Source organism: Vombatus ursinus, unplaced genomic scaffold, assembly GCF_900497805.2.
Source record: "Vombatus ursinus unplaced genomic scaffold, bare-nosed wombat genome assembly UNPS02014768.1, whole genome shotgun sequence".
Lineage (NCBI taxonomy): Eukaryota > Metazoa > Chordata > Mammalia > Diprotodontia > Vombatidae > Vombatus > Vombatus ursinus.
In genome coordinates this window covers 5,061,880-5,132,623 of record NW_020954546.1, presented here as the reverse complement: position 1 = coordinate 5,132,623, position 70,744 = coordinate 5,061,880, and the positions used below count along the sequence as shown (strand labels likewise).

The following is a 70,744-nucleotide window of genomic DNA, read 5'->3' as shown; positions in this document are numbered from 1 at the left end:
AATTAATGGGAGAAACCACAAGAAAGAAGAAATAAAAAAAGAGAGAAAGCAAATAATATGCTTCAGTCTGCATTCAGACTCCATAGTTCTTTTTCTGGATGTCAATGGCATTTTCCATCACGAGTCTTTTGGAGTTGTCTTAGATCCTTGCATTGCTAAGAAGAGATAAGTCTATCAAAGTTAGTCGTCACACAATGTGGCTGTTACTGTATACAATATTATCCTGGTTCTGCTCACTTCACTCAGCATCAGATCATATAAGTCTTTCCAGGTTTTTCTGAAGTCTACCTGCTCATTATTTTTTATAGCACAATACATTACATCCATATGGCGCCACTTGTTCATCCATTCCCCAACTGATGGGCATCCCCTCAATTTCCAATTCTTTGTCACCACAAAAAGAGCTACTATAAATATTTTTGTACATGTGGGTCCTTTACCCATTGTATGATCTCTTTGGGATACAGACCTAGAAGTGATCTTTTAGGTTAGAGGGTTTTACAGTCCTTTGTGCCTAGTTGAGAAGGCAAGCAATTTGATGTAGGTTATATATGTGTATTCATGAAAAGCACTTCCATGATAGTCATGTTGTGAAAGACTAACTATATTTCCCTCCATCTTATCCTGCTCCCCATTTATTCTCTCCTTTGACCTTGCCCCTCTTTAAAGGTGTTTGCTTCTGATTACCCCCTCCCCCAATCTGCCCTGCCTTCTGGTATGATCAAGGGAGAGATTTTACTCCTTTCCTGGCCTGTGCTATGGTCTATGAGTAACAGAAGCACTCTTTTCTGTCTTGGAACTGTGAGGAGGATTCCCTCTCCACTGCCACCACAAGCTCCACCATGTCAATGCTCCTCCTTACCCCAGGACTGCCACCTAGGATTGCAACTCAGATCCAAGCACCGGCAAAGCAAGAGAATCCTGCCTCAGCCCCAGCAAAGAGATCCCTGCAATCCCCCTCTGATCAGCCACTTGATCCCCCCACCATCTGTGGGCCGAGAGCTCAGGAAGCAGCCACTGTCGTCACCACCCCAGGGCTGTGGCAGGGCTGGGGCCGGACTGCGCTCCTCTCTTACCTAGGTCCAACAGATCTTTCCTACTGACCTTCTAAGTTGTCTTTGATGTTTATGAGTTGAGAAGTCTGGAAACCGCCACAGTTGCCTGTGATTCAGTCCCCTGAGGCCTGCTCCAGGTTCGCTGGGGCCCCGTCTTTGCCTGTGTGGCCCACGCTGAATTGTGCTCCTGTCCCAGCCTGGTGCAACAGACCTTTCTTATCAACCATCCAGGTTTTATTGGGCTGGAAATTTGTTTCACTCTGTCTTTTTGTGGGTTCTGCTACTCTAGAATTTGTTTAGAGTAATTTTTTACAGGTATTTGGAGCGGTTTGGGGGAGAGCTCAAGCAAGTCACTTCTTTTACTCTACCATCTCTGCTCCGCCCCTCCCAAACCCATTTTCAAAACACCAATTTCTTAACCAGCTGTTCACTTCCCAGATTTTTAATTTACTTTTGAAGGCTTTGCCTTTGATTGGTAGCAATGATGAAAAGGCCACGTGTTCATCTAAGGTTTTTATTTTTTTTGCCTGAGACTTTGTAATCTTAGCCTTGCTTTTAATATTCTTTTCAGAAGCATTATTTGTCCCCATATGAATAACCAAAGCGGGTAGTGGTCATCAAATTTGACAGGTCTTGGGAGGCTTTTCACTGAGAATTGGATATGTACCCCAGGAATTACAACTGACATTTCTTTGTTTTTACATTAGGTCAGTAAACAGCTGTTTTGGGAAGTCACCAACTGCTACCACTAGTCTTTTCTTCCTTTGACCTTTACTGAATCATTGAACGTCTGATGCCATGTGTGAACCCATTCCATCATTTTTTGGAGGACATGCATCTCTTCTTCAAGAGAGTGCATCTTCCTTTTTGAAAATGGTCTTCCTCAGGTCTGTTCCTTAGCTCAGGTGTCTTTCTGCCCTCTCTCCTCCCTTTTGCAAACTCTCCTTTGACAAGTGACACAATCACAGGACTGGAAGGGACCTCCATGCTCAACTTGTCTAACCTGCAACTAGACAAAAATGCTTTCTTTGATACAAGTACCATGTGGTTCTCCTTTTCTTTGAAAACCTCCAGTGAGGTTAAACCCACTATCTCCTGAGACAGCCTCACCCATTTCTGCAGAGTTAAAATTGTTAAGACATTTTCTTTACAGTAAGCCTAAATTCCACCCATCCTTCTTAGTTCTGCCCCCTGGGCCAAGCAGAATCTAATCCCTCTTCCATAAGACAGCCCTTTTAATTTTTTCAGATAGTCTTCATGTGTTCCCCTACCCCACCCCCAAGTCTTCTGCTCTTCAGGCTAAACTTCCTCATTTTCTTTAGTCCATCCTCATATATGAACTTGAGGCCCTTTCCCATTCTGGTTACCCTCTTCTAGATGCTCTCCAGCCTTCCCTAAAATGTGACGTCCAGAACTGAATACAGACTCCACATGTGATCTGACCAGGGCAAAGTCTTCTCTTCCTCCTCCTCAAATCGTATGAGGAAATTGAAACTTCTGATCCTAACGTTCAAGATCCTCTCCAGTTGGTTTCCAGCTTTACCTTTCCAGTTTTACTACTCCACATTCCCTTTTATTTGCTTTATACTTCAGGCAGAGTGAACTGTTTATCTTCCTATCTTGGAAATGTGTCCTGTATATATGCCTGTCTCCATGACTTTATTTCTGCCATTCCCTGTATCTGCAATGCCTCCTCCCATCTTGACTTGTTGACAGTTTATATCAATCAGTCCTTCAAGGCCTAGCTTAAAAGCTACCTCTTCCATGAAGCCTTACCTGGTTCTTCCTAGCAGAAGTAATTTTCACCCTATGTGAACTCTTATAGCACTTTGGTGCTCATGTATTTCTGACACTCTATATATTGTTTTGTTTGTTTGTGCATGGCTTATCCCTCTAATAAGATCATTAAATTCCCAGAAGGAAAATGTTTTATTCATCTCAATCTCAGTGGCTCATCCATGATAGATACTTATTCGGTATTGTTTGAATTGAATCACAGAATTTGGCAGTTGGAAGGGACCTCAGTGGCCACCTACTCTAACCCGTCCATGAAAGGAGCCCAGATTCTGACATGCCTAATAATTGGTCCTCTAGCCTCTGCTTCATCTGAAGTTTTAGACCTGAAAAGAAACCTTAAAGATCACCTAGTCTAGTCTACTTGATTTGACAGATGAGAGCATTCTAACCCAAAGAGATTAAATGACTTGCTTAGTCATATAGCTGTTGAGGGGCAGAGTTTAGGAATCAAAACATACATGTCCCTTCCAGCTGTAAATCTATGATCCTTCTCTTCCTAGACTCTTTATTTGTCTTTTTTTTTTTTATCATATTGATTTCCCTAGAATTAAGATACATCTACTGGTGAAATGCAGATTGGAATTAGGACAACTGCACACAAGTAAGAAACATTTTGAAATCATCTATAAATTGGATGTTGACAAAAACAGCATAACACAGTCCCTCAGCTTGGTTAAAGGAAAGCTTTTCAGGGGTGTTTTGAGGCAGGTCTTGAAAGAAGTGATGGACATGGACGTCTTAGTGGAGGACACTTCTGGACTTCTGAAGATCTGGGATTTAGCTGGTATGGCTGCAACATCCCTTGGCAGATAGCAATTCTTCTATAACTTTCTAGATCTAGATTCTAGATATATAAACTTTTGTGCCAAAAAACCAATCAACCAATCAAACAAAAAAGACTTCATATTTTATAATGGTGAACTTTGTGGAGATGAGCCTCACTAAACTAGGCTACATAGGCATGAGACAGTCTGTCCTGAGGCCCATACTTGCTTCTTTTAAAAGTTTTTGTTGCTCTCTTTTGTTTTTATGCTGCTGAGTTCCTGCTTTTTGTACCGCTCCATTGAACTCTCTGCTAACAAAGGAAAAAGGTTAAGAAAAACCAATCCACATAGCAACTGCACCTGATAGTATTGGCCGTGTTCCTCACCCTTAGTCATCTACCTTTCTCTATGAAGAGCGGAGATGTATTTCGTCATCTGTTCTGTAACAAGATAAGCCCTTTAATTAGAGTTTGGCTGCCTTTCATTGTTTTTGTTGAAGTGATTGCAGTCATTATGTACATTGTTCTCTTAATTCTGCTTGCTTTGCTCTGTGTCAGATCATACAAGTCTTTCCTACGTCTCTAAATTCCTCATATTTGTTGTTTTTGTGATATAGTAGTATTGCATTATATTCACGTACCACAATTTGGTCATTTTCCAGGTGATGAGCACCCAGAATCACAGAATGTGAGAGTTAGGAAGGACCTTAGTGGCCATCTAATCTGACCTGTACATGAAAGGAGTCTCCACTATAATGTACCCAGCAAGCAGCTGTCTAGCCTCTGCTTGAAGGCTCCTCTAGGCAGCACATTCCACTTTTGAACTGTTTGAATTGTTAGGAGGTTTTTCCTGAGGTTGAGGGTAAATGTTCCTCTTTGCAACTTCCTGATCTGTCCCCTGGGGACAAACAGCAAGCCTAATTCCTCTCCCAGGTTCTTATAAACAGTTATCATGTACTCAGTGAGTCTTCTCTTCTAAAGGCTAAACATCCTTAGCATCTTTAGCTGGTCCTTGACCATCTTAGGTGACTTCCTCTGCATGCACACTTTGTTCCCAGCTTTTTTGTGACCTCAAAAAAAAAACAAAAACAAAAACAAACCAGTTCTGTGGACATTTTGGTATGTATTAATCAGATCTGTTTTTCCTTCTTTGAAGTCTTTGAGATCTGTGCTCAGTAGTGGATTATTGTTGTTTGTCCTTTGTTCTCAAAGAGGACCATGACATCAGAAAGGTGATACCATGACTTGCGAGTGAATTGGATTTAAGTGAGGGAAGGCTGTGCAAAGTCACCAGCCTCACTTTCTCCTCCAGAGCCATCTGAGTCCAGTGGAAAGATTTAAATCAGGACAACTGGAGATGTCCCTGGATGCAATGAGGGACCTTGGCCTTTTTAAGCTAAGGTCTTTCCCAGTTCTTAGTTTGTCTGAAGCAACACCCATTCAGTGTTTAAGGCTAGGTAAGAAAAAAGCCAAGGAATGGAAACCTTTTACCAACCCCCCCCCCCAAAAGAAATCAGTCTGAGAGGGAAGACCATCACGGTTTCTGGCCAAACAGAAACAAGTACTATTTATATTCACTCTGAGTCTTGGGGAGGGGGGGTTGGGGCAAACAATGACCGCTAAGTGGGGCTTGGGCTGGGACCTATTGTTGGCCAAATCAATTAGAGCCAGAGTGAATTGGGTTTAAGGCATGGTCTTTAAGAAAGAAATTTAGCCTGTAAACCCCAAGATATCTTACTGGGTTTAAGCCATCAAAATTTACATTCCTTTGGGCAGAGCACTCTGCAGGTAAGGGTAAGATACCTTATGTGGATAGAGGGAGAGGAAGGAGGGGAGGGGAGGAAGAAAGACAAAGGATGGAAGCTGCGGTGCACAACTGGAACTGGCAGGTTGGGTCCCCAGTTAGTAGCTAGGACTTCAGTAGTAGGACTTCAGTAGTACATCAAGTGGTTTAATGACTTTTCTTTAGCAATTTCAAATTATTTTCTACATTGGTTGGACCAGCTCGCAGCTCCACCAGCAGAGTATAATATTTCAAGTGCTATGCTTGGTCTTTCCATCTTTGTAGAATCTTCAAGAGCTTGAGCTCTTATTGGAATGGTCTCCAAGACCCTAGAGACATCTCTGTGTCAAAATGAGGCATCAGAACAGGATTTTGGTGGTAAGTTATAAAGACATAGAGTTGTAGACTTGTTTTTCATTATAGAGGGAATGGCAAATTCATTTAGCTACAATAGGGAATGATGAGGTTAGACCTGAGAGCAGGCACCATTAATCTGCATCTTCTGAAAGTTCCCAAACCAGGAGTTCCCATGCTAATGAAATCATAGGACATGTGGTTTTTAAAGAGATTCTAGGGATCCAGTCTTCTGGCTTACTTTCAACAGGCTTTGGAGCGAGTACCAACAAGTAATGAGCCTTGTTAATCCTAGAAGACAGCTTTAAAAGTTTATATGGCAGTGTTCTAAAAGACCACAAGATGGGGATATGAATCCATGAAAGAAGACTTTTTTTTTCTTTTAAAAAGAAATTTGACACTACTAATCGAGTAGGAAATTTTTTTCCCATTGCTAATGACAAAAACATAATTTCTAAAGTAATTTTGTTTTCACACTAGAAGTAGTAATGAAAGTACTTTTCTGATGATATTTGCCTTCTTTGAAATCTAGAATTTTTTTCCCCTTCAAAATAAAAAACAGTATTAGTATAAAAATTAAGTCTTTACTGTGGTCTCCATTGCTCTGTTTATCCCTTTCTGTATCTCTTCAGTGACAAACACAAACAACTTTTAGGTGTCTACTATGAGTAAGACATTATGCTGGGCATTAGGGATATTAAGCAAATCAGTTCTTGGATTTTATGTAGTTAAACTGGACTCAAGTTCTTTCTCCCTTTCTCTTAGATTGGGCAAGGCTCATTACTGAACTCTAACTTCCAATTCACATTTGTATTTTCATTTTTTAAATTAAAAAAAATTTTTTTTGTTTTGGCTAGGCAATAGGGTTAAGTGACTTACCCAGGGTCACACAACTAGTAAGTGTCAAGTGTCTGAGGATGGATTTGAGCTCAGGTCCTCCTGACTCCAGAACTGGTGCTCTATCCGCTGTGCCACCTAGCTGCACCCACATTTGTATTTTCAACATTTAGCACAACATACTGAGTTTAAACAGTACAACATGACAGGCTAGAAAGTTAATTTGACCTTAGTCAGTATAGTGTAAATAATGAAGGAAGTTGATGGTTCTACTCACTGGCCTAGGTCAGACTTAGTCAATAAACATTTATTAAGTGCCTACTGTATTTCAGTCACTGTGCTAAGCACTGATGATACAGAGAAAGGCAAAAGACAGTCCCTACTCTCAAGGAGCTCATGGTTGAATAGGGAAGATAATAATGCAAACAACTATTTTGATACTGTTGTATCAAAGGATTTAAAGTTAAAGGTTTATTTAAAGGATAAATTGGAAATAATTAATAGAAGGGAGACACTAGACTTAAGGTAGAATCAGAAAAGGCTTCCTCTAGAAAGTGAGATTTTAGCTGGAACATGAAAAAAGCCAGGAAATCCAGGAAGTAGAGATGAGGAAGGAAGGCATTCCAGGCATGGGGGAGAACGGTGAAAATGCCTGGAGGAGGGAGACGAAATGAAATGTCTTGTTTAAAGACTAATAAGGAGTCCAGTGTTGCTGAATCAAAGAGTATTGGAGTGAGGTTGGCATTGGGGTGTCGAGTGAGGTTGGCATTGGGGTGTCGTGTAAGGTGTAAGATTGGTAAGGCAGGAGGTAGCTAGGTTATGAAGGCTTTCAACATCAAATAGAGGATTTTAGATTTGATCCTACAGGTGGTACGGAGCCACTGGAGTTTATTGTGTTGAGGGGTTTGCATTATAATACTTGAACTTTAGGAAGATGGGTTTGATAGATGAGTGGAAAAATGGGTAGGAGTGTGGAGATATTTGTGGCAGGGAGACCAGCCAGCAGGCTCTTAGCAGGTATGAGATGATAAGGTGGTGGTGGCAGTGTCGGAGAAGAGAAGGGGCATGAATGGGAGAAATGTTATGGAGGTAACATTGACAGGCCTTTGCAACAGATTGAATGTAGGGGGTGAGAGAGAGTGAGGAGTTCAGGATGACACTGGGTTGCCTGCCCGGGTGACCGGGTAGATGGTGATATCCTCAACAATAACAGGGAAGTTGGAAAGGAGGATTTTGGGGGAAAAGACAATGGGTTCAGTTTTGGACATGTTGAATTTAAAATGTCTAATAATTAGGACGTTCAATTCAAAAATTCCAGTAGGTAGTGGAGATGTGAGACTAGAGGCCAGTAGAGAGGTTAGGCTAGATGAAGTAGACTTTGAGAATCATCAGCATTTTGATGATATTGAATCTATGGGAGCTGCTGAGATCACCAAGTGAAATAGTATAGAGGAAGATGGGAAGAGTCTGAAGGGCGGAACCCTGTGGGATGTCCATGATTAGAAGGTATGACTTGGATAAAAATCCAGCTAGGACCCAGAGAAGGAGCAGTCGGACAAGTAGAAGGAGGACCAGGAAAAAGTATTGTCATGAAAACCTAGAGAGAAGAAAGTATCCAGTGAAAGAGAACAGCAGTATCAAAGTCTGGAGAAGGATCAGGAAAGATGAGAATTGAGAAAAGACCATTAGATTTGGCAAATAAGAGGTCAGTGGTAACTTTGGAGAGAACAGTTTCAATTGAATGATGAGGTTGCAAGTCAGACTGTAGGAAGTTAAGAGAGTGAGAGGAAAGGAAATGGAGATACCTATTCTAGATGGCCTTCTCAGAGTGTTTAACCATAAAAGGGAAGATAATATGGAAGGATAACAGGGATGGATGGATCAGGTGAAGTATTTCTGAGGATGGAGTAGAGACATAGGCAGCCCAGTCGCAGGGAGTGATTTAAGGTAATAAGATCGAGGGGGGCAATCTGCTGGAGTAGACAGGAGGGAATGGCATCACATGTTCACTTAGAAGGGTTTATCTTGGCAAGAAGGGAGAGATGGTATGAAGAAGGAGGAGACAGTGGCAGAAAGTATCTGAGTAGTGAAGTGAGGAAGGGGGAGAAGAGGGAACTCTTGATGAATCCCCTCAATTTTTTCAGTGAAAAGTATGAGGCAGGATCCTCAGCAGAGAGGTTGGAGGGAGGGGGAGCCTTGGGAGGCCTGAGGAGGATGACAAGGTTTGGAAGAGTCACTTTGGAGAATGAGAGAGTGAGTTTATTAGAGAGATGTAGAAGGATTGTTGAGCAGCAGGGAGTGCCCAGTTGAGGTGATGTAATATAAATTTGTAGTTGACCCATGTAATTCAGTTTTGTTATTTTCTCCAGCTTCATTCAGCAGCACGTGTGTAGGAGTGAAGGCAGCAGATGATGGGAGGGATCCAAGGCTGATGCTTGGCAAGGAAAGATCATCATTGGAATAAAGGGGCAGGGGCCATATGGATGAATAACAGGATTTAAGGGTTGTCAGGCAGAGGGAGAGGTAGAATGACAATAGATTGTATTCAGATAAGGAAATTTCAGAAATCATGAACATAGAAGTGGTATATTTATGGGTGATGACAAGATCAAGATATGATCATATTTGTGTGTGGCTGAGATGAGGTGGAGGAATAGGTCATGTGAAATGATTGTTGAGGAACTTCGAGGTTAGGGTTTTGGAGGGAGTATCAGTATGTGTACTGAAGTCCCTTAAAATGAAGGCAGGAGTTGGGAAGGAGAAAAAGACTGTGAGCCAGGGGCTGAACTCAAGGAGGAAAGAAGGGAAGTACTGGAGGTTGGCTGACAACAGCAACCAGAATTTTGGTTGAGTGATAGATATAGATTGAATGAACCTCAAAGGAAGACAGTGCTAGTGGCAGAGGGAGAGCCTAGAAGTGGCAGTGGGGATCATGGAATATGCCAACTCTTCCACCCTGACTAGTGAGATGAAGGGGAATGAGTGAAAGTGCAGCCAGTGCAGGAATAGGTGGCCAGGGAGGCTGTGGCATTAAGGAGGAAGCCAGGTCTCCGTGAGAGCCAGAAGATAGAAGGAGTATTTAAGGAAGAGACTGAAGAGTTGCCTATGGTTGCCTGTGGAGCAGGCATTCTAGAGAACTCATGGGAAGGGGTGAGTAGCTTTAGAGTGGCATTAGAGTGGCACATAGGGGTGGGGGGGTTGGGTTGGGTTTAGGGGAATGGGAATAAAGGATTGGCCAGTGGGAGACAAAGAATAGGGTTTGAATCATGACAGCCAGGGGTTCAGAATCACTGGTAGGGTAGAGCATGAGGAGGAGGAGGTCAGTCTATAGACTTTACAAATGCCCTACTGAATTTTATCCTAATAGGATGAGACTAATGCTGTAGCCCAGAAGTTCTTAACCCAGGAATGATGAACCATCAAAGAGTCTATGGATAGATTTCAGGCAGCCTGTGAACTTAGAAAAAAAAGTTGCATCTTTCTTTCCATTATACATTTTTACTTTTTTTCTTTAGGACTTTTTTTTTTTTAATACATGGGCAGCTAAAATAGCCAGGACACATCAAGAGTCCTGTGGAGATGCCAGTGGTGGGTAGGGGGTGCCAGAGGCAGATGGTTAATGGTGTGCTTAGAACAGTCTGAGTGCCAGCAGGACCCTTAGTGGGTGCTGATGGAACCTAAATGGGCCCACCCCTCCTTGCAGCCTGGGGAGACTTCTCCAATCCCCTGAAGCCCAAGCAGGTAGAGTTGGTTGGAGCTGGGAGGGGTCAGCTGCTCAGACATGGGCCAGGACTGGGGACTGTGGTCTATGATGCTGAGGGAACTGGGAGGAGGGTGACCAGTCTGGCTCAGGGGTGATTTCTTCACTTACTCTTCTGGAGGTGAGGCATTTCTGTGTTGGTTGCTTCCTGGGTCAAATTGGCTGCTGTCCTGGGTTCATCCACTCAGGTCAGTCTTCAGGCTGTCCACGGAAGCCTATTGCCTCAGAAAAATGGAGCGGACCAGGCAATGATATCTAGGATCTGGGAGCCATTACAGGTCACTGGAAGCATGCACCATAGCAAGAAGGCACACTTCCCTGCATAGTAGAAGGAGAAGCAAAGAAGGAAGATGGCAGAGAAAAGCTCAGCCAGGTCAAACATGCTATATGCCACCCAGTAGGTTAACTAGATGGTATCGTCATCTTGGTTGGGGCTTTCAGTGGTCTGGATGGAGGCATATGTTGGGTAGATGAATCCAGTGAGATTGCAGAGCAGGGAGGCACCATAGCCAGCTATGAGATGGAGGGCCAGGAAGGCTGGAACCTGCAGCAGGTAGTACTTTTTGATACCAGGGACCTCCTCCGCTTCCCCAGGATGTAGGTGACAATGTTTTTCTGCTCCAGGAACCTCTGGAAGCTCTGCCTCAAGCTACCCATGACTCCTGGGACTGAGGGAGGAAGAGAGGGGGCGGAAGATTAATGGACCCGAGTTCAAGGGGCAACCTCCAGGGCTCCCCCTGCTGTTCTGCAGCAGTGCTGGTGGCGGTCTCCCTCTCCAGGCTCCTAGGACCTCCATTCCTCTGGTCCCTTGGTCCTTCCCCTCCTCTCCCTCCCTTGTCGTGGTCCTGCAATTGCTTCCATTATACATTTTAAAAAACATTATTCTAAGGAGGGATCCATAAGCTTCACCAAACTACCAAAGGGTTCCAGGACACAAAACACATTAAGAACCTCTATTCTAGTCAGTTAACATCATTTTGGACCCTGACCATCCTCTACTATATTAGGCAGCTATGTGGTGCTGTGCACAGAGTGCTGGGCCTAGAGCCAGGAAGTTCAAATCTGGCCCCACATACTTATTAGCTATGTGACCCTGGGTTAAGTCACTTAACTTCTGTCTGCCTTAGTTTCCTTAACTGTAAAATGGGGATCATAATGGCACCTACGTCACAGAGTTGGGTTTTTTTTTATTCCTATTAAACATATTTTCACATTAGTGATGTTGTAAGGAAGAATTAGAACTAATAGAAGAAACCACAAGAAAGAGAAAACAAAACAAAACAGAAGAAAAAAATAGCAAATAGTATGCTTCGATCTGCATTCAAACTCCATAGTTCTTTCTTTGGATGTGACTAGCATTTTCCATCATGAGACCTTTGGAGATGTCTTAGATTCTTGCATTGCTGAGAAGGGCTAAGTCTGTCAACGTTAGTCATCGCACAACATGGCTGTTACTGTGTACAACATTCTCCTGGTTTTCTGCTCACTTCACTCAGCATCAGTCCATACAAGTCTTTCCAGGTTTTTCTGAAGTCTCTCTGCTCATCATTTCTTACAGCACAATAGTATTCCATGACATTCATATACCACAACTTGTTTAGCCATTCCCAAGTTGAGGGCATTCCCTCAATTTGCAATTCTTTGCCACCACAGAAAGAGCTGCTATAAATATTTTTGTACATGTGGTTCCTTTTCCCATTTTTATGATCTCTTTAGGATACAGCCCTAGAAGTTCTATTGCTGGGCCAAAGGGTATGCACATTTTTATAGCCCTTTGGGCATAATTCCAAATTCTTCTCCAAATGGTTGGATCATTTCACAACTCCACCAGCAATGCATTAGTGTTCCAATTTTCCCACATCTTCTCTAACATCTATCATTTTCCTGTTTTGTCATATTGGCCAATCTGATAGGTGTGATGTGGTACCTCAGAGTTGTTTTGATTTGCATTTCTCTGATCAATAGTGATTTAGAGTATTTTTTCATATGACCATAGATGGCTTTAATTTCTTCATCTGAGAATTGCCTATTCATATCCTTTGACCATTTATCAATTGGGGAATGACTTGTATTCTTATAAATTTGACTTAATTCTCTATATATTTTAGAAATGAGGCCCTTATCAGAGATACTGGTTATAAAAATTCTTTCCCAATTTTCTGCTTTCCTTCTAATCTTGGTTGCATTGGCTTTGTGCAAAAACTTTCAATTTAATGTAATCAAAACTACCCATTTTGCATTTCATAATGTCCTCTATCTCCTGTTTGGTCATGAACAGGGTTGTTTTAAGTCTCAAATGAGATAACAGTTGTAAAGTGTTTAGCACAGAGCCTGACACATAGTAGGTGCTTAATAAATGCTTGTTCCTTTCTCTTTGCCTATCCAGGGCTTCTCAAACTTTTTCCACTCCTGATCCCTTTTCAGCAGGATTTGTTGTTTCATGGCATGCTTTGTGTTTAGAACCAAAGCTTCAGTGAAGTTTCATGATGCAGTGGGGCAAGCTCTGCCAGAAACACCTCAGATTCATTACACATTTGATTTTTAACTAATTTTTGGTCATTGTGCATTCAGAAACCTTTTACTGTTGCCAAATTTTTTGTGACCCTGTGGGGTCTCGACCCACAGTTTAAGAAGTGCTGGATCCCTTCTGGATTTGTGTTGTCTGAAAATTTGATGCAATATCATCTATACCTTTATCCAAGTCATTGATAAAAATGTTAAATAGTATAGGTCCTAGGAGCAGGCCCAGATATCTGGGGTACTACACTGAATACCTCTTACCAGATTGCCACTGAACCATTAACAACTACTCTTTGAGTCTGGCCATTCAGCGATTTCTCTGATTATGTTATTGTCTAACCCATATCCCCCAATATTCTCCACAAGAATAATATGAGAAACTTTATAAAAATATTTACTATAATCTAGGTAAACTATACACAGTATTCACCTTATCCTTCAATTTAATAATACTGTCAAAAAAGGAAATGGGGTTAGTTTGACATGACTTGTTCTTGTTGAAGCCATACTTGCTCTTTGTAATGACCAACCCCCTTTCTAGATGTTAGCCTAACATCTCTTTAAATTTTTTTTCAAACAGCAAAAATCCACCTTCTTCCACCCCTTCCCCAATTGAGGAAGAAAGAAAAATAAAACTCCCATTACAAACATTTACAGATAAGCAATACAAATTTCCATATTGACCCATGTACAGAAAAATATGCATGTCTCATTTTTCACTTCTCAGGAGGTGGGTGGCATGTTTCATCATTAGTCTTCAGGAGTTGTGGCTGATTATTAAGCTGATAAAAGTTCCTAAATCTTTCTAAGTTGTTTGACTTTACAGCTGTTATCTTTGTATAAATTGTTCTCCTTGTTCTGCTCACTTCACTCTTTATCAGTTCATACAAATCTTCCTAGGTTTCTCTGAAACCATCACTTTCATAATTTCTTATAACATATTCCATCACCTTAACATATGGACATTTGTTTAACTATTCCCCAGTTGATGGGCATTCCTTCACTTTTCAATTCTTTGCCACCCCAGAAAGAACTATAAATATTTTTGTACATCTTTAGTTTTGCTTAGGAGTCTGTTTTGCTTTAATTCCTCCCCTAATCTGCCCTCTCTCTAATTTTCCCTTCCCTCTTCTCCTCTTTCCCTTCTATTTCCCTATTGAGTGGAATATATTTCTGTACCCAACTCTGTGTGTGTGTGTGCGTGGGGGGGTCTTCTCTCTTCTTTGACCAGTTCAGATGAGAGTGTTTCAAGTGTCAGCCACTTGAAAGAAGCCCCCACTTCTTCCCCCTTGTCTGTAGTCTATTACTTTTGCACTTTGGTTATGTGAGGTAAATTTCCCTAACCTTCTTTTCCCTTCTTCCCTCCATCCTTGCCCTAATGTATTCCTTCTCCATTCTCCTTTAAGATCATTAAGACATAACAGAACCACTCCCAGACCTTCTATCTAATTAAACTCCCTCTCTGACTCCTAATGAGAATAGGGTTCAGAGGGGACCCATGTATTATACCCCATTTAAATATGAGCAGTTTACCCATGTTTAGTCCCTTCTGATTGTTCATGTTTACTTTTTTATGTTTCCCTTAACTCTTTTGTTTGTACTTTAGGGTTCCTATGCAGCTCTGGTCTTTTTTTTTTTTTAAGGCAATTGGGGTTAAGTGACTGACTTGCCCAGAGTCACACAGCTAGTACATGTCAAATGTTTGGTCTGAGGTCGAATTTGAACTCAGGTCCTCCTGACTTCAGGGCTGGTGCTGTATACACTGCGCCACCTAGCTGCCCCAGCTCTGGTCTTTTTATTAGGAATGTTTGGAAGTTCTGTCATTAAAAGTTCAATTTAGGATTATACCCAATTTTTCTGAGGAAGTTATTCTTGTTTGTGGAGCCTATATCCACTGGGCAGCCCGGCTGCTTTAGCAGTGACTCAGCCACTAGCAGCCAGTTGGAAAACTGCTGGTCAGAGTGATAGAACTGTAGGCTCCCCTTTGGTTTGAAATTCACGCCCTGGTTGTTCATTTGCAGGCATCAGACAGGGCTAGAGGTAGGAGCTGAGACCTCTTCAGCTAGTAGTCGCCAGGGTCCCTCAGCTACTGTTTGCTTCTGAACTCTTTCGTTGCATGGTACATGGACTGGGGCCTGAGATCACTCCTCTTTCCAGAATGCTAGCCTTGGGCACAGGTCTTCTACATCTGTGATCTGAAACTGGTAGTCAGTGACAGCACTGCCAGTTGGCACCTGTTCCAGCAGCCTATCTGAGGTCAGGGTGCCTCCATTTGGGACTGGGACTGAAAATGCTTGACCAGTTCATGGAGGACCTGAGGATGTCGTTCACCTGGGCCAGGAGGCTTGAACTCATCAAGAGCAGCGAGGTGCTCTCTTACTCTCTCTTGGTCTCATGTATCAGCTCCATGTTGGTCATTTTTATTGTCAGAGAGACGTTGAGTTGAGCAGAGTGCAGATGATACTTCCTTGGGAACCCCTAGATTATCTAGCATCAAGTGCAGATTGAGATGAGCAGTCCAGCCTAGGAAGCAAGAGGGACACCACACTGCTGGGGGTGTCAGTTAAACTGGGCATAATAATAGTGGTAGTATCTGTCTCACAGGTGGATGTAAGGCTCAAATGAAGTAATGTATCTAAAGTACTCGGCAAACTTAAAAGCATTATACAAACAATTATTATTATTATTGTCATTATTATTACTTCTGTATTACAAACCCCAAGATGACTTGGGCACCTCTCCTGGGGTTCTTGTCACTTCCACATCACTGACCAGGTCTTCCTTGTTGGGCAGAATTAAGTACAAAGAGCCAACTCCCCCTTGTTTCCTCATCCCTCTGAAAGATCCACCATTCCTTTTTCAACTGTTACATTATAGCTACAAATTACAATAAAATCAAATTAACATGGAGTGTCAGGGAGTTGTCTGCCCCACCTATGAAACTGCAAACCCCAAGTGTCAATAAAGAAGTATTCCAAATAATCAGATAAGAAAAATGCCATGAGTAACTTTCCCTTGTTCCAAATTGTTCTCCAGAATGGCTGGATCAGTTTACTATTCCACTGACAGTTCGTTAGTGTACCTGTTTTTCCCCATCCCCTCCAGCATTTGTCATTTCTGATAGGTGTGAGGTGGTACCTCAGAGTTGTTTTAATTGACCTTTTTCTAATCAATAGTAATTTAGAGCATTTAAAAAATATCAATGTTAGTAGCTTTGATTTCTTCTGAAAACTGCCTGTTTATATCATCTGACCATTTATGAATTGGGGAATGGCTCTTATTTTTATAAATTTGACTCAGTTCTATATTCAGTATATATTTGAGAAATGAGGCCTTTATGATAGGTAAGAGAGGATGCTCTGGAAGAGGATCCAGCATTGTCTCAGTTTCTCATCTGTAAAATGGGGACACACTGGAGAAGGAAATAACAAACCATTCCATATCATCCTCTCTTACCTATCATAGATGTCCCTCAGAGTTCTGTCCTGGGCCCTCTTCTCTTCTCCCTTTATACTACTTCATTTGGCGATCTCATCAGCTCTCATGGATTTAGTTACCATCTACATATCCTGTCCTGATCTCTCTGCTAACCTCTAGTCTCACATCTGCAGCAGCCTTTCAGACATTTCACACTTGAATGGCCAGTAGACATCTTAAACTAAATATGTCTAAAACAGAATTCATTATTTTTCCCCTTAAATATTGCCCCCACCAACTTCCTTATTACTGTAGAGGATATATCATCCTCCCAGTCTCTCAAGCTCACAACTCAAGTCAGGGGTGGGGAACCTGAGGCCTCAAGGCCACATGTGGCTCTCTAGGTCCTCAAGTGCAGCCCTTTGACTGATTCAGGCTCTCACCCATTCCAATCCATCTTCCAGTCAGCCTCTAAAATGATTTTACTAAAGTGCAGGTCCATTCATATCACACCCTTATTCAGTAGCCTCCAGGGGCTCCCTATTGCCTTCAGAAACAAATACAAAATGCTCTATTTGGCATTTAAAGCCATTTATGATCTAGCCCCCTCGAACCTTTTCAGTCTTCTTACACCTTACTCTGCAACATGTACCCTTTGATCCAGTGACCTGGCCTCCTGGCTGTTCCACTAAAAAGACACTCCATCTCTTGACTCTGAGCATTCTCCCTAACTGTCCTCCATGCCTAGAATGCTCTCCCTCCTCTGCTCTGACTTCTGACCTCCCTGGCTTCCTTTAAAACCCAACTGAAATCTGTCTTCTACAGGAAACCTTCCCCAAACTCTCTTATTCCATTGCCTTGTTGTTCAATTGTTCAGTCATACCCAACTCTATGTGAGCCTTTGGACTTGTCCATGGGGTTTTCTTGGCAAAGCTATTGGAATGGTTTGTTATTTCCTTCTCTAGTGTGTCCCCATTTTATAGATGAGAAACTGAGACAAATGGGGTTAAGTGACTTGCCCAGGGTCACATAGCTAGTAAATGTCTTAGGATGGATTTGAACTTAGATATTCCTGAGTCCAGGTCGGTGCTCTGTCTACTGCACTACCTAGTTTCCTGTCCAGCACCTTCTTTCTGTTAATTATTTTCTATTTATCCTATACATAGCTTGCTTTGTATATATTTGTTTGCATGTTGTCTCTCTCATTAGGTTGTAAACTCCTTGAGAGCAGTGACTGTCTTGCCTCTTTTTGTATCCCCAGTGCTTTGCCTGGCACATAGTAGGTGCTTAATAAATGTCTATTAATTGATCAATTCTATTCAAGGCACTGCACAGTTTCTCACACTAAGCATAAAGGCAGCACTGCCCTTAGATTAATACAGGGCTTACCCAGGGACCTTTGCCTCATTGCTCCATCCATTTTGGAGGACTCTGCTCATTAGAGGCACAAAAATTATTAGGACAAAAACGAAATATGAAGAATAAAACAAAGTAATTATGAGTGACCTGAACAGGCAAGCAGATGTGGCCATATTTGTATGGGAAATGGGAATATTTGAATACACCTAAAGCTAGCCAGTGTCTTGGATTATGTGGTGAAAAAGAGATACCAAAGAAGTGTGGCAAGACTGTTGGTAGAATATTGTCTGATTTGGAGCTGACTGTGTGATAAGCTCAGCTCCCTTGCAGAGGTCTCAATTCCCAGCTCCATCGGGAGTAAGAATGGTTTGTTGGGGCTAGTCTGAGTAAGTTTCATTCATCCTCCCCCACTGCAACTCCTGCCACCAGAGCTCAAGGTAGAGGTACAGGGCAGGGAATAGGAAACCCTTCGACTATCCTGGAATCCTTGGGCTGGGCTGGACTTAGACCCCCTCAGTGTCGTTTTACAAGGGACTGAGCTCAGTATAGAGTCATAGGCCTGCTGCCTCATCATGAGTTTTACAGCTGTCCCTGGATCCTTCCATGCAGTCTTGGGTAGGCCTTGGTCATGGAGCCACCCTCCATCCCAGGACTCTATGGAATTGGCCTTCGAAGGGACTCACAAAGTCAAAAAACATGGTGGAGAAAAGATCTCCCAAGAACAGGATGAGGCAGACAAGGGTCTTACTCCTGCTCCAAACTCCCCTTTTCTTCCCACACCCAGTGCCATGGGATGGAACCAAATATATAGTGGAGACCGATGATTAATAACCACAACTACAACACTAGTGTTTGCCTAGTGTGTTACAGTTTGCAAAGCATTTTATATATGTTATCTCATTTATTATTTCCATTTTACTGGTGAGAAAACTTAAGGATGAGAAAGGTTAACTCAGTTAGTAAACTTTTATTAACCAATCTCTTCCTATGTGCCTGGGGCAGCTAGGTAGCATAGTGGACAGAGCCCCGGGGCCTGGATTCAGGAGGACCTTGGTTCAAATTTGGCTTAAGACCTTTCCTACCTGTGTGACCCTGGGTAAGTCACTTAACCCTGTTTGTCTCCATTCCTCATCTGTAAAAATGATCTGCGGGAGGAAATGGCAAACCACTCCAGTATCTTTGCCAATAACACCCCAAATGGGGTCACAGAGTCAGACTGAACAACTTAACAATAATCACTTATATCATCGCTGGGGATACAAAAGGTATTAAGGTGGTCCCTGCTCTCAAAAAGCTCACAGTCTAATGGGGAAGACCACACATAAAAAGGAAGCTGAATAGAATACAGGGCTGGGGGCGAGAGTGGTCATAGGAGATGGGGGAGGTAGGCATGATAAAGACCTGCAGTCTGATGGGGAATAATGAGGGTCTGGGGACAGTTCTCAGATATATAGCCCACCAGAGGGAGGGAACGGTCCCAGGGTCAGGCGGCTCTGAGGATGTGTGTCAGGGTTTTCTTCAATCTGGCAGAAGATGAGTTCCTGGAGATTGATGAGGTTTAGCAGATCAGTGGGTGGGAAAAGAGCTACTTTCTCAGGATCCCACAGCCAGCATCAGAGGCCAACTTTGGACTTAGATCTTCCTGACTCCAGCTCACTCCTCTACTACGTCAATTAGATTAGATTACTTAAGGCACACTTTTTGCACGTTTACATTTGGAAACACCTTTTCATTTTCTGTTGCTTCATGTCAGGGGATAGAGTAGGGAGTGGGGGGCACAGAGGAGGGTAGGTAGAAGTAGTGAGTTTAATCTGCAGGGAGGTAAGTTGTAGCATCTTGTAAGGTTCTGTGGAAAGGCAGCTTGTTTTAGCAGGTGGGCCCTTAACCAAAGCTAGCTATGTGACGGCCACGTCCCTTAAATTCTCCCAGTATACTCCATCAGTAAAAAATTTTGTTTATAAATTATATGCATGTCCTAAGGTACTAATATGTTGCCTTATAAAACATACACAAAAACAGATTTTTAAAAAGAAATAAAGGTGAAATAAACAATTAAAATATGTTATTTAAAGGTACAAAACCCTTTTTGGTCTTATTAAAATATTAATTTTTAAATCTTTAAATACTGATATTTGCATACACTGTGTTCTGAGCAGTTAGCTGCTTTTGATGTTTTACATTTGCTTTTTAGAATTTTTAACATGGCTTGAATTGGCTCCAATGCTTAATTTCTTAATTCACACAATAAGCTATTATTTCAAATTTGTTTTAAAAATATATTGTAATCATTAATGTTATGAACTTAATGTTATAAACTTAGATTTAAAAATTATTCCATCTAAAGAAGGCAGATTGGTTGCCATTAAAGTACTCAACAGAGGTCTTCTCTCATATCTTAAGTTAGAGGCTAGATAATTAATGTATAAACTATAATATTTTAATTTTGTGTATTTAAACTATTATAAACAATAGTGCAAAAGGCAAGGTGGAGTGCAATTGTTAATACAAAAATGTTAAAAATTTCTATCAACAATTGAAACAAGTTCTACTTGATTTCATTTTCTTAAATTATGATTTGCATGTATGATATATATTTAATACAAAATGTTTGAGAAAGATATTTATCTGAGATTTCAAAAAACATTCCACTATGAAATATAAAAACAATATCAACATTCCATTCTTTGGTTTATTTGTACTACTAACACAACAAATAATATTTAAAAGTAATAATTTAAACTTCAGTGTGAGACAACAAAAATTCTTTAAAATTAACTATTTCATGAAAACAAATATCATTTCAGGACTTTTTTTATAAAGAGCCTTTTTTCACGTGAAATGAGTTGAAACAATTCCAATCTATGACAAAGTTTTTATCCTTTGTGTTTTGTTAACACACACTGTTACAAAAAAGGCAACATTTTCCATTTTTCTTGGAATGAATATTATTGGGGAGTGATAGTGGGCTGTTCCTTTTATGGTGTTGAAAACACTTTCTGAAAATGAAGCTATGGATATCTGATGAGTAGTGTAGCAAAAAGGGCCTAGAGCATGGAGAGGTGGGGGTGGAAGATCCACAAAGACTACAGTAGTGACCCAAAGTCATGTAGTCATTTCTGCTCTGTACAGTTCAGTATTCTAAATCACAAGACTTTTTATGAAGAGATGAATGTTGTAAGATAATTATCGTAAGTTTTCATTGACACATTATTTTTATAGAATATATAATTTAATATAAATTATAAATTTAATATAATTTTAATAAACTGTTTATATAGACAGTCCCCCCTCCCCCCAGGGCGAGGAGCCTCCCCCATACCCTAGGGATGGTTCTGCATAATGGTTGAGGTTTTTAGCCTAAAAAAACCAAACTAACTTGTGTTTATACCTTATGCAGCCAATTTGCCCTACCCAACAATCCACTCTATAAATTTATTCAACTCTCTATTTGTTGCACTTACCTTTTCTTATTGCCATCCATCTCCTCTTCCTTCTTGACTCTGTATCTTCAAGGTCCACTCCCTAATCCTACTCAATTGTTTTATATTTTTATTTGTCTTTGACCTTGCTTCTCTTAAAACAATCAAGTAACTCTGGACCAGTATGTGGGTCTGGATATGGTTCTCTTTTAGATTTTCTTCAATTTCTCCCAAATTTTGCCAAATTTCTCCTCTCCAAATTCAACCTCTTACCTACTTCACTGGTCCAGATACCTCCATGTTCATAAAGGGCAAATCTTTCTTCTATTGCTTTTCCAGCAACTCTCTCCCCTTAAAGTTTAGTTTCTGATTGGTGAAAGTTCATTATCTAGCCCAACCCAAACCCACTATGCTACTCTTGCTGTACGTCCTCCCCTCTCCCCCATTTCTACCTCTAGCTCTAAGAACTGCAATCAACTTAATACTACTATTTCTGGAACGGACATAACTTTTTTATAATATTTTATTTTTTCCATTTACATGTAAAAACAATTTTAAACATTCATTTAAAATTTTTTTTTTAATTCCAGATTTTTCTCCTTCCCTCTCTTCCTTCCCTAAAATGGTAAGTAATTTGATATAGGTTATATATGAAGCAGATAACTTTTTAAAAAATTTATTAAATTTTATTTTCAATTCTAAGTTTTCTCACTCCCCTCTCCCTCTCCACTGCTCTTTAGAAGACAAGAAAAACAAAACCCATTACAAATATATATAGTCATACAAAACAAATTTCTGCATTAGCCCTGCAGGAAAGGACAAGTCAATCAATTGCCTGTGGATCTACTTACCATTCCTCCCCCAAAACATCCCTCCAAGCCACCACTTCTCCATATATATTGTCTTCTCCTATTAGAATGTAAGCTCCTTGAAGGCAGGAAATGTCCTGCTTTCTGTGCTTGTAACTGCTTAGCACAGGGCCTAGCACATGGCAAGACTTTAATGAATGTTCATTCATTCATTCACAAATTCTATGGACAGTTTTCAATAGAAGACTAGCAAACTATTAACTCTGGAATAATGTTCCAAATCACTAAAAATAAAGAGAAATGTAAATAAAAACAACTTTAAGGTTTTATTTCATACTTAGTAAATTGCCAAAGATGACAAAAGATGAGAATAGTCCATGTTGAAGGGGCTGTGGAAAGATGTGCATGCTAATACATTGTTGGTAGAGTTGTGAATTAGTCAGTGCAACCATTCTTGAGATTTGGAATTAAGTGATGACAGTGACTAAAAAAATGTCCACACTCCTCAACCCCAAGATTCCATTGCTAGAGGTATATCTCAAGGAGTTCAATGATGAAAAGGAAGGCTCTATATACACTAAAATGTTTTAGCAGCACGTTTTTATAGAAGCAAGTAATTAGAAACAAAGTAGAGGCCCATAGATTGGAGAGTGACTAAATAAATTGTTATGAATATGATAAAATATTAATGTGCATACTTACTATGATAGAGAAGCAAAGGAAGACTTATGTGAACTGAGGCAAAGTGAATTAGGCAGAACCATTAAAACAATGTATTTAATGACTTCTGCTCTATCTATGAACTTAGCATTTTCTTTTTTTTTTGGTGTTTTAAGTTTAGAATTAAAAAAAAAAACCCTAAATGCTGTGAAATATGACCAAACTTGACACCCTCCCTCCCACAATAGGCAGAAAAGCATCTGTCTTTTTTCAGAGGTAGAAGCGCAAAAGTCAGTTTTTTTAATATGTTGACTGTTTTTGTTGAACTGCTTTTTTCTTCTTTTTTATTATAAAAGCTCTGGGAGCAGAGAGTGGGAAAGCTACATTTGGGGAATGTAGGTCATGAAAAAACAAAATATATCAACACAATTTTCAAAATTATAATTAAGTAAATTAAGAAGCCACCAGATGGCCTGCAGGACTGAATGCCTTACCAACCCTTCACTTCCCACCTCTTTCTGGTACCTCCAGGTTGTTTTGCTGCCTTTTGTGTAAAAATTCTTAAATAAGGCTCTGTGTAGGAGATGACAGAGATTTTAAGATGGTCTGTTGAATTCAGGGACTAGTAGTCCAGTTGTTTAGAACATAGTGCGAATAGTATGAAGTGTCTGTAGAGGCAGGTGTATGTGAAGGTTATGTTTCTGTGATTTTCTTTGCCTTTATAACAATTTGTTTCTCTTCTTCCTCACCTCACTTTCTTAGTCTACTTCCTTCCTTCTTTGTCTATTCCTTAACTGATAGTAATACAGAATTGAGGTACATGTATCACTTATCGGACTTTATAGTTTTATGATCCTTGTTCTTAATGTTAAAAGTGGATGAGAAGTCTAAGTACACAATGTATTTTTCTTTCTCAACCTTTCCCTCAAACCCTCAGAGGAATTAAGTTGTTCTTTCCTTACTAGGCTCTTGATAGGAAAAAAAAGGGGGGTCCTTGGCCCTACTATAAGTACTAGGAAGGCACTGCAGTTGTATATGGGATGTGATGTATGTGTCCTCCATGGAATTCTCTATTGGCATGTATAAGTATAAAGTTTCTCGTTCTGACAGGAATATGAGGGATGGTGTAAGGAGCTGGGAGAGATACAGTGACCATGGATATCACTTGTTTGATTAATTTTAAATTGTGCTGAAGACAGGAGATACAGAAGAAGTTGGCTTACTATTAAGATACGAGTTATCAGACTTAAATCAGACTGAAGCTTCCAGTACACTGAAACTCCTTGTAGTATAAAGAAATCGAAGAGTAAAGGATTTTCTGAGTAGGAAATACTTTATAGAGAGACTGACTTTTGTTCAAGGAAAAAATTTTCATAAGAAATAATTAACATATCTTGATCCTCTGGAATGGGCTAGATCCGTAAGAGTGACCAGAAATAGAGGTGGATAGATAGAGCACTGGGCTCGGGATCAAAAAGACTCATCTTCATGAGTTCGAACCTGGCTTTAGACACTTACTAGCTGTGTGACCCTGGGTAGTTCACTTTACTCTGTTTGCCTCAGTTTCTTCATCTGTAAAATGAACTGGAGAAGGAATTGGCAAACCACTCCAGTTTCTTTGCCAAGAAAATCCCAAAAAGGGTCATGAAGAATAGGTCATGACTGAACAACATCGACAAGAGACTTGGACAAAATAGGCTTAGCCAAATACATGGCATATTTGGATAAGTCCTTCAAGCCCACAGGCCTGTTTCCTTATCTGTGCTATATGCTTTCTAAGGTTCTTTTCAACTTTAAACTGCTTTGTTCTCTTAGGGCTTGACCATTCAACCTGTAAACTAAGAAAACATTCAGCTCACAGCTGGTACTCACAACTCCCTGAAAGAAAGGTTCAGAGATCAAGGTAGGGGGCATGGCAGGTTTATTGCTAGGTAGCATTGAAGCCAAGGGAACTAGGCAAAGGGAGGGACAAGATGTGGTCAGATTGGGGAACACAGAAGTCCAGAAGGGGAAGGACTAGGACAAGTCTCCCTTGAGAAAGGCGTGGCCAAATAACGAGCAGGATCAGAGAGAAGGGAGCCTTCTTAGATGGACAGATTAGGTGCATGTGGGGATATTCAATTTCCCCCCATGTACCTATTAAGGGGGTGTTGCTTTGGGATCTTTATGTCCCAAGAATAGGGAGCCTTGGGACACATTCCCTTTTGGGTCTTTATTACCTTGCCCTGTAGGTTCTGTTACCTCTTTTCTCGTGGACTGTGGGGCTCCCTCCCAGCTTTTGTTGCCCTTAATGACACTCACTTTAGGAGTGACAAGACTTTTGTCCCCTATTTCTTTGGCATGTTGGGCACTAGGTCCCCTTCCTCCCTTGAAATCAGTGCCATCTTCCTGGCCAAGAGAAGGCACTTTTTTCTCCTCCACCTTTCCCACTGACCCTTTAGCTAGGTCACTCTCCCCTCCAAAGCCCTGAGACTCTTGTGGTGCCCTAAAGGAATGGGCCGAGTCTGTAGCAGGCAGTGGCTTCTCAGGGGAGGAGCTCCGTTCCCCCTCGCTGTTTGATTTCTTTCGAGGACGCCCTCTTTTACGCTTGGCATCGATCCCTATTTCTTCTGTATCCTGGCTTAATACTTTGGCTGCTAGCTCTTGTCCTCTGGTGTCACTCATAGGCACTTCAGCTGTCCTTTTCACTCCCTTGCCCCGTGGTCCCAAGTCCACCCCTGGGCCTATCTCCCTGTTTTTCTCAAGGCCCTGAGACTGGGTGGAACCTTCTGGTGGAGCTCTCCCAGGTACAGGCACAGCAGATACAGTGGGCAAGATCATGTTGATGATGGGCAGAGTACCCTGAGATACCCCAGCCCCACTGGGCAAAGGCAGTGTAGTGACTTTTAGGGTACCTGAGGGAAGTTTGGGGGCCAGGACTGGTGGGGAGACTCGGACAGGCCGAGGAAGTTGTGGGTGGGGTACCCGGGGAAGGAGCACAGGCAGTCGGGCAACCAGAGCATTCACTTGGGGGCTGCTGGCTGCTGGGGCTGAGGTTTCTGCAGTTTTCTTTCGCTCCCCTCGAGCTGGGAGGGCAGACCCAGTTCGGGGCTCCGGCTCCTTGGGGGACTGAAAAGAAAAGAGTGAAGGAGCAAGGTATAGGGTTGGGAGAAAACTGATAGGAGAAACAGGTATGGAGGTGACTAAGGCACAGGTCAACAGCTAGAAGTATTATAACCTCCTACCCCATTCTGCCTACCCCCCCCCCCCCCGCAGCATTTTAGGGCCTAAAAGTTGAGAGTTACTTGGCCTCCTCACCTGGGGCTGACCTTTAGAGGCTCTTCTTTCTGGGTTCTCCAGACCATTCTTGGTAGCGGATGAGGGATCCCGTGGGAGCCGTTCAGGTTCATCTGAAAAGGCACAGGATTTTCTAGCTTGGGGTGTGCAGAAAAACCAGAAATGAAGTGGGGATAGGTTATGATAGAAGTATGGAAATGATGGTAAAGTCTGGGGTGGCTCTACTCCAGTGTGTGGGCTAGGACTCAGATGATAGGAAGTAGAGTCAACCTACCAGCGAGCACCATGGCCATGAGCAGATGTGCATGAGCAGATCGAGCAGAGATGAGATGTTGCTGCAGCAGGAATCGGGCCACTTCCACGATGGAGCTGAAGGAGCGTTTTAATATACGCTCTGCCCAGTCACAGGTCAGGGCACAGGCCGCTTCCACTAGTTCATCCCGAGGACCCGGACCCACTTCTGGGCCCAACTCTGGCTACAGGTGGCAGACAACACATCTAGCTACATACCCCAGGATTCCCCTCCCCAGGGATTCAAACCCTCGTGGCTTTTGCTAAAGCCAATGTTAGAATGGGAAGGGAAGTCTGAATTTATCTTTCAACAGAATCCCAGGTGGTCTGTGGCCCCAGCCTAGCCATAGGATAGTTAGCTATGAAGCATCCAGGACAGGTGACCCAAACCGAGACGGGTTTCAAAGTGTGTCCAGTGAACTTCTCAGTGAGATTCACACCCTGGGATGGAAGGGGGAGGTCTCAGAGAGGTATTTGTTGTTACTCACACTCTCTGAGCCCTTGAGGTCAAGTCCAGGCAAGGGTGGCATAGATACCAAGGTCTTTCTTCGGATACCACTGTAGCAATATCTGGTATTAAGTTAAGGAGAAGCCCCAAAAAGGGATATCCCAATACCTTACAGAATACTGCACTCCCTGCCCCCCCAAATGTTCTCATTTTCACTCACTTCCCCACATTTCCGTGCAAGGATACTTAGATTGGCCCCGGCCTCCCAGCCTCCGGGCCTTGATGTCAGGGAAGATTTCCCGGATGATTTTGCCAAAGTTGGCAGTGCTAAGCGGGCGGCAGCAGGCTAAGCTCTCACAGTACCTCCTGGGGTAAGGTGGGATCAAGGATGGCCAGGTGCCCAAAGGAGGAAGAAGGAAGACCAGTAAATACAAGGGATTATAGTTGGGAGGGCGCATGTGCATGAGTGTGTGTGTGTGTGTGTGTGTGTTGGGGGGGCAGGTAGGAGATCTGAAGATGACAATGAGGCGAAGGAAACATCTAGGGATGAACAAAAGTCCCAGGGAGATCTGGGTGTACAAAAGCATAACCCGGAGTGTGTAGTCTCTGCACTGCCTGTACCCCTTCCCCCTCACACACCTATAAGCATCATAAACATCCTGCTTGGGCAAACAGGTGGCCGTGTGCTCTTCTAGGTGGTTTCGAATCCATCTGTAGGCGTACATATACTCGTCATGGCTGAGTGCACTTGGCTCCAGGTTGCTGAGGGTAAGACGAGGAGGTCATTGAGGCTTCAGAAGGAACACTTCCACTCCCCACCACAGCACCCAGTCCACACTGAATATACCCTTGCCCACACACAGGTGATCTGAGCCCTGGACACCAGAAACACAGAAAATCCCAGCTCTCCTTTCTCCCCTCCCTTTTCTGATCCAGATCATTATTGCATTGATAGGGGGGGACTCCTGCTGTGAAAATTGCTCATATTGATTCAGGTACCTGTTGTGTGACAACGTCTGTGTCAAAGACAGGTTATGAACCCAGGCTGTCCTGGTTCTCTCTGCCAAGCTGCTTCTCTATCCCTTCCCGCTCTTTCCCTAAACCCCATCTGCAGGTACTAAGCTTACCTTTTATCTCCGCCACTGGGGCCTGAGGGGAGCTGAAGGTAAAGATACAGCTTGTCGTTGTCCGAGAACCTCTGCACATCTTGCTGGGATTGGGGAAAGAGGGTAAGCAGAGGTGGCAGTGAGATCCGTGCTGGGTCCTGTGATGCCTACTCACTGATTTTAGTCCAGCCCCCCATTTTACAGGCAAGGGAGTCCAGGCTCACTAGGATGAGTGACTTGTCCAGGGTCATGTATCTGTCCTACTATATGGCTCTGATTAGAAACCACCTTGCTGGCCCTGCCTCCCATTTTCTTTCCACTAAACTATCATTTTGCTCTTGTGAATCCTTTATTTTTTTTTTTGCTAGGCAATAGGGGTTAAGTGACTTGCCTAGAGTGTCAGTAAGTGTCAAGTGTCTGAGGCTGGACTTGAGCTCTATCCACTGCCCCACCTAGCTGCCCCAGTGAACCCATTATTTCTGTCACACCCTGACCCATATTACTCACCAGGATCCCCTCTACTTTGTTCTGTACCGCTTTGCTGTGGGAAAGAGAAAGCTGACCGTCAGCAGTTAAGAGTTCTAGCTAAGCCTTTGGGGTCTAATTACTGGGGAAGGGAGAGAAAGCACCTAGCACAGTACCTGCACACAGCAAACACTCAAATAGCGGTGACTGATCATATTTAAAGCAGGAAGCTTGTTATTATCTAGTCCAACCCCCTTATTTTACAGATGAGGAAACTGAGGCCCATAAGGATCTGCTAGAGCTCAAGGTGTAGCAGGATGGATAGAGTGGGGGCTTACGAGATAGACCCTCGGAGCTTCTGTAGGAGAGTGGTAGGTTCACCAGCATCCCCACTGCCTGGGGCTGCTCCACCTGTCTTTGGGCTCTTGGCATCAGGTTCATCTTCTGCCATCCTGGCATTAGAACTTGAGTGAGACAGATTTAAATCTTGGATGTCTTCCCTACCCTTGGCACCCCTCAAGTCACTTAAAGGAGAAAGAAACAGAACCCATGAACCCAGTGAACTCCAGTGGACCTCCTGGCACTACTTGCCTCCCCTTAAGCGCAGTTAAACTCTGCAAAGTCCTCCAAACTTTTTTTAATTAGCTACCTGAGGGTCAAGGTGAACCCCAGAGGGAATGTGGGGTCATGCAGAAGTGGCGCCCCCTCCACACCCCTACTCCCCTACTAGCATTTCCTCCATTCTGCCTAGTCCCAGCGGCCTTTCCACCCGCCCCCGCCCCAAATCAGACGGTGGGGAAGGGGGTGGGAGGAGAAGAAAATCCAGACTCATCGCCCCACCCCCACCCCCACCCCCACCCCCATCACCTCTATCAGTCACTGGGCTCAACTGCTCGTCCCCACTACGCCCCCCACCCCATGCCTAGCTGGGTACAGGTGCCCCACCTTTACCCCTGGGCCGCGGCTCACCTACTCGTCGCAAAATGGGGAAGGGGCACGGGGCGTGGCCAGATAGGTCCCCGCCCGGGAAGGGGGGTGTCCCAAGAACTGGGGACTCTGGGTGTGCTGGTGGCTGCAGGGTGTGGAATAGGAGTTGCAAATGCAGCCCAAATTCTCTCTAGTTTGCTCTACGTCAAACCCTCCCCTCCCCACCTTTAAGCATCAGCTCTAATTCCCAAAGAGGAAAAAAAGGAGTAGAGAAAGAGAAACTACCTCGGAGCCACCACGACTCTGGGTCGGCTTCACAGTCCCGGTTCCACTCGTTGCTTGGCCCTTTTTTTTTTTTTTGATTGGTTGGTTCCGCCCCAATCTGCCCGGATACGCCAGCCGGCCCCGTCTGCTATTGGTCCATGCAGCCTCCCAGAGACAGAGCGCCTCACTCGCTTCGGCAGCAGCTCAAGTCTGCCTAGTAACAGCAATCCGATTGGTTAGCAGGGGAGGGAAAATCCAAAGTTGGCAATATTTGAGCGGTAACGGGGAAGTCCGGGTTGGGTTTCGGTTAAGTTGGGGTCGGTTGGGACGGGCAGCTCCGGGAGGTTCTGCTCTTAAAGGGGCCGCGGCCGGAAAGCCGGGCCCTGGATTCATTGTGCTTTTCCCTTTGTCACTGGCACGGGACGAGCGGGCAAGGACAAGGAGCTACTGCGCCATAGCCTGCGGGGTTGGGCAGGGAGTTGGCCGGGGCGGCCCCGGGTGTCGGCCGACCCCGACATTACCCTCCCCCGCCCCAGCCGTGGTGGCCCCCATGCCCCTGCGCGCAAACGCGGTTCCAGTCGCGGGGGGGGGGCCCTTAGGGAAGCAGCTGGCCTGCCCGGCGCTCGGGTGGGCTTCCCTTTTCCATGTGCTCCAGGTCCCACCGCGTGGAAGGCTATCTGGGGGCAGAAACCCAGCCTTTAAGTTGTGTCGTATCCCCCCGAGCCAGAGGAGGGGAACTTGTTCTTCCTCACACAGCGCTCCGAGGTTTCATTTAAATCCGAGTCACCTGACCACTGGGTCACCCCCCCCCCCCCCGGGGAGCCCAGCCAATCATCAGTCTGCCCTTGGACTCCCTCAGGTGGTGACGGGGCCGCAGGTAGACTTGGGGGGCCCCGGGGAGGGGTCAGCCACGGGACGCTGCTGCTTCTGGACGAAACAGGGAAAATAGTGGAGGAACCCTGGATGAGGTCATCTCTCGAGAGCCCTTCCAACTCTAAACATCTCTGGTGTGTACAGTTACAAGTGTGTGTACAGACGTATACACTGAGAAAATCTCCACACCTGCCGGATCATTTTTACTGTTGTGTGACCTTACGACGTTGAAGGTAGTGTAACCTAGTCCTTTCCATTTCATTTGAAACTTCAAATGACCATAGTTCTTGTCAATCGCTCTGTTGGTGTAAGCAGAGTGTCTGAGCCCTTTTTGGGGGTTCGGGGACCCTTTTGGAAGTCTAGTGAAACCTAGGAACTCCCTTTTCTTCCTAACTTCCCTGTTACTTTGGAAAGTATCACCATTCCCCCCCCCCCCCCCCCCCCCGACCGGCCTCCTCGACGTCATCCTGGACTCCAATATCCAGCCCATGCCGAGGCCTCCCGATGTTAACATCTTTTGCCACCACACTGGTACCTACAGGCTCCCATCACCTCACACCTGGACTATTGCAGTAGCCTGCTGGTGGGTCTCCCTGCCACGATCACTCCAATCCATTTCTCCACTCAGCTGCCAAATTGACCTTCCTAAAGTGCAGGTCTTACAGTACCACTCCCAATACAATAAACTCCAGTGGCTCCCTACCACCTGCTGGATCAAGCATAAAATCCTCTGGTGCTGAAAGCCCTTAGGGAACTAGCCATCTCCTACCTTACCAGTTTTGTTAGACCTTACTCTGCCTCCTTTCAGTCCAGCAACCCTAGCCTCCTACTTATTTCTCCAACAAGTCACTCTCTCTCTGTACTCCAGGCATTTTCACTAGCTTTTCCCCTCCTGGCTTCCTGACTTTCTTCAAGTTCCAGCTAAAATCCCAGATTCTACAAGAAGCATAAATGGTTCAAGTGGATCAAGCACCAGACCTGGAGTCAAGAGGACCTGAATTCAAATCCAGCCTCAGATATTTCCTAGCTGGGTAAGTCACTTAAACCTGTTTACCTCAGTTTCCTCATCCATCACATGAGCTGGAGAAGGAAATGGCAAATCACTTCCCTGTCCTTGCCAAGAAAACCCCAAATGAAGTCATGGAGAGCCCAGCACAACTGAATAACAACTACATGGCTTGTTTCTATATAGTAGTTTGCTTGTTGCCTCCTCCCACTAGATTGTGAGCTCCTGGCACACAGTAGGCACTTAATAAAAATGTTTACTGACTTAATGAAATGCATAAAATAAAATACATAGGATTACCAAGTGTTGACCTGAAAGTTAATTAAAGATTCAAACAGTCTAGGTGATAAGTAAATTCATATTGTTACATGGAGGCAGAGGTTTAACTCTGACTGCATCAAGCAAATTTTGGAGGACATTTAAACCCTGGCTCAGGATGTTTGTGTTACTCAGTTTATGATCTCCATTTGTTTCACCAGAGTATGAGAAAGAAAATTTAAATAAGATAGGCAAATGTCAGATCCAGGGTATCTGTGTTTCCTTTACCGCTATCCAGGTAGTGTCTGGGTTAAAGGCACCTTAGTGGTCATAAACATAAGAATGCTCTTAGTCAGCTTTAGCTGTTGACACAGGAAGGGGCATTCTCAGTTTACTCAGGAAGATAAGATTAATTCAGGTTTTCAGCCCTTATTGGGGCTCAATTGATCTTAAATGATTATCACAAGAAAACCCAATTATAATGAAATACAGGTACAAAAATAGTTTTTAAAAAAAAGTTTGCAGACCAGGTTAAGGGCCCCTAGAGTGGAAGACCTAGGCTAGCCCTAGAATTGCAGAGTGTGAAAAGACAGAAGGTGTCACTAGTAAGAGTCTTTTCCTGGCTAATACCTGCTCTCTTAACCTGTGAAAGAGAAACAGGCCTCTTTGCCATGGTGGCAGCAGTGCCTCCATTAGGTTTATTCAAACTTTAAGACAATTGAAGGGGTTTCTTATTCTCAGACTCTTCAGGAGACAAAGAGGTGATATGGGTGCATGCAGCCTGTACTCAGGCCAGAGAAGAGGTGAAAGGAATTCATTCACCCTAATCCAGCAGCTAGTGAAGGCTGGGGACCTTTCTACTGAAAATTTGGCTTTTTAAAAAAATGAACTCAGTCATCAGAAAACATAAAGAACAAAAAGAGAGGTTCTGTATGATATTGTGAACTTCTCTTTGTTTTTTGTAAAACATTTAACAAATTCAACAAAATTGCTTCATTTGTATCTGAACCTTTATGACTTTTGTTTTCTTCTGTGTGTTTTTTGATGTTTTATTTGATAATTCTTTTCTTTTTTCTTCCATTGCTGTCACAAGGTTGGGGACTTTTCTGTAAGGGGGACAAATGAACAAGGACTTGCTAATTGACTGAGTGACCCTTTTGTGTAGTTAGTATAGGTCTTACAACAAAACTGCTGAAAATGGCTGTTTAGACTTGGTGGGGGATTGCTGACCAAAGACAGTCATTGCTGAAACAACAATAACGTTCCCTCCAAGGAAGACAGCGAAGCTACCGTAGCCAAGAGCAGACCCAGCAGATGGGAGGGATAGCCTGGCAGAGAAGGAGGCAAAAGTCACTTGAATGTCCGAGGTTTGCCTCAGAGAACAGGCCTTTGGAGGATGGCAGTTGCAGAGGAGAGGTGAAGGGGGAGCTACAGCAGATCTCCAGGATCACACCAAAAGAGTTTCTGGAAGCTCCAGAAAGCACTGAGACAGCCAGTTCACTGAATTGAGGCTAGCTTCAACATGAGTTTACTGGGAGGTTGCCCTCTTGCGCACCAGCATCAAGTCAGTTAACATAGCTACTATTTACCAGTTACAGTGCTAGGAGTGGGGGATGCAAGACAAGCATGAAAGTCCTTGCCCTCAAGGAGCATATGGGGGGAGGGGGGCACAAAGAGGAGAGAATGTGTAAAATACAGATGCATTTATAGAATAGATACAAAGGTAGAACAAGGTGATTTGGAGGTGAGGCCTGAGCAGCTGAGTGGGATTGGAAAGGGCTTTGTCCAGGTGCTTCCTGAGTTTATGCCGCTAGGATTATACCACATGGGCAAATACCATAATATGTAATGGAATGTAAGTACATAAAAGGAGGGCAAACAATCCATGGGAACGTAGGGCATTGGGGAGGGGATCAGGGAAGGCTTGCTGGAAGAGGACATGGCTTTTGATTTGGGCCTTGAGGAATTGGTATCCATTTCTTCTCTCTAAAGTCCTCTTCTGATGCTCCCTCACAGTGCGGAGGTGATCCTGGGTTATTGAAGGCATCGTCAAAGGGGCCATAAGCTCTGGCAGTTTTTCCTGTGCTGGGAAGGTGCAGTGCAGGGCCTACAAGGACCCGTTCTGTCTGCTGCTTTCTGAAGACTGGCATAGCGAAGTGTAGGCTCATCACAGGAGGCTGCTCACTAAGTGATGAGATCTTGGGCCACAGGCCACACTGCTGTTGTGTAGTGATGGTGGCAGAGTGGTGGGAGAGGGGGCAGTTATACCACATGTGAGGTCCTTGTCAGACAGCCAGTGAATGGACATGCTATTGTAAGAACTAACATGTCATGCATAGGGTCATTAGTTTTTTAGATCTAGCCATGTTTTATACTTAGTGAGTGGGATGTTGAAATAGTGAAGCCCCCTCAGGGCAGCATAGGACTTGGCCTTGCTGAGACAACACTCCTCCTAGAGTGCCCAGAAACTGCCTTGACAAAAGGAACAGAATGTTACTCAAGATAAGGGAGTCATCAGACAATGTCCCCGAAAGTATCTTGCTTGTCCAGGCTTTCCGGCTCTCCCCTCCTTTTATCTTACTTTCCTGCTGAACCAGCAGTCCCTTGTTTTTAGCCTTTTTGCAACCTTGTTGCTGGGGAAAAGTTTTCGAGATTAGACTGTGAGCTCTGAAGCGCAGCCAATGGGAAGAGGAGCTAGTGGGTGGGTGGAGGTTCCGAGTCAGGGTCTATGTAAACCGACTTTGAGCTGCACTCCCTTGCACACCCTGGCTGGAGCCATCTTGAGCGATGCTGGGTGTGTCCTTTCTTGAGAAAGCCAATAAATGAACTATTCTTTTTGCTAATATCTCTGAGTCTCCGATTCATTGGTAGGGTCTCTGTACCCCACACACTTAGTGCTTCAAGAAGATCTCAGACTGAGATGGGGAAAGTCCTCTGGTTGCATAAGCATACTAATTACTAGTGAGTAAGGAGGAGTACTTGCTCAGATGGGCACCATATCTTTGCTGTTTTGTGTGTCTACTATATCCATACAGCTTGACACTTTTTGTATTAATGAAGCTGGAATACAAAAGAGGGTTGCAGCTCATGGAACAACAGCTCAGGTTCTCCTTGCAGAGGCAATAAAGGAATTTGTGGAGTTAGCTCCCTCGTGTGTCTAAAAGCAACTAGAAATGGTTCATGGGACATTTTATCATCTTGTACTGCAGTACTCATGGTTAAGTATCTGCAGAAAGGCCATCATGAAAATGATTGCAGCTTATGTGCCAGCATTGTTTGCAGAGTAAGAGGAGGTGGTGGTTATGTGAAGGACTGACTCATAGCCTCAAAGTCAAACCAGCGGATACATCGATGTGTAGTGACTTCAGCACAGAGGTGGGCATAGAGGAGGAGGAAAAAGTGTGTTTGAAATAGGGGTTCAGGAATAAGAACAGTTAAAGGTTTGTAGACTCCCCAGAAGGCCTGCACCTCTATATCATCAGTATTTTGCTGGGAAGAGAATTGGGAGCTGCTGGATGTGTAGCAAGTACTGCAAATAGGGCAAGGACAATTGATCAGGCAAGCCCTTGATCGATTTCATGAGCTCCCTAGTCAGCTTGATGAGTTTACAGAGTGCACCAGGGCCTTTGTTGGGGCATCTTGAGTGGCAGCTCCCCACAGAGTATGTGGACATGCCCGTTAGCACCTTGCTTAGCAGACACAGGAAACACCTCATTGGTTTTCTTTTTAAAAAAATTATTGGTGCTCTTTTTTTAAAACCTCGCTATCACTTCCCAATGACTCCTTTTGGCCGCAGTAGAAACTTTCCTTGTAACAGATAAGCATAGATAAGTATGTGGTCAAAATCATTCCATTCCCTGGCAGCATCTGAAATATTTGCCTTACTTCCCACTTTTAACTAACTATTTTTCTGCTGAAAGGATGGGGGCACGCCTTCCCAGCTGTCTTCCAAAGCAGTGATGAGTTCCTGTGTTTGCCTGATTGGTTTTCATTGTCCAGGCTGCCTCCAAGACAATTGATTGGCCGACTGGAACTCAGGAAGATGGACTAGAGCAGGAATGGACCACTTTTTGCCGTGGTCTGTATGACAGACCAGCTCTGCCCTTTTCTGTTCCTGTCTCACCTTTTCACTTGGATCTTGTGTCTGGGTAGGCTGAGGTCAGGGTAAGAGAGTTCTCCCTTTTCCACCCTCAGGAGTTGGTGGTGACTTAGAGCTGAAGTACCTGGCAGAGGCAGACGTGTGCTTGCCCACATCCCAAGAGTAGGGCACCACAGAGTGGGTTTTTCCAGCCTTACAGTTACTTGCAGACTGGGTATTGATAGACTTTGAAATCTATCACATGACTGAAGCAGTCAATACGATGTTCCAAGAAGGGAGCAGAAGGGGAGCCCTCAAATTATGCTTGTATTACAGACTTAGTGGGGAGGGGAGAAGGGAGGAGGAGAGTCTAAACCACAGTGTGGGACTCTGAGTCTTTGGAGGGGACCGTACAGGACTCTGTGGGAAAGAAGAACTCAGCAGAAAATCACTTAATTGCCCAAATATCACCCTCAAGTTCTGTTCCCTTTGGAGAGCAGCTAATAATCTATTTAAATGTTTTGTGTGTTTTCTCTATCTATGGGCTCCTATGATTCCTTTGTATCTTCTGTTTCCCCCCTACACACACACACACACACACACACACACACAACCAAATAAAGGATGTCCCATATCCAGTTTGTATTTATTACTTTGAGTGCCTGTACAGGAGCTGGAAAACCCATTACCACATATGGGGAAACCTAGACACGACTGTACCTAAGCTTTACATTTCAGAAGAATATAAGCTTCTTGAGGGCAAGGACTCTTGTATTTGTATCTTCAGTACTTGGTGCTTAATATATGTATGCTGATTGACTGACTTTGGAAATTTCCTTGTAGTTAGCTCCAGGGTAGGAGCATAACAGACCTAAGCAAGAACATGACTCCTTTGTGATTGACCTGGAGATTGGACTGATCCTGTGTGAGCCTAGAGGCTTTGGGCCCAGGACCTGCCTGAGTTAGCAGTGATCGCTTCATTGGCAGATCTCTTCGCCCAGTGCTCATCCTTCTTGACTTCTTCGCAGTGTGTGACATCGTTGACCACTTTTTCCTCCTAGATATTCTTTCTTGTTGTTTTTATGTGACATTACTTTCTCTTGGTTTGTCTTCTCCTTGCCCGACAGTTGCTTTTCAGTCTCCTTTGCTGTCTCAGTCCTCTAGCTGTGGGTGCACAGCCAGGCTCCATCTCAGGTCTTCTCCTTTCTCTGCTCTCAGTGACCTTATCAGTTCACACAGGTTCGCTTCCTTCCTTCTGAGGATTCCCAGAGCTGTGTATTGCATCCTAGGCTTCCCCGTGACTTTACCCCTGCATTGCCAACAGTTTACTGGACAGCTCAGACTGGATGTTCCATAGGCATGTTAAACAAAACATATCCAAAGTAGTCCTTGTTGTCTCTTACCTCAACCCACCCATTTTCCAAACTTTCCTATTTTTGTAAGGAAATCATTCCCTTTTTTGTTCAGTCACCAAGTTCTAAACCTTAGTGATCTCCTCAACTTCTCACTCTCACCCAAGTCTTATCAATTCTACATCTACTCACCATAGTTCAGATCTTCTTTTCCTCTCCTGGGCTTCTGCAGTATCCTTCTCAAGCCTTTCCCTGCTCCATTTTATCCTCCACACAGCTTATCAAAGTGATTTCCTACAGGGCAGGTCTGACCATATCACTCCCTGCTCAATAAAATCCAGAGTCTGCCTCTTATCTTACTAATTGGATTAAAGCCCTTCTCTTTTCTTTTTTTTTTTTTTGTCAAAGTAATGGGGTTAAGTGACTTGCCCAGGGTCACACAGCTAGTAAGTATTATATGTCTGAGGTCGGATTTGAACTCAGGTCCTCCTGAATCCAGGGCTAGTGCTCTATCCACTGCGCCACCTAGCTGATTAAAGCCCTTTTCAACCTGACCTCAATCTACTCAGCAGGTAGGGCAATGCAGATGTCCCAGATGGGTTTTCCAGAGCTACCCCTTCACTTATACGTTGTGGTTCAGTCAGACTAGTTGGCTCTTTCTAGTACATGGCACTTCATCTTCCATCTCCAAGCCTTTGCCCTGACTTTTTCCCTGTGCCTGAAACATCTTTCCTACTTATCTCCATATGTAATGGAGACTTCACATGTGATGATTTTCAGGCTGTGACAGGAAGAAGAAGAAGGGAGTTTGTTGATGGCACTACAAGAGGATTTTGATAGAGTTAGGAAGACTCAGATTTGAATCCTGTCTCAGATACTTAGCTGTATGACCCTGGGCAAGTTACTTAATCTCTCTTAGCTTTTATTTCCTCATCTATAAAAGTAGGAGGTCAAACTTGATGACTGCTAAGGTCCTTCTAAATCCATACTTATATACTAAGCTCTCTTTTCCTTCTTGTTGATGGGTAAGGACACCTGGGTCTGTCATTTCTACAACAGGGGGCAGTTCAGATGACACAGATGAAGACCATGATAGGAAGATGAGGATCAGAAGATAGGAACTAATCCTAGTTTCCTCCTTGTCTTAGGCACTCCAGGCGATGGGACTAGCCAGGGCCAATCAATGTCCATTCCCCATCTCTTACTTCACAAATTGGATACAGCTTCTGATACGCAGTACAAAATGACTAGTAGGGCACAGGGATCAAAAGTTATTGAGAGTTAGGGCAGGAAGGGCAGATGATTTAGAACTATCTCATCAAATCCACCTTTCTGGTCCTCAGTGTTCTTATCTGTAAAATGAGGGGTGAGGTTAGAAGATCTCTCAACTCTAAATCTTTGATCCTATAAGTAATGTGAAATAAGAATTGAAAAGTGGGTTAGAGCCAGACCTTATAGAACCTTAAATGCCAGGCTGGGGAGTATATATTCTATTGCTGAGATTGTAGGGAGCCCCTGGAAATTTCTGAGGAAGGAATTTACAAGATCTGAAAGGCATCTTGGGCTGAAACATTTTGGCTATTGTATAGAAGGAGTGTTAGGGAGAGGAGAGGGAGAGAAGAGGTATTGAGGAGGAGAGAAACTGGAAGCAGGACAACCAGTTAAAAGGTTATTACTATTGTAATAAACACTCCTCAGACTGGCATTTAAGGCCCTATACAAACTGGTTCTAAACTACCTTTGTATATTTTGTTCTTTTGTATATATTGTTCTTGTGTGTGTTGACTTTTCTTGACTAATTCAAAATTCTTCGAGAATTGTAGGATCAAGTTACAGCTCCACTAACAGAGCATCAGTGTGTCAGTTTTTCTAAAGCCCCTCCTAGTTTAAATAAGAAAAAGGAGAGGTTTGTGCTTCAACTCTAAGTGGGATTTTAACAAGTATAGATAGGAGTGTGGAAGAAAAACTGTACTGTACTCTGTGTTGTAGACACAAGCCTGCTAGAAACAAATTTTTATTAATTTTTATTCTAAATATATACTTAAAAGAAATGTTCAAAATGACATAGTCCCCTTAGATATCTATCTAATACATGTCATTTTAAAACCACAGTTTATAGGATTCTTTTGTTTTTTTTGGCTAGGCAATAGGGTTAAGTGACTTGTTCAGGGTCACACAGCTAGTAAGTGTCATGTGTCTGAGGCCAGATTTGAACCCAGGTCCTCCTGACTCTAGGGCTGGTACTGTATCCACTGTGCCATCTAGCTGCCCCTAGGATTCTTGAACAAGGAAAATTTTACATTATGATAAAACATAGTTATAGAGCTCAGAGTAAGGTAAAAGTTAAATTAATAGTTTACTTTGTCAAATAGAACAATAGTAACTTAACTTTTGGTACATCTTTAGAGACTCATTTTCCTAAAACCATTTAGTCTCCCTTTGACCACTCACTTCCTTTAAGGGTTCTCCTTTCTAGCTGGTTAAAGTTGAACAAGAAATATTTTCATTAACTGAAGTAATCAGAGAATTCTTTTTTCTGATCATTGTCCTACGATTAGGAGTATACATAGCCAGAAAGTATGGGTGTGAGTTGACTATGATGGGATGATGTCCAAAAAAACAAAATTAAAGGGTGAGAAAGAGGGATGTATTGGGAGAAGGGGGAAGGAGGAGGTAGAATGGGGTAGAAGGTAAAAGAGAGAAGAAAGAGCTATTACAGTGGAGGGGAAGATTGGGGTGGGGTGGCAGGCAATGCTGATCATCGCCCTAATTGCTTCAGGACGAGCTCCTCCATTGCCAGGATCTCCCCCTCCATTGCCCCCTTGATTTCGTCAGTTAAACTACCCGATCTTCCCCTGAACGCAGTGAATAACGCTATCTATTGCTCTCAGCATTGACTGGCCCCTCTATTCAGGGAAGGGAAACCCTGTTAGTCTTAGCCACAGTGTATTCCCTTTTATGAATTCAGCACAGAGGGGTGGTTCTGTTTTGCAGTAATCTGAGCCAATCAAATCATTTCCAGTTCTGAGACTTAGTCAGTTCAAAATGAAGCTTCTACCAAGAGGCACGGTCTTTAGTCTGGTATCTAAAGTCTGAATCAATGGCCTCATTCCTGAGGTTCCTTAATTATAACCCCAGCAGGCCCAAAGCAAAAGAGAAAATTGAACGAGAACAGGTTGAAGGTGAGGGTCCTGAGGATGACAGATATTCTTAATTGAGATGAGTAGAGCTGGAGGGAGAGTACAACTGATAAAAGGAGACCCTACAAAGTGAGTGAAGAAATTATTTAAACCTAACGTAGTTTTCTCGGCCAAGTGCCAGTCTGGTGAACAGGTTTCAGCAACGTGCCCTTCCAGGGCTCATTAAGCAATCCATTGGCTGGGGCCAGTGGGAAGTCCTTTGGCTGGGGGTTCTCTGTGGTCTTCTGGGAAGGTGTTCGGGCTCTGGACCAGTGACACAGACTAGGGGTCTCTTCAGAGTCAAGTTCAAGAAGAAGAGGAGAGCTTGGGATGGGGGGAGAGGGTGACAGGGGTTGGTCTGGCAGAAAATCCTTCACCAGAACAATGAAGTTTTAGGTCAATTTGCATGATTGGTTTCTGCCCCTTTGATCTTTAAAGAATAGTCCCTCTGGCCTCATGCACATTTACAGTAGTAGAAACTTACATATAAATTCTTTTCTCCTTTTTCAATTTGGTTTATATTGTGTGCCTGCACATGTAGATTGTATTTTTCCTGGCAGTAGAGACTTTTTTTTTGGTCTCTACATCCCCCGTACTTGATAAATATATCCTGAATTGAGAATAGTGGGAAGCATGTGTACTGTTCATTTTCCACCTGAGGAAACAGCATCAAATACTATCTCAACAGGGACAGCCCTTCCTCTTTATCCCCTAATGACCTCATCAGTGGCTAGTTGGGAGTAGAAGGGTGGTAGACTCTGGCTGTGGAAGATAGTAAAGCTAATTAATGCATCAGTGGTTTTTGGCCTCATTAGCACTCCGTTCTAATCACGTGGGCTAACTAGACACAGATAATGTACAAGTGGAGGTAGGTTTACAAGCTCATAAATCTCTTGTATGCTTCCTTACCCTAAGCATAAAGGGCCATCCCTGCTGGGAATGTACCACGACAAATGCCTCTCTCCCCCAATTATAAAAGACTCAAAGGAAAGTATTCAGTTTATTCTTTAATGCCCACCACCTGGGAGTGGGGGGATGGGGAGATAATGGCAACACTAAAGTCAGCCAAGAAGCCATATAAAAATAGCAGGTAATGAGCAAAACACAATTAGGGATCCAAAAGAGGGAGCTAATTCTCAAGACTCCAGACTAGATTCTCTAAAGGGCTGTGGTGGGACAGGATGGGGAAGGAAGCCAGAAGGCTTTTGGAAAGGAACAGAGGCCTCTACCAAGAAGCCTAGGCCTTACAGAGCCGGAGGAGTGTAGGCTCAGGAGTAGGGGAGGGGCAGGTTTCAGAGCCAGATGTCAGAGGTGCAGTCACCCCCAGGATAGCGGAGCTCATGGGCTAGAGCTGGGCCCTGAGGTTCCTTCCCAAAATCCACCAGGAAGTCAGGGTTCAGTGTCAGGCCCCCCTTTTCTGTGTCTACATCAATCTGCAGCATCACTGAGCCCTCCCTGGAAGAAAGGGGATATGTGAGATATGAGAAGATATATGGGATAAAGAGAAAGTCAAGTCTCCTCCAACCCTTGTGATTCTCTTTTTCACTCCCCCCTCACCTCTGCCCTACTAACCAGTCCATGGGAATTTTTCTCCCCAACTTGGCAGTGGAGACTTATGTGGGATGGTGTTTAGGGGAAAGTTTTCAGGATGATCATGGGAGTTGAGTTTCTACTTAAGGATATGGGAGTGTGTGCTGGGAGAGAAGCTTGGAAAGGAGTTTCCTTGGAGGTGGTGGAGAGGGAAAGACAGGGATTGGGGAAGAGAGGCTGGGTCTTACTTAATGAGGTTAGGGTAGAACTGCTTATCCCAAGCACTGTACAGGGAGGTGGTGACAAAGAGACGCCTTCCATCCAAGCTGAGCTGGATCATCTGGGGACCCCCTGGAATCTTCTTACCCTAGGGGAAGGAGCACAAAGATTCTGATAGCTTCTGCTGAGATATATCTCAGTTAGGTTAGGTTTACTCAGTTAGCGTTAGGGTTAGAGGAAAACTGCTCATATGTCAGGGTCCCGGGCCATTGGGAGGGTCATTGTGGGAGAATAGGGAGAGTAGGGTTAGGGTTAGGGTTAGAGGAAAACTGCTCATATGTCAGGGTCCCAGGCCTTTGGGAAGGGGATTGTGGGAGATCTTCATTCCTGAGGGGATGGGGTGCTTTTACCTTGACCACCAAGGGCTCTGGTTGACATTTCAATTCCTTATCCTCCAGGACTTTCACTGGGCCTCCCCGAACAATGCTGCCCCCAATGAATATCTGATCCAGAGAGAGGTGATGCAGGTGACTGCTCTCTCCACACCTTTGAGTTGTGTCCAGATCACTGATCCCAATATCCACAGCTGTCCCACTTACCCTTGCCCCTGGGGCTCCCTTTCCACTCTCCCTTGCCATCCCTCCTAGGCTTCTTGCCTTTCCTTCTCTCTTGATTCCTTTGCCTTCTCAAATATCTGTCCTGTTCCCCCCCACCCCTAATCACATCCTCTTTTCCTTTATTTTTTCCTCTTTTCCTCAACTTTCATTCCCTTTGGTTTCCCTCTACTTTATCCCTCGCTGCCTCCCCTATCACGGGTCTCTCCCCCAGCTCTCCAACCTGTCCAGTCAGGCGGGGCTTTTGAGGGTCTGAGATGTCATACTGCCTCAGATCACCATGCACCCAGTTGCTGAAGTAGAGGAATCGATCATCAAGTGACAGGATAATATCTGTGATCAGGCCTGAGGGGAGGGAAAAAGATGACTTGATCCCCGGATTCCCCACCTCCAGGAAGCAGGAACATGCCCATGCCTCCATCCAGCCCTCCCCTTGGTGTTACCTGGCATGTCAGGCAGCATCCATCCCTCTACTTTCTTGGATGGCACCTGGATCACCTTTTCAACTGCCCACTTCCCTCCCTGTATCAGAGGTAAAGAGAACCAGAGAGTTCAGGAACCAGGAGAGGTGGGGAGAGACTGAGACAGATTCAGACCCCTTCAGATCGGAAGAAGGGAAAGGTTGGTTACCAAATGTTTATTGAACACCTGCTGTGTTGTCTGGGTTTTGAGTATGTTAAGAGGACCACGACCATGGGGACGTGCAGGTTGGGGTGGGGAAGATGCAGCTGTAGACTTGTTTTCTCGTGGAACCATTTGATAGGAGTCTGAGAATGAGGGATATGAAGGTTAATGGAGATGGTAGTGCCTCACTTCATCATTTTAAAAAAATGGGGGGGGCCTTACATTTTGATTTCCGAGCTGTCTCCCTCATTCCCAAGCCCACGTTAGAGAAGGCCAACATTTGATATAGATGTATATGTGGAACCAGAATCTTTGGCAAGAAAACCCCCAAAAAGGGTCACGAAGATTCGGCCATGACGGAAAATGACTGACCAACAGCAGTATGTGGAACCATACAACCCCTCCTTCCATGTATCGGGTCTTTCTCTGGAGAGGGGTGGCATTTTCCTTCCTAAGTCCCGGGTGATTGATTCGAGTGATCAGATTACTCAGAACAGCTTAGTCAGTCGTGCTGTTACTGTGTGCAGTGTTCTCTTGGTTCTGCCCATTGCACTCTGCATTGCGTCTTGCAAGTCTTTTCATGTTTTCTAAAGCCAGCCTGCTCATCATTTCCTATGGCACAGTAGCATTCCTCTCACCTCAGTCTTGTAGAAGCGCTGGATATTCGAGCTGAGGGCACACCCCACAAAGCCCTGGCAGGCAGCTGGGTCATGCAGGAATCGGATCTCCAAAGGGATTAGCCCATCCTGCATTTGTAGAGTTTGTACAAGCTCCCGACGCTGCCAGTCCCAGACATGCATCTGGCTCCCATACAGCCCTGAGAGGGATGGAGGGTTAGGGCACAGAGAGGAGGGGCAGGGAATCTCTAGCTATCAGGACACAAGCATGGGGTGGAGGGCTGAGAGAGGACAGGGGTGATCGAGGCTAAAGACCAAGGCAAGAAGCTGGAAGCAGGGAGCAAAAGGTCCTAGGAAGAGAGAAAACGGGAAATCAGAGCCAAGTTTAGGATGGAGGAAAGAACATTCAGCACCCCCTAGACCCTGTCCCCAAGAGCCTGCTATTCAGGAACGTAAAAATTGGAAGGACTAAGAAATGAGATCCAGGGTTCAGGAGGAAGTAGGGAGTCAGAGTAGGAGGCATGAAACATACAGACGGACCCCTCACCAGCAGAGACATCTGCAGGGTTGAAGCCATCCTTGAACACATTGGGGGCAGCCCACTCAGTGCTGATCAGGACGTTGTGCCGAGGCTGATACCAGAAGTCGTAGCCCATTCGAGCGGCACCTCCAGGCTTCTGCCATGTCCCCTTCACCTCAAATGTCTCCCCATCTAGCAGTACAAACCCTCCTGAGGAGGGAAGACATTACAGAGAGGTTAACACGCACACCCATCCCACCCCAGAAACTAGCCCTGTCCATATGCACATAACTTCCAGGCAGCATTAGATCCCCAATAGTTTATCTCCCAATACCATCTTCCCCCTCACATTGCAATATCTTGGTTCTGTAAATTGAGAGGTTTCAGGAAGGAAACGAATGGTATGTGGTCCCTGGCACCATGCTATCATTCCTTTGCTTCCTGGCCCTTAAAGGTAGGTAGTTCTTCACATATACTGAGTGCTAAAAGGATTGATGCCCTTACTCTGGGTCTCCCATTCTTAGAATCTTAAGACTTTGTAGTCCAGCTTCTAGTTTACAGATGAAGAAACAGGACTGTAGGAGTTAAATGAGCTGACCAAGGTCACAGTTGATAGGAAATCTTCCCTACATCCCTTTCATCACAGCATTCCATTACCTTCATGGAGAAGGAACCCACTATTCCTGCTGCCACCCTAACTCCCACTTTGAGGCAGGTCAACTCAAGTCCCAGGAAGAGCAGTGCCTACCAGACCAAGTTGAGGCAACAAGCATTTATTAAGCACCTACTGTGTACCAGGCACTGTGTAAAGCACCGGGAATACAAAGAAAGGCCAAAACACAATCCCAAGGCCATCACCCAGGGGACCAATCCTCATGGGCATGTGGCCCAACACCTGCCTCTTCAGCATCCACAGTGACTGAAAACCCAGAGGAGAAAGCTCTTACCACTAAAGTGCTTGGCACTCTCAGATGTTCAACACCAGAAATAAATGGAGTTTTATTAATAGAAAGGACATTCAGGAGGATGCATTAACCGCTGCTTTGCTGCTGCACCCTAAGGACCATGGGACCTTTCCATCTGACTTGGAGCCAAAATTTCCTCTTTGGATTGTCTCCCCCATTAGAACATGAAGTCCTTGAAAGCTGGGCCTGTCTTTTCTGTTTGAGTCCCTGGCACCCAGCACAGTGGTTGGCATATAAGGAAGCACTCTGGAGCTTTTTCATTCATTCATTTAATATGTTAGAAGCAGCTTAGAGTGCTCCCCAACATCCTGAGGCGAACCTAGCCCTCACCCTACCTCTGCAACTCCCGCCTAGACATGCTGGTCTCTGCCCTATGCTGAGATTCCCGGCGCACAAGATCCCTTCCTTTTCATATCCCAGCAGCCCTGGTACCTTTAGCATTGCCCTTAGGATCCCCCAGGGCGCTGATCATCACCTCCCCACTGGGCAGACAGTGGCTGGTGTGTAGGTAGGCCAGGTCACACTTCGACATCACTTCTGTGGGCTCCACAATCTGGACGAGAGTTGGGATTAGGGAGTCGGCAGCCGTGTGGCTCAGGCATTCTCCTCACCGTCCTCATGTCTTCCCTATTTCAACTTATTCAAAAAGTGGTTTTACATACTTCAGAGAAATGAGGTAGGGGTGAGGCACGTACCTCCAGAAACTCCCCTTCCTGTTCTAGTGATTGCCTCTCTCTGGAGGGGGGGCATAACAGAACTTGGAAGCCTGGACTGCTACGTTACAAGCCCAGTGGCTCCTAGCCCCACCCATGAGGAAATACAAGTGCTTGGCCATCGTTGGCCATCTTCTATGCCCCCAGTTATCCTGTACAGAGAGATCTCCCCAGATGGGGATATCCCAGGCTTCTCCTATTCCTCTGTCTCCTCCTTCTAAGATCTAGTTTTCTTCCTTCCTCCTTCCCACGAAAGAGAGCTCATGGAATCTACTTGGGGGAATTCTCCCTTTCCCCTAGGAACAGAGGGCCGGGGGCAGGCAGAACAGGGAAGGTGAGACATTGTGGATACTCGGTCCTGGCCAAGAGGAGAACGGAACCTGCCTTATGCAGCTTTGGGGCCCTGGGATTTGAGTCCACATCCACCACATAGATGCGGGAAGAAATGAGGCTGGGCAGGATGAGCTTGGTGCGGGATTTGCTGCTGTCTCCAAAGCAGCTGCTACAGGTGTTCCAGCCTGAATGGTGCAGCTCATCTTTCAGGTGTGGCACTGGCAGCCTGTGTATCACCTGGGAGCAAAGAGGGGAAGAGTGCTGAGTAGGGGAAGGAGGAAGGAGGTTTATCAAAAGTTCCACAAACTGAGAAAGAGGTGAGATCCGACTGAGACGCCAAATTGGAGCAACTCAGATGGAGAAAAGACGACAAGGGTATAGCAAGTGTTTGGATGGCACCTTGGTGGGGGGAGGGGCACCTGATGCCCGCCACCCAATCTCACCTGGCTGTAGTAAGGAGACTTGGGGTCCACATCAACAGTGGCCAGGTAGTCAGGTGCCTGTATGCCTGTGTTTCGATAGATGCAGGGCAGGTAGACAATCTCCTCTCGGGGTCCTGATACGTCAAGGGATAAACAATGGGAGTCAACCTACACAGACCTAGCAAGCAGCGGGAACTAGGTGAAGTCTGAGAACTGGCACCATAGCGGGACAGGAAGGGACCAGAATAGGTGGGGAGCCCAGAGAAGAGGCAGGGGAACACCAAGCCAAATGCTGCTCATTCAGCAGAGGTGCTGCACCCACAGTAACAGCTGGGTGCCTAACAGTCCAAAGGCAGAGCGTCCCTTTGGCTTCTCCAAGGAACATGCAAGTGCTGGGACTACTGGCACCTCTCACCACTCCCAGACCGCCCCAGGGGAGTAGATCCACTTGCCTTTCATAGCATCCAGAGGAGTAGGATAGCCAGGTCCACATTTTTCACATTTAGCTGTGAAAGAAACAAATTTAAGATTAGAGAGGTGTTTTACTCTATAGCCGTACTATAGACATCAGTTCAGGCTTACCCCATACCCTGTGTCACCTGCTCAGCTGGCACAGGCATCTGACTCAATTTCCCCACTTGCCCCTTGTTTTCTCCTCCATTGTCACCCTTTGCTCATCCTTCTCTACTAGAATGTCAGGAGAGGAGAGAGGAAAGTATAAACTGGAGATTGAGCGTGTATGTATGTGTCTAAGGGGACAGGATCCAGGAAACTGAAAACCTTTTTCTGCTGATAATCTCCTAAAGTGTCTCTGAGGAGTCTCAGTAATCCTCTCCAAGCTGGGAGAGAGCACACAATAGTAAACTCCTAAGACAGACCCACGTCAGGTGTGGTTAGGCAATACTCTGTCCTCCCTGAGACTTCTTGGCAAAGACCAATATTATATAACTAGAAGCCCGGATACAGTAGCCTCTAAAGGGAGAGTCCAGCCGTGTTTGTGAGGTTTAAGGGGCTGCTGCAGTTTAGGGGTAACATCCAGTAGATATTCCCAGAAAGCTGTGGTATTGTTTATGGGGAGGGCAGTGGTGGAAATCATTGGAGTAGAGTTAGGAATGAGATATTCCCAAATGATTCCAGGGGAAAGGAATTATTTTTTGGCAGAGACTTCCACTTAGGCAGCTGCTAGGTACCCCACAGTTTGGCATTTGGAGTTAAGCCTGAAAGGACTGGAGAGAAGAGCTGTGAATTGAGAAAGAGCACCCTCTGGAGTAGAACAGAGGGTAAGAGAAGAAAGGAAGGGTGCTGGTCCTGCTTCAAACCTCCTTGCATCACAGCTAATCTGGTCTCTGCTCCAGAGGGGTAGCTGGTGGAGAGTGAGAGACGCTCTTCATTGGATCCCTACAACTCTGACTCTCCTGATGTTAACCTGGTAAACCTGTGGCGCATCAGCAAGGCAACAGCTGCAAAAGAACTACTGAGATGTTGGGTCCAGAATGGAACCTGGATCTTGGCAATATCCTACTCAGGTGGAGCTTGGGAGGGACCACAGAGGAGGGAATTAAGGAGACCCGTTTGGCCACTTTATGGTCCTCTGCTGATAGTTTAGCACTATACCAGGGAGAGCCCTGGGCACAAGGAGAGAGAGAGGCAGAGACTCCAAGATATAAAGGCAGAAATACTGAGACACAAAGACAAAAGATCAAAAGGGAGTTGGAGAAAATCAGAGACAAAAAACCTCTCCAGGGTGCAGGGCAGCCAGGTGGCACAGTGTCCAGAGTGCCGGGCCTGGAATCAGGAAGACCTGAGTTCAAATCTGGCCTCAGACATTTACTAGCTGTGTGACCTTGGGCAAGTCACTTATCCCTGTTTGCCTCAGTTTCCTCATCTGTCAAATGAGCTGGAGAAGGAAATGGCGAACCGCTCCAAATGGAGTCATGAAGAGACTGGATCTCTCCAAGATGGTAGGGAAGCATGAGAGCAGGAATGATAGTTTCTCATCTTGGTTTCTCCATTCCCTTCTAGCTCCTCCTCCATCAGTCTTTCAGAGGTTCCAGATAGTATTCAGTTCCAGTCCTCCCACCCCATCATGTTAAAAAAGGGTCTTTGAGCACCCAAGGAAATCCCCAACTGGAATACCTTCTAGGCATACCGACAGGCATCCAGCCCACATAGCTAAGGCTGCTAGGGGCAAGAATGTACCATTTTCATAGTGGTGACAAAAACTCTGTTGCCTGGTGCTATCTACTAGATGGGGCTAATAAGTCAGGGCTAGACTGTTTGGACAAAGGGAAGGATACTTGAAGCTTATAAGGACTGGCCACTGATTTCTTTTCCCTAAATGGCCTTGGGTGTCTGGGCTGCCTGAGCTGGCCAGAGCCAGCGTTGGAAGGGGTGAGGGTATGATTCTTGGGTTCACTGACCCTGGAGAGGGTACACTGCTGATGCTACTTTTCCACCCAGCTGAGGCAACGTAAGGTCAATGGGTAGCCTTGTGGTCGAGTTGATAATAATTTCAGAAGGGTAATGGTGGTGAATGCAACACTGGTAGGTAGGACATAATCTGGGAATCCCAGGCCCAGCTGAAGTGGGAGGGAAAGAAAAGGCCGCGCCTGATAAGGACGCTCTTCTCTGTCTTTCTTAATACCCACAGAATGCCTTAACAAACGAAAGGCATTGGCTGAAGGGGAGAGAGGAATAACTTGGGGAGGAAAGGCTAGGGCCCAGGCTCCTCTGGGTTTTCCTGGTGTCTATGATTGTGCAGGGGAAGGGGGGAAAGTGGCTTTGCTCTTACCCATGCTGCTCTCTGCTCTGCAGTCTGGCTGTGGCTGGTAGAGGCTGCAGTTATGGACTGGGAAGGGGCAGAGGGAAGGGAATTTATGTAACTCATGGGGGGTGGGGCAGGGGAGGACCCTGGCACCGGGCCAGGGCCAGAGGGAAGGAGCACAGGCAGCTGCTAGCTGGCCAGGACTTTCCCTCAGTGGTTGGACTTTCTGGAATTTGTTTGAATTAAAGGAGTGGAGGAAGGGGCAGTGAGAAGGAGGAGGAAAAGTGACCCCTTGCATGGAAATGTATCCACAGTCACACTTGGTTTTCCTCTGTGTTTTGGAGGGCATGGCTATAGGTTGCTTTCATCTGCTCTTCTCTCAGATTCTGTTCTTATATCCCAGGCCCTCTGGCCCCCGCAGAACCTCCTCCTCCTCCTCCTCCTCCTCCCTTGATCCAGACTGCCTAGAGAACAGGCCTAACGTCCACCCTTCATGCTCAGGCTCTGCTGCCCTCCACTGACCTGCCAGCATCTTACTCTCCCTCCCACCTTTACCCCCAGTCCAGGGCTAGGCAGAGGGGATCAGATTCTGGCTGACCACAAAAGGGTTAATGTTGGGTTTTGAAATGGAGAGAAAGAGAATTCTCCCTATTATTATCATTTTTATTACCCTCTCCTCTTCCAGGAGGTGGAAGTATAAGAAAAAGTATTTGCCACCCCCTCATCTCCCAGCCCAATTTTCTTCAGTTCCCTGAGGGCTAGGGGATGAGGTATGGAGGGCATTGCCAACTCCCCAGGCTTAGTTGTGGCAAGACAATTAAGTTCACTGGTCTTGTTCTTCCCTTCTGTAAAATGGGAGCACTCTCCTTTGCCCCTGGGTCACTCAAACCTAGACAGTAGCTTCCTAAGGGCTACTCCTGGTAATGTTAATAATGACAATAATAGTCCCTCCTTTTGTCACCCAAACACCTGGTAAAGGCTGTAGATCCCAACAACCGGACAGACTGAGGGACAGCTGTCAAGGGGAGGTAGCTACTGATTGGACTTTGGCCTTTATTCTCTCCTTCCCTTCCCACCATCTCCCTGACACAACAGTGTTACTTCTGTCTTCCTAAAGCACATCTCTGATCACGTCCCTTCCCTGATCAAATATTTTCAAACACTCATCATTGCTAGATAGATAATGTGTGGATGGCGTTGGGCTTAGAATCAGGAAGACACGAGTTCAAATCTAGCCTCAGATAGTAGCCATGTGACCTTGGACAAGTCACTTAACCTCTGCCTCAGTTTCCTCAACTGTAAAATGGGGGTAATAATAGCACCTACCTCATGGAGTTGTGAGGATCAAATGAGATAATATTTGTAAAGCACTTAACATAGTGCCTTGTACTTAGTAAGCACTTATATAAATGTTAGTTATTATTGTTGTTAAACTCTAAGCTCTTTGGCCTGGTATTCAAGGCCCTTCATGCCTAGGCCCCTTCCTATCTTCCTGTATTTATTTTCACTCCTCCTCCCCTGTGCTGAACTTCAGCCAAGCTGGCCTGCTATCTCTTCCCTAAATGCATCTTGTGATATCATGTCACCAAGCCTTTGGCCATGCTGTTCCTTAGGTTTGAAGTGCCTTCCCTTTCCATGGCTCTCATTAAAATCCAATTCATTCTTTGGGGCCCAACTGTTAACGGGTGGAATAAAGAAACAGAGTAATTGCATCAAGACACTGATTTATTTAGCAATGCATGTGGTTGCAGAAACAAATCAGGTCCAAGGCTCTCGGTAGCTTTCTACACAGTTAATATACAGTTTGGAGGGAATAAAAAACAGAATTATAAGGATTGAGACACCTGGTTTCTTTTTGGTGGAGGGGATTGGGAGACACTGATTTGAGAGGGAGAGGGGTAGTTTTGTGACATTCCTTAACTAAAGTGACCTTTGGGGAGGGGAGTAATCTTGAAACTTCTCCAAAATCAGGTGACTTATAAGCAGCTGAAACTTAGCTTTACAAAATGGTGGGTAAATGCAAAATGGAATCACCAATGTTATTTTTAATGTAACACACCCCAAATACCACCTCTTTAATGACTCCTTCCTTTTTTCGTCCTCAACTAGTTGCAATTTCTTCCCTCTGAAAACTGTACAACAAGTGGTACCTTTATGTAATGACCATGCCCGACAGTTATTTGTGTGTTTGTCATAGCTCCCCCACCATGTTATATGTTCCCTGAGGGCAGGGACGGTGTCTGATTCATCTTTGTATCCCTCCAGGGGCCTAGTACAGTCCCTTGCCTATGCTATTTGTTGAATGAATGGATAAGTAGAGAGGTAAGCTTAAGACTCAGGGAATATGTCACACAGCAGAGATGGGGTATAGCCAACAGTAGGGGCCTTCTCATCCATTCACTTTGCTACACAACTTAATGACATCCCTGGAACTTTGAAGCTTGTCAAAGGAAGAGGCAAAGAGAAGGTGAAGGCCACCTGCGCAGCTTTCTTTTGTCTTTGGAGGTTGTCTTCCTCATCCCCACAAACTGGCTCCTTGGCAGGAATGATCCCTGTTCTATTTATGCTCTCTTTTCCCAGAAATCTGCTGAGGCCCAATGGGTGACATTTTGTCTGCAGAAAACACTTTAATCTCCATAGATGAAAGCTCCAGGGTGGTGTTTTATAGAGCTAGAGAGTCTGGGGTGCCAGAGAAAAGGAGGAGGTTTAGGCCCAAGATTATCATTGAGTGTAATTGTGGGCTCACTAAACCAGCTAGGATGAACAGGAAACAAAGCTGGGCCCTCGGGGGTTATCTTGGATCTCAGAGTGAGAAAACATGTTTTAAAAGTAGAAATACCCAGAGGAGGGGCCCCACTGGGCATCTCTCCATCTGGGAGCCCTGTTCCCTCCCTCATTTATTAAGGGACTATTGTGTAGAAAACCCTGTGAGTTGCAAAGTTTAGGATAAAGAGGTGGTTGTAATAAGCACTTGTATAAATGTTAGTTATAATAATAATAATCATTATTATTGTTGTTATTAAAACCCAAACTCTTCAGCTTCCATGCTTTGGCCCCTACCCAGTTCCCTACTTTTCCATATTTATTTTTCAATCCTCCTCTCCTATGCTGAACCTCAGACAAACTGGTCTCCTATCTCTTCCCTAAAAGCATCTTCTTATTTCATGTTAGCAAGACTTTGATCCTGCTGTTCCTTAAGTCTGAAGTGTCTTCCCTTTTTACATCTAGCTGTTAAAATCCAATTCATTCCTCAGGGCCCAACCCAAATGCCACCTCCTTAGTGAATCCTTTCTTTTTTGCCTCCCACCATTTGAAATTTGTGGAGCTTATAATCTAATATGGAGCAATGAGTCAATCATTTACCAAGCCCTTGCCAGGCACTGTGCTAAGTAAGCACTGCAGATATAAAGAAAAAGCAGAAACAGTTCTTGACCTCAAGAAGCTTACATTCTAATGTACATAAATAGGGACATACACGTTACCTGCAGAACAGATGGAACCTCAGGGCAGCTTGGGGAGTGGAGCAGCAAAGGGACCCTTTAGAAGGTGGTGTTTGAGCTGGGTCTGAAAGAAAGCCACAGATTTTAAGAGGCAGGGGGCAGGAAGGAGAGTATATCAGGCCTGGGAGAGAGCCTGTGGAAAGCCATGGAGGTGGAAGACGGAGCAATATGTATGAGGAACTGGAAGGAAGGCCACTTTGACTGGACCATGGAGTGCAGAGAAGAGAGTAATGTGTAAGAGCAGTGGAAAGACAGGAAGGTGTGAGGTGTTAGGAAAATCCCGAGAGGAAAGAGTGTCCAGGAAGAGAGCGTGGTCACCTGTGTTCAATGCTGTAGAGAGGTCAATGAGGATGAGGACTGAGAAGAGGACATTAGATAACTTTGGAGAGAAAAAAAATATGTCTATATACACACATACATATATATATATATACGTTTTTAAATTGATATCTTTTTTTTATATCACCAAAATTTCTCTCAATACCCCTTCCTCTTCCCCCTCCCACTTCCAGACTCATTGCCTTTAGCAAATAATATTTTTAGAGAAAAAAAAGAAAAATCAGCAAAAATGATCAATACACTGAAAACATCTGAAAACATGTGCTACGTTTCACACCCTTGGGCCCCCTAACTCTGCAAAGGAGTATATTTCAGGGTGTCTTCTCCTATCTGTTCTTTGGAGTCATACTTGTCCTTTGTAATTTTGCAACATTTACTTTTGATTGTTTTATGGTTGTTTTTTCCTGGTTAAACGGTACCAGTCATGGGTATTCTGGTAAATAGTTAACAACTATCCCTCCTGGGAAAAAGTATGCAGGATACACTTTTAAGTTTAATCTGTATTATTGTCATTTCCCCCAACACTTTTGTTAGTCTGGACAATCAGCAAAACAATTTAGTAAGCCCTGACTTGTAGAGTCCACTTCTGAGGGCTATGTGCTCACACTAAAAATGTAATAATCAGTCTTGCTGGCAGTTTGAGTTGGCTCCAGCACACCCCTGTTCCTGGTCATTGTGTGTATTCTTTTCTTGATTCCACTTTCTTCACTTTGCATCAGATTGCATAAATTTTTCCATGCTTCTCTAAATGCATCATATTCATCATTTCTTACAGCACAGTAATATTCCATTACATCTGTGTACCACAATTTGTTTAGCGTTCCCCAATTGATGGATATCCATTTTGCTTCCAATTTTTTGCTATTACAAAAAGCGTTGCTACAAATGTTTTGGTTTATATGGGAATGTTTAGAGAGAGTCATCTTAACTGTATGATGAGGTTGGAAACCAGATACCGAGGATTTAGAAGAAAGTGAGAGGTGAAGAAGTGAGTGGAATCACTCAATGTAGACAGCTTTTTCAAGGAGTTTAATTGAGAAAAGAAATAGAAGCATAGAACCATCGCTAGCAAGGATGGGAAGATCTTAAATGCAGTAAATACATTAGACAAATATAAGACAAAATGCTTTGTGAAACCCAGTGGGGGAAGGCAGTGTATCCTCTATGTCCTACTACTCCACTCTCTGCTTACCACAGAGGCAGAGATGGATTTACACATGAGATGGGAAAGGGATGGGGCCAGTACTGCTCTCTTCTTGTCAAAACTGTCTGTGTCATTGACTGAAGAAAGAGGTTATTTTGCATATTCTTTCAAAACTATCATTTATATTGATAACTATTATTTTTCTAGCACCTTTATTTCCAACTATATCTCTTCTCCCTTCCCTATCCAGTGAGTCATTCCTTGTAACAAGTTGTAAAAAAAAAAAAGAAAGAGAAAAAAGCGATTCAGCAACACCAAGCAATTCACCAACCACGGCTAAGTATATGTTCTGCATGGTTTTATGCCTGTCATTTGACTGAAGGGTGTTTCTTGTCAATATCCAGGTATCCAAATCTCTCTGACCTCTGATTCTTTCCCCCAATACCTACACTTCCTGCTCCTTTTATCCTCACAACTTTTGTTACAAAGCTAGGGCTGTTGGTCGGGAAAATTGGCCTGTAGGACTGCTGTGTTCGATGGAGATATTTCAGGTCTGAGAAGAGACAGAGGAAAGAGAACCTGAAGGCAAGTCCAGGGTCATATCCTGGCTCTACTGTTTATTACCTGTGTGACAATGGACAAGTCCCTTTTCTTCTCTGTGCCTCATTTTCCCTATTTGTGAAATGCGAAGATTGGATTGCCTAATCTCTATGGTCCTTTCACTGCCTAGGTAAGGCCCAGTACTGATCCCCAAGCAAGGTAAAAACAATATAACTCAGTCAGCCTACTCTGGCTAGGAAGGGCAGGGTTCAGTTTGAAAGCCTACAGAAGCATGATAATCAAGTTAATTGCTTTCTAATAATCCCTTAGCTTGTTTCTCAGAAACTCCAGAGCCTCCCTGATTCACTTATTTTCTTTACTAGAGGCAAAAATAAGATTGTAGAAATGTTCCCCTAGGTTACAGAAGAGGGGGGGAGAGACAGACAGAGAGAGAGAACTTTGGCATTTATTCTGTCCTTCTCCCAAATCTTTGATCTTTTGTGAAGAGTCAAAACCTATCCCCAGTATTACCTTGAACCCAGAGTTGTTTTTTTCCCATTTTTTGGTGTTTTTTTTTGTTTGTTTTGTTTTTTGCCATAAACATTGTCCGACCCAGCAGCAAATCCTTTTGGAATCAGTAGCTTGAAGCTTGTTTTAAAGGAACCAGAAAGGATAATTGGGAGGGCTAACTGCCTAGAGGAGGGGATGGAGTTTCTGGGAGAGCTCTTAAGAGAGGGCAGACCAAGGACTGCAGTTAGAAGGCCTGGATGGTTATGTAACTCCTGTTTGCCCGCCCTTGGCCTTGGCACTCTGCTTGTGTAACAGGTGAGTTGTTCTTGTGCACGTGTAAGGGGTGATCACAGTGGATCAACCCATGCAGAACCATTGCTAGACCTAGGAGGCTGGGAACCTATACGCCTCTCCCTCTCCACAAAAGGGGCCCTAACCTGTGGGCCAGCTTCAGTCTTGGAGATTTCTGATCTCTGGAGAGAGGGGTCAGAGCCTAAGGGAGAATTACTTGGAGCTTGGATTTGGCTCTGGTCTAGGGACTTTCTCCGAGGTAGAGCAGTACAAAGCTGTTCAGTAAACAATGTAAATCAGGTAGAATTAGTTTCTCCCACACAAAAAGAATGCTTAACCCAAGACACACATGAGCACCTGCTAAATAACTTATAACTTTACCCTCCTGGAAGGATGGCACTCAAAATATCAAACCAGGAAACATTTTTCAGGTCCCTTTGGCTCTTCACTGTTCAGACAATCCTTTCAGGGCCATATTTTCTGGCAGGCCAGGGACGGGGCTCGTCTTCCTCAAAAAGTGCTGGAGATCAGGTTCTAAAGAGCATTTGGCACATTGATGGAGAGTCAAACTCACAAGGCTGAAACAATGCTTTGCTCTGCGCCCGGGCCATCTGCTTGCCATCTGCCCGGCTGAAGACCCAGTCCATGAACTCGTCCCTGAGCACTTAACCCTTTCAGCTCCAGAGTTCCTACCCTGGAGTTCCTTCCACTGGTCTGATTGATGAGTACTTCACCTGGCCCACTGTTTAGGTGGGGCCCAGCCATGCCTCCTTTATTCCCTGGACATCTGCTTACCTACCTCCATGCTGCTGAATTGAATAGTTGATGGTGTAAAAAATGGAGGTGGTCGAAGGAAAAAGAAAGGGAACAAACATTTTTTAAGCACCTACACTGTGCTAAGTGCTTTACAAATACTGCATTTGACTGAGTTGGTTTTGCTTTTTTCTCCCTTCCCCTTAGACGTCAAGATTGGAAATTCATCCTTGAAGGTGGGAGCGATTTTCTCCTCCTCCTCCTGTCCCATTTTTTTAAGCACCTGCATGGAAGCATATGGCAGAAGCACAAGGACACTTTCTAAGCATTGTACTAACCTTCTCTGTAGGGGAGGGGAGATTTTAGAATTCCTTAGGTAATGTGATCCCAGAATCTAACAGAGAAGGGAGGTTTTCTGCATAGCACCGCTTTGGGAGTTGCTTCATAGGTAACAACTATCAGTTGAGAGTTCATGCATTAGGGTCTCAACCACTCAAAAGGATATAATTTCCACAACAGCATAAATACAAAATCCTCTGTTTGGCATTCAAAGTCTTTCACACAAAGTCTTTGGCACACAAAGTCTTAGCACCTCCCCTCCCCCCCAACATCCTTCCAGTCTTTTTATACCACTAGCTTTTTGGTCCAGGGAATCTTTGCCTGTCCCCTACAAGAGCCATCTCTTGGTTCTGGGCATTCCCTCTGGTTGTACCCCATGCTTGGAATGCTTTCCCTCTCCATCTCTGCGTCCTGGCTTCCATCAAGTCTCAACGCAAATCCTACCTTTTATAGGAGGCCCTCTTAATTCCAGTGCCTTCCCTCGGTAGATTATTTCCTTTCTGTCTTGTATATAGCTTGTTTGTACCTGTTTGTCCTCTTGTCTCCCCCATCAGAATGTGAGCTCCTCCAGGGCAGGGACTGTCTTTTGCCTTTCTTTGTATCCCCAGAGCTTAGCACAATGCCTGGCACCTAGCAGGTTAATGAATGCTTACTGACCGACTGACTAACTGACTCATGGAGGGCCAGGAGACCTGAACTTCGCCAAATCTCTCTGCTGTTTCCATGAGTTCCCATATAGCTCAGGTTTTGGGTTAGGAGAGTACTTGTTCCACAGTCCCCAAAGTGTTTACTTTTTGGAGGGAGTCTAACAGGCTGTTTTTGATGTCTCTGACTCTGTTCATGGACTCCTATAAACCCTTGGGGTCTTATATATTTCTTGGGGGAGGGGAGTGAAATAAAGACTGTGGCACACTTGATTTGCAGTTAGTATATTGTGTGGGAATTGAGGATCCTGTTACCCACATTTGGGGAAACCTAGACAGAAGCTACCCCATGAATGTATTTAGAGATTTTCCTGGGGTACTCCAAATGGGAGCATAATGAACCAAAAGAGAGAAAATGATGCTGTTAGATTGACCCACCCAGGATTGGAACTGGTTTGTTTGAGACAGGTTATTTGAAGGGCACTAAGAAGAAGGTCACATACATCTTAAAATGCTTAGGGATTCACCTGTGGTAACTAAAGGCAGATGTGGTTTGGTGCTTCACCTGGCACTGGCTGGATAGGTTGAGTTTATCCCCATCAAGAAAGATTAAGTTTTGTTGATAAATCAAAATAAATTCATTAAATATACAAAAAGAAGGGGAAAAAAAGAAGATTAAGTTGTTCTTCATCCCTTCAGCTATGAGTGGTCTGGTTTCTGTGCCAGCTGCCCACAGGTAGCTCTCCTAAGCCAGTTTCCCAACGGCACCACAGAGGTCAGAGAGGTCAGAGTTTCATGAGTCACCATGACTAAAGAATTCACCATTTGCTGGCCACTTCTCTGACGATAAGCCCTTCTGTACTTAGCTATGTTTATCCTTGGACAGAAGACACAATAGTCAGATTCTTCCCTGCTCAGTAGAACCTGTTAGAGCTTATGCTCTGCCAGGAGAACCTTTGAGAATCTAGGGAAATTTCTATGCTGCAATGGAGTGTTGGGTTGGGTACATGATAAAGTCAAGAAAAGCAGCTGGAGCTACTCATAATAAAAAATACATAAGATAGTAATAAAAATTATGCTGGAGGTAATACAATATTAAAGGTGCTTGGGATTTGATTTTTTCAAGATACTTCGAAGAGGGGAAAATTCCAAAAGAGCAGAAAAAAATCAGATAGTATTACTAGCACAAAAAAAAAAGGAATTGAGAAGACATCAGCAACTATCGATCCATTTGCCTATTTCTTTGTATCTGTACAATCTTTTATTTTTTAACTTTTACAAACATGTATTTACTTTGAAGCTATAGGAAGAACAGAAGTATGAACATTTCCTCCCTGACACCCTAAAGACTACATTCTGTCTGAGACTACCTCAATCTCTGAGGGCCTAAGGAGAAGACCCATATATTAGCTTAGTTCCTATAGTATCGGTCCCACCAAGTTCATGTCTAGATGCAGCCTTCGCTGCCAGAGGAGTCCTCTTCTCAGCTCTTTCTGGCCTGGGTTCTTTCAGGTTACTCCTTGCTCTTTGGGACATCTATTGATTACAGATCCATGGATTGTAGAATCCTAGGATGTTGAGGCATCCTCCTGGCCTTCTGAAGTGCATTCATAAGACTGGAAACTTTTGCCCAGAATGGAAAAGAACATATCAGAGGCTGGGGACAGAGACCCCTTTCACAGGGCTACATAGAGAGGCCTCAGGCCTATCTCCTTATAGCTTTGTCTCTCACCAGAAGCTGTCAGCAAAGGAATCTCACCATTATTTCAGCTGAAGAGAGAAATAGTCTATACATTATTGAAGGTATACTTGATGAAAATGTAAGAAGAGAGTAGGCTTATTTCTGCATAGTATTTTCCATAGCAGATCATATCATCAAACACTTGACACTGGTTTCAAGGATATAAGATTCCATTACATGTGCTTGCTTTTTAGCATGATGTTTTCAGCCATGTTGTCAAACACCTTCGATGCGGATGAACATGACATCAAGGTCAGCTACTGCACTGATGGTAAAGTCTTTGACTTGAAAAGGTTACAAGCTAATACTAAAGTTGAGGGAGTGTTGGTGCATGATTTTTTGTTTGCAGATACTTGTGTACTCGATGCAGCCCCTGAAGCTGAGATGCAGCAAAATGTGGATTGAGTCCCTGCTGCTTGTGCTAATTTTGGCCTAACACTCAACACCAAGAAAACAGGTGCTCCATCAGCCAGCACTGTACCATCCATTTATGGAATCATCAGTTACAGCAAACGGAGAAGTTTTGAATACTGTGGATAAGTTCACTTACCTTGGCAATATACTTTCCAGGGATGTACACATAGATGGTGAGGTTGATACACACATTGCCAGAGCTAGCTCAGTGTTTGGGAGGCTCTGAGGGAAAAGGTGAGACAGAAGGGGTATTAGACTGACTACCAAACTGAAGGTCTACAGAGCCATTGTGCCGACCTCATTGTTGTATGTCTGTGAAACCTGGACAGTATGCCAGCACCATGCCAGGAAAATGAATTGCTTCCATTTGAATTGTCTTAGGAAGATTCTGAAGATCACCTGGCAGGATAAGATACCAGACACTGAGGTCCTTTTTTGAACTAAACTGCCAAGCATTCAAACTGCTGCAAAGAGTGCAACCCCATGGGCTGGCCACGTTGTTCAGATGCAAAATATATGCTTGCCAAAAAGACTGTTTTATGGAGAATTCACACGGGATAAGTGCTCACATGGTGGTCAGAAGAAGCAATATAAGGACACTCTCAAGGTCTCTCTTAAGAACTTTGGAATTGATTGACACGAGAGACACTGGCACAGGACCACCCGGTATGGCATGCCCACATCAGAGAAGGTGCTTTGCTCTTTGAGTAAAGCAGAATTGAAATAGCTCAAAAGAAACACAAAATGTGCAAACTTAGAGAATCCACCCCAAATGTGCACATGGGCTATTTGTGCCCAACCTGTGGCAGAGCCTTCCGAGCTTGTGTTGGTCTGATCAGCCACAGTCACACACACTCTACCTTGACTCTAACATAGCGATGTTATTTTGGTCCTCTTCTAGAGCAAAGGACAACAGCCAACCAAGCTTGTTATCTTTTGACAGCAAGAAAATTGTTTGATTCAACTGAACAAAACAAAGTTTTAAAGGCTCTCCTCCAAGGGCATATTTCCTTATATGCATATGCTGAGATTCCTTTATAGGTACAATTACACAGGCAATATGGGTAATGATCCTCTGGCCATCAACATCAAGCAAGGCGTAAAATGGGAGATCTATATTTGCTGAAGGTGTTCACCGCCATCATAGTGGATGTATTGTGCAAAGTGCAAAGTGTGGGATCATTTTTCTTACTTGTAAAATGGGGATAATAATGCAAGTACTGCATACTGCTCTGCACACTTAAAATATTAGAGAAGCTTATTTTTATGCCCAAAGTTCACTCCCCAGGTTATTGTCTGATATGTGTAGATCTGAAGGTTACTATATGGCTCCCTGTAGCTTACTTTATATTGCATGTATACATGCACACGCACTTTTGTTGTTCAGTCATTTTCAGGGGTGTCCGGCTCTTCATGACCCCATTTGGGGTTTTCTTGGCAAAGATACTGGAGTGGTTTGCCACTTCTTTCTCCAGCTCATTTGACAGATGAGGAAACTGAGGCAAACAGGGTTAAATGACTAGCCACAGCTAGTAAGTGTCTGAAGTCAGATTTGAACTCATAAAGGTGAGTCTTCCTGATTCCAAGCCCAGTGCTCTATCCACTGTGCCACTTAGCTGCACCCCCCCCACACTGCATCTATATCTATATAACATACGTGTGTATATATGTATATGCAATATGTAATATAAAAATATTTCTATTTACTCATCCATATATGTGTGGGATTCCCTCGTACCCCTTTGGCAGTATACTTCCATTGATTATGAGGTTGACACATGCATCGCCAAAGATAGCTCAGTGTTTGGGAGGCTCTGAAGGAAAGTGAGACAGAAGAGGTCAGGAAATTTTCCGCCCTGTATCCTTGGTGCCTAGCATAGTGCTTAGCACATAGTAGGTGCTTCATAAATGCCTGTTGAAGAAGGTTTAGATGATGAGGTTCTTCTCCATATACTTTTGTTTGTGGAATACTTTGTGCTGACTGCATTAAGCCCCAGAATCTCAATGGCTCATGGTCATTCAAAAGAGATTGGCCTAATCATCCACAGAGGAAAAAAGTCAGTGGGTGAAGAATGTAGAGTCCCTTGATTATAACATACAATGGGATGGAGTTAGTGTACCAGTACATAGTTGCAGATGGGCAATGGACTGGGCTTAGATTCAAAGAGGAGGAAGAAAGCTGACTTAATTACTTGTGGAAAACCACACACAGCACTTTCAGTAACCCCAAGCTTCTAACCTTTCTGTAAAAGCTGATCTAATTTATAATACCACTGATCTTATGGTGATGCTATATGACTACAAACTGTAGAAGGACATGATTTCAGGAAAATCCAAATTGTAGATGACTCAAAAAACAATGGATAAGTGAATAATGGATCTAAGCCGAGGATGGTTTGCATGCAGGAAATGGCAGAAAAAAAGTCTTCAAGGACATGAGAAACGTTAACCATATATAACTAGAAAAAAGTCTGGGCTACTCACTGAGAACAAGGCATAACAGATGGACCGTCCTCTGCTACACTAGTACCCACAAAATGTGAAAGACCCTCTAAAGCATTGGGGAGATTCTCTGTGAAGGAACCTTTTGAAAACATGAACAAGACCTATGAGGTGAGAAGGCATGGACGGGCTGTGGCCCACACTTGTGGTGGGAAGCCTCATACTTCTGGGACCAAGGAGCCATCAAAGTATCCCTTAGAGGGATACCTTATGAAGTCACCAACATTTTAGTATAAATTCATTTTTAAATCAATCTGCATTCTTTCTTGAAGGAAGAGATGACAACAGGAGATACCTGGGAACCTGGGAGAAGGAGGAGGTAAGTGAGGTAGATGCTGAACTGGGGAAATTGAGGACCTTAACAAAGGAACTTCAAAGAAAATTTTGCCCTAATTTACTGTTTTGTCAAGCATCAGCTATGAGCTCTAGACTGGAAGGAGGGAAAAAAGAGAGTGAAGTGGGGTTCTTTTATTTCTTTTGTCATTCTCTGTCTCTTATTTTGTCTCTGGGGGTAGGAAAGCTATAAGGAAAGGGGATGGAGTGGTGGGGTTGAAAAAATAAGTGTGCTATCAGCAGTCATTCCTCTTTGGTCTAGAACAGGCCCCAGTGGCTTGTGGGGCACCTCTTTTTTTGGATTTCAGGGAATTACACCTGTTCACTCTCCCCCTCCCAACTTGGAAGGTTCCTAATCCTTCATTCAATTAGACATCAGATTACCTAATGTTGTATTGTTTCCTTTTAATTAGTTGGCCTTACTTGATTGTTTTTAGTTTATAAAAGTCTGTCTCCTCCTGTATTCGGGGTCCAGGCCTAAGTTGAGGAGGTCTGGTCCAGGTTTTTTGGGCAATTACCATGCATTGATTAATAAATCAATATATTTGGAAGATCAAAACTTTGTTTCCTGAGTCATTACATCTTTCACCGCCATACTTGGGACTCAGGGATCCCCATGCCTTTTGTTCTGTCCTGGCTTTTTCAGGTCTGGCTCCAGAGGAGCAGAGTAAAAATCATAAAGGAGCTTTTATAGCATCATTTCTGGCTTTTCAGAAGACCATTCGGCTTGAATCCCATTCTGTAGAAGCCCCAGGGAGAAAAGATTACATCATCCTCAATAAATGGCCCCTGTTATCCCATCAAAGCCCCTAGTAAAATTTCTGCTTTGGGTTGGGGAAGGATCTTTGGCTCCCAAGGCCCCATCCCTTGTGTCATCATTCTAAACTCAGTCTGAAACCAGTCCTCTCACTGCTCAGGAGGCTTAGATGCTCTCCTCAGGCCCAAGACAGATGATTCTTACTCCACATCCCAAAAGGCCCAGAGTATTTGGGTGATTTGCCTTCTGATACTCCTGGTGTTAAAAGCAGAGTGGGGTCAACTCCCCAGACGGTCCAATTCCTGGTTCTCTCCTCTATGACATTAAATGAAATGTCCTTTGCTAAAATCTTCCCAAAGACCACATCTAGATGCAGGAAACATTTAGAACCACCATATGTGAATTGATGCTTGAATGAATTAAAAGACATTTATTAAGCACCTTCTTCTGTGTCAGCACTGTTTTAGATGCTCAGCGCACTATGCAAAAGTGAGCCTTCCCGTGTCCTCAAGGAATATGCAGTCTGCTAGGACAAGACATATATGCAGGGAAGAGATGTCCACAGAAAACTGAATTGAATATTGTTGGACTCCTGAAATCTACTACTTGCCCAAACTTAGTGAAAGGGCTCTCCAAAAGCTAAGTTTCAAAAAATTTTCAAGCTACCCTTTTGTTGACGCTGGTAGACCAACAAGGGTATGGAATTGTCATTAGCATGGCAAGTTATAGGAAGTAAGGAATTCACAAAGAAAAGTTACTTGTGGCATTTTTCATATATGGTTATTTGGAACATCTCTTTATGATATTTGGGATTTGCAGTTCCATAGGTGGGGCAGACAACTCCCTGACACTCCCTGTTAATTTGGTTTTATGGTAGTTTGTAGCTATAATGTAACAGTTGAAAAAGGAATGGTGGATCTTTCAGAGGGATGAGGAAACAAGGGAGAGTTGCTCTTTTTGTACTTCATTCTGCCCAACAAGGAAGACCTGGTCAGTGATGTGGAAGTGACAAGAACCCCGGGAGAGGGGCCCAAGTCATCTTGGGGTTTGTAATACAGAAGTAATAATAATGACAATAATAATAATAATTATTTGTATAATGCTTTTAAGTTTGCCGAGTACTTTAGATACATTGCTTTATTTGAGCCTTACATCCACCTGTGAGACAGATACTACCACTATTATTATGCCCAGTTTAACTGACTCCCCCAGTCGTGTGGTGTGTATGATCCCTCTTGCTTCCTAGGCTGGACTGCTCATCTCAGTCTGCACTCGATGCTAAGAGAGTCTGGGGGTTCCCAAGGAAGTATCATCCGCACTCTGCTCAACTCAAATGTCTCTCTCTAAGGATGCTAAGAGGTGTGTGTGTGTGTGTGTACTCCTACTATTCACCACTGTAACTTCTGAGCCTCGACTGGTGTGCCTCTCATTTATACAATCAGTTATCACCACGCAATTAACTCTTCACTATAAGACATTTACTAAACAATAAGACAAAAGCAAGAATAATCATGACAGTTTCTCATCCAAAGGCAAAGACAACAATAATCAAAACATTAGAGTCCACTCATGTAAAGAATTACATCTTTATTTTCACCACCTTCTAACTGAAATCCAACATTTTGCTTAATGAAATTCAATATCATGAATGTAGGCAACGTGTCACAGCACTATTAGACTTCACCAGGCTGCCAAAGGAGTTTGTGACACAAAAAATGTGTCTGTTTGCCATAAGTAAATTTCCTTTGTGAATTCCATGTGACCTACAACTTGCCATGCTATTGACAATTCCATGTCCTTGTTGGTCTTCTAGTGGCAACAAAAGAGGTAGCTTGAAAAGTTTTTTTGAAATTTAGCTTCTAGACTGTCTTTTCACTAAGTTTGGGCAAACAGATTTCAGTGATCCAACAGTATTTGATTCAATATTCTGTGGACACCTCTCCTTCCATATAAGTCTTATCTTAGTAGAATGCATATTCCTTGAAGACACAAGCAATCTCACTTTTGTATTGTGTGCTGAGCATCCAACGTGGTGCAGACACAGAAGAAGGTGCTTAATAAACGTCTTTTAATTCACTCAAGCATTAATGGCAGTTCTAAATGTTTCCTGCATCCAAATGTGATCTTTGGGAAGATCTCTAGAGGTTGTTAAGAAGCCAATAGCCATAACTGTTAAGTAGACAGAGAAGAAGCAATAGGAAGGAGAAGAAGCTGAGTGCTGAAGGGAGTCGTAGGAAGCTGGGAACATAAGACAGACCTCCACCAGAAAGAGCTGACCTTTCAGCAACTAAGTGGGAGCTTGATGTTAAGAAGTGAGGCATTGCTTTGCTGACTGGCTGGAGAAAGGCTGAAGCAGCTGCTGGAAACTCATATTGAATACTATTGCTGTGTGAAGAGTTACTGAGTTTATTCCTTTCTGGCAGCATCTAAAGCCTGAAAGAGGAGTGCCTGTCTCTGGGGTGCCTATTATTCTCACTGCCCTTTCTGGTTTGTGAAACCAGAGAAGAAAAAGAGAGAGAAAGACAGGCTTTGCATCTTTTTTTCTCTGACCTATGCTCTGCTAGAAGAAGAAACTTGGAGCTGATTGGACAAGGCAGAATCCTTTGGTATTTGCATATCTGAGGAGCTTGGAAGTTCTTTGGCTTAACGGAACTGTTTGTCACTAAAGGAGTGTAACACTTTTCCTTAGTACCCTTTTCAGGATGGCTGTGAGTGAAAAGAGCTTTTGTAAGTGGGAAGCACGCTAGTGGGCACTCAGGAGTTACAGTGGTAAGTAGTAGGAGTGTTTTTCCCTCTTAATCCCCCCCCCCCCCACACACACACTCCAGGGTTACTTCTAGTACTCTGACAGAAAATTTTGAGGCACCTTGGTGGTCAATGGCTTACATTCAGGAAGACCTCAGTTCAAATCCAGCCTCAGATATTCACTGGATGCAGATAAAATGAGATAATATTTGTAAAGTTCTGAGCACAGTGTCTGGCACACACTATATGTTTAATAAATGCTTGTTTCCCTTCTCCGTGTGACCGTAGCAAAACAGTTAATCAGTCAAACATTTATTGTTAGGCACTATGTTAAGCACTGAGGATACAATTAGGAGCAAATGAGCCCCTGTCCTCAAGGAGTTCACAATCTAATAGGGGATCCAATAAGCAAACAAATATGTACAAACAAGCCATATACAGAAAAAATAGTAAATCATTAAGAGACAGATAGTACTAGAATTAAGAGGGATTGAGAAAGGCTTCCTGTAGAAGATAGAATTTGAGTTGGTACTTAAAGAAAGCCAGAGAAGCAAGTAGGTAGAAATGAGGAGGGAGAGCATTCCAACCATGGAGAACAGCCAGAAAAAATGCCCAAAGATGAAGGATAGAGTGTCTTGTTCATGGAACAGCCAGGAGGCCAGTGTCTCTGGATTAAAGAATATGTGGCAGGGAGTAAGTTGTAAGAAGACTGGAAGGGTAGGAGGGGGCAAATTATGAAGGGCTTTGAATACCAAGCAGAGCATTTTGTGTTTGATCCTGGAGGCAGTAGGAAGCCACTGGAGTTTATTAAGTAGGGAGTGACATGATTTAACTTGTACTTTAGGAAAATCATTTTGGTAATTGAATGGAGGATTCATTGGAGTGGGGAGAGACCAGAGGCATGCAGATCCATAAGCAGGCTTTCATAGTAATACAGGTGTGAGGTGCTAAGGGCCTGTGCTAGAGTGGTGGCGATGTTAGAGAAGGGGGCATATTTGAGAGATGTTGCAAAGATGACATCCACAGGCTGTGACAACAGATTGGATATTGGGGGGTGAGAAATAGTAAGGAGTCTAGGATGATTCCTAGGTTGTGAGCCTAAGGGAACGTGAATATGGTGTTGCCCTCTACAGTAATATAAAAGGTGCACTTGTCTCTGGTCTGGATGCATATAGCAGCTGGCCTGAGGGGCCTCATCAGGTACCACCCTTCCTCTTTGTTCGCTGCTGCTGATACCTTCACCTCTGTCACCATCATTTTTTTTGCCACCAGCGTAGCACCCTGGCTCAGCTTGCATCTGTCCTCGCCACTACAACTGGTCAGTCCTTGGAGGGAGGTGGGGGCAGAGAAAGGAATCTTTCCATTGCCCTAATGGGCTCAGTGCCCTCTCGCCTCCTTAGCTTTTACCTCTTGTAGTGTCTGCCCAATCAGGCCCCAGCTTCTGATCCCAAATAGTCCAGTATTGCCCTGGCTACCCTGGCTCCTCACCTTTGCTCAACCTGCAACTGTCTACACTTCTGCCACTGCCCAGATCTTGGAGAGAAACGGGAAATGGGAGAGGAGCCAACGGTCCTTCCTTATGACTCAGTTGCCCACCACATAGAGCAATGCTGGTAGCAGGGAGGCCCTGGGGAGAAGATTTTCTTCCTGTATCCCTACTAATCATCTTATGCCAAGGCCCCACTTTGGAGACCGTTGCGCTGGTGTATCGAAAGCTGGGTTTGCTTAGCCAGCCCTGAAGAGATGAGCCTAGTGGAGCAACATGGCCAGGAGGGCTGATGAGAATAGAGCTTATGTGGTAAGAACAATGTGCACCATCAGAGCCCAGTAGACATTCCTAGCAGAGAATCCATAAACAGCCCACGGTTAGAAAAGTGATGACATCACCAGAAGACAACAGGGGTCTGGCAGCATTGGTGGTGAGTAGCTGTCCTATATGTGTTATAAACCGAACCCGATTCAGACTATTCTGGTGGTTTGGGTTGTGGTGATTGAAATGAAGGTAAACTGAGGAACAAAGTTCTGAGCACATTCAATTTATTGGTAAGGCTAGCATTTATCAGTAAAAAGAGTGTTTAGCTCCTCAGCAAGTCAAAAGACCGTAAATGAGGGCTGACAGATTATTTTTGTGGACAAAAGGAGGAGCATCAAAAAACTAAAAGGCAGCATCACAGATGAGAAAGACAATACAATTGGTTACAAAATCAGAAGCATCTTAGATGTAGGGGACAATATGATTGGTTAGAAATATGGAACGGAGAGCTAGCAACAATCCCTCTTTCCATCTTGTCAGTATGAAAAGCTCATTGGTGGTGTCCACCTGTATGGCTAGTTAATGTCACAGCGATAACAGACTAGACTTTCTCAAAGAACTGTTTGATGAATGAAAAACCCAGGAGACAAAGTTTCTGGGCAATTCATTATCAATTTATTAATTAGGCCAGCTAATAATCAATAATTGATGGTCAGTGGTTTCTTTTGGTAACCAAAACAAAAACATGGAGAGCCTGAAAGCCTTAAATATTTTTTGGAAAGGGACTACCCCTGACAAGTGGAAATAACCCTGTTTGGTGGGCATTTAATAAAGTGGGCTAGAAGTCTTCTGCTCCTCCTGCTGAATGGCTTGATTATGAGACTCGAGAGCCTCCAGAAATCTGGACAGGGGAATCCATCTCCATCCAGACCACTCTGGTTGGTTTTCTCCTTCATAAACTAGGTTACCCCAAACTTCAATGGAGGGGTATAAGCATAGGGGTACATTTCCTTAGGGCAAAAACTCACCTAGATTAGATTCTATTTACATTCTAAACAGAAGTAAGGTCTCCTAGTTGGGTGATCATACAAGATCATACGAGATCAAGGAGTATGTTTCTCGAGGACTAGGGGACATCTCATCAATCACCTTTTTTCTTCAGAGACTGGCTGACTGACCTGCAGGGGCTGGTCCCTAAATGAGGAAATAAAGGAGAAAAAGCCTTAATCCTGGTTTCTAATTGGTTGTTAACATAATAACAAGATAATTTCTCTCATTCCCCTTTTTGATTCTTTTGAGATTTTCAGTCTCTTTGATGAATCCCTAACTGATATGACAAACACTTAATCCAGGGTTTTTAACTATAGGACTTACAATGGGAAACAATGTGAGGGAAAGAGGAATAGAGATTGACACATTGACAGGAGCCATTGGGGACAGTCCCCTTTGGCAAGCAGACCTTACAGAACAGAGGCATATATGCAAGAAGTTAAAAAATAAAAGGATTATCCACTCCCATTGTCCATTTCATCAGTCCATCACATCTTGGGGCTTGGATGTCTCTTAAAATTGTCTGGTTTCTGAGAACACTCCTAATGCAGTCCTTTGGAAATTTCTAGTCTTAGGCATCCTGGAATAGGTGGTGTTTCAGAGTAATTTCGAGCAGATTTGCTTTTCTGGTTCAGGTCACTTGCACAGATCCCCTTTTCTGTTAAAAATCTCTTATAAAGTAAGGGGCAGCAAGGTGGCGCAGTGGATAAAGCTTTGGCTTTGGAGTTAAGAGGACCTGAGTTCAAATCTGGCATAAGACACTTGACACTTATTAGCTGTGTGACCTTAGGCAAGTCACTTAACCCCATTGTTTAGTCCCCCAAAAAAGAACTCTTACAAAATAGATCTTAATACAATTCAAATTTTTTTTGCCAATAACCATGTCAGATAGTGAGAGCTAGCTCAAAACTTATGGCTTCTATGAGAACATCGAATTAAGGACCTTTTAGACTAAAGAATTTAATTTTCAGATGAGCAAATTGTCATGTTTGTATATTTAAAATTTCAAATAACAACTGAAAAATTAGAAAATTCTGAACCCAATTTCTATATTTGGCAAATATATTTATCCAATCTTGTTACTGTTATTATTTTTTAAAACAAAATTTTTACTCTAGCTATTTATTTTATTATTTATTCTAGTTAAAATTTTAAGCTGCTCATTCCCCCTTTAGGAGGATGAGATTTTGCTGAAGAACTAATAACAGAACACTTTTTAAAATAAGAAGATGACCTCTAAAACAGGAATGAATTTATTTAAAAGTTTCCAAATTAACTTCAACTGTAGCCAAAGGTTCCAGAATGCAATGTACAAATTCAGTGAGTAATCAATTTCAAAACAACACATATTAAATAAGTTGTTTATAATAAAACATTTTCAATTACTAACCATGTTCAAATGAATAACCCTAAGTAAAAAGTAGATATCTCTTTAAGGCAACATAAGATAGACCACAAGTTACTCTTCTTTTAAGATAACTAATTGTGGTGAAATTCTTTTCCTTAACACAGAACATAAGACTTTTATGATATTAGCTTCAGTAAATAACAAAATTATATTCTGGTTTCAAAAATCTTTACATTATCCTCATACCACTGTGAGACATTAAAGAACCTTATCTTATAGAGGAATGTATAACTAGTAACAGGTAGATGACAAGACCAAATACACATGTTTTGGATATAGAAAGGACTAAAATTCTAATACCTGCATCTTATTGTAGTAGCTCAAATGTGCTCCAGTATAATTAGCCTATGAGGTAAAGATCTAATATTGTGTTCATGCTGATCACCTAACCTGATTATAGAAATTTGCCATAAAAGGAGGATAAGAACAAAGCTATAGTAAGGGAAAAAATGTTCCCCTTTCTCAATGTCAATTCCAGGCTACAGTCATATAGATAGCCTCAGTTGCACTGAGCTAGGCTTAAATTGTGGGATACTTTAAATTCAATAGAAAATTTCATGCTGGAGAAATCAAGTCAGGATAATCCTATTTCAGCCCATGCCAA

General features: G+C 43.8%; 2 protein-coding genes, 1 long non-coding RNA gene and 1 pseudogene across 6 annotated transcripts; 1 reads left to right on the top strand and 3 right to left on the bottom strand.

The window, feature by feature from the left end:
* Positions 1-10,525: 10,525 nt before the first annotated feature.
* LOC114043412 lies at positions 10,526-11,006 on the bottom strand (annotated as a pseudogene).
* A 13,431-nt stretch (positions 11,007-24,437) lies between these two features.
* On the bottom strand, positions 24,438-29,818 carry LOC114042840 (DNA-binding protein RFX5-like). 4 transcript variants are annotated; one of them, XM_027861586.1, is made up of 10 exons: positions 29,332-29,818; positions 28,458-28,583; positions 28,162-28,195; positions 27,676-27,758; positions 27,188-27,310; positions 26,795-26,914; positions 26,589-26,670; positions 26,084-26,285; positions 25,831-25,922; positions 24,438-25,641 (listed from the first exon to the last, which is right to left on the bottom strand). In XM_027861586.1, the coding sequence occupies exons 2-10, from the start codon at positions 28,568-28,570 to the stop codon at positions 24,673-24,675; spliced, it is 1,818 nt and encodes a 605-aa protein (XP_027717387.1). In that variant the 5' UTR covers positions 28,571-28,583; positions 29,332-29,818; the 3' UTR covers positions 24,438-24,672. The 4 variants fall into 4 exon arrangements, with proteins under 4 accessions (XP_027717387.1, XP_027717385.1, XP_027717386.1 ...); XM_027861584.1 differs by having other exon boundaries at positions 28,458-28,643; positions 29,332-29,817; XM_027861585.1 differs by lacking the exon at positions 29,332-29,818 and adding an exon at positions 29,089-29,283 and having other exon boundaries at positions 28,458-28,643.
* A 47-nt stretch (positions 29,819-29,865) lies between these two features.
* LOC114042843 lies at positions 29,866-36,514 on the top strand. Its single transcript, XR_003569035.1, has 3 exons — positions 29,866-30,416; positions 31,052-31,214; positions 36,369-36,514. It is a non-coding gene; the product is annotated as an uncharacterized LOC114042843 (long non-coding RNA).
* Positions 36,515-41,043: 4,529 nt separating this feature from the next.
* Positions 41,044-49,464, bottom strand: LOC114042842 (methanethiol oxidase). The gene is made up of 12 exons (XM_027861588.1): positions 49,405-49,464; positions 47,066-47,119; positions 46,635-46,747; positions 46,243-46,428; positions 45,578-45,698; positions 44,208-44,390; positions 43,682-43,860; positions 42,863-42,941; positions 42,643-42,764; positions 42,216-42,308; positions 41,835-41,953; positions 41,044-41,511 (listed from the first exon to the last, which is right to left on the bottom strand). The coding sequence occupies exons 1-12, from the start codon at positions 49,406-49,408 to the stop codon at positions 41,349-41,351; spliced, it is 1,416 nt and encodes a 471-aa protein (XP_027717389.1). The 5' UTR covers positions 49,409-49,464; the 3' UTR covers positions 41,044-41,348.
* Positions 49,465-70,744: the final 21,280 nt, after the last annotated feature.

Coding starts and splice junctions, on each gene's coding strand:
- LOC114042842 (XM_027861588.1), bottom strand. Junction 42,765..42,862: donor GATGCTGCCTGACATGCCAG/GTAACACCAAGG, acceptor CCCTCCCCTCAG/GCCTGATCACAGATATTATC. Junction 41,954..42,215: donor CAGAGCCCTTGGTGGTCAAG/GTAAAAGCACCC, acceptor TCCTTCCCCTAG/GGTAAGAAGATTCCAGGGGG.
- LOC114042840 (XM_027861586.1), bottom strand. CDS start 28,570: ATGGCAGAAGATGAACCTGATGCCAAGAGCCCAAAGACAGGTGGAGCA. Junction 26,286..26,588: donor ACCTCAAGGGCTCAGAGAGT/GTGAGTAACAAC, acceptor TGCCACCTGTAG/CCAGAGTTGGGCCCAGAAGT. Junction 25,642..25,830: donor CCTCTAAAGGTCAGCCCCAG/GTGAGGAGGCCA, acceptor TTTTCTTTTCAG/TCCCCCAAGGAGCCGGAGCC.